Raw genomic sequence first — 72089 nt, 5'->3', positions numbered from 1 at the left:
TCCTTCTGGTACCTTCCCCACAACGGGTCAAATGTTGAATATTCCGTCATATGGCAACAGAGGGTGCATATCATTTGATACGGCAAAAGGTGCCTTATCGAAATAACGGTTTTAGACCCTAGGTCTCTTTGGACCAAATCCGTTTCAGGACTTTGGAGTCGATCTAGCGATGTCCGTCCGTCCGTCTGTCTGTCTGCTGCTGGTGCGCCCGATAACTGTCGAAGGGGGTATCTATTTTGGTCCAAACTTGGTACATCAAAATTTATTATCAAACTTAGATCGAGTTCGAAGATGGGCAATATCGGTCCCTTCTTCTGGTACTCCACAGAAGTCAGAAGCCAAATTATATTTAAATGATCGAACATTGGCTGAGGGTATGCGTCTGTCGGCACCGACTGATACTTTTTAACTTTTTTTATAACCTCCACCATACATATGTATGCAGGGTATATTAGTTCGTCATTCCGTTTGTAACTCATCGAAATAATCATTTTAGACCCAACAAAGTATATATTCTTGATCAGCGTAAAATTCTAAGACGATTTAGCCCTATCCGCCCGTCTGTTGTAATCACGCTACAGGCTAAACGAATTAAGATAGAAAGCAAAATTTTGCCCAGATCTCTCTTTTGTCTGCAGGCAGAGCAAGTTCGAAGATGGGCTATATCGATCCACGATATCGTATAGACCCCTATACGGTACCCCCCGATTTTCGGTATTTGATGATTTAAGCCACATTTTCTAATGAATTGTATAAAAATCCACACGAGGACTTCTTTGTGGGCACCTTACCCCTTGAAAGAGAATGGAATTGTCTGAAATTCTACACAAGGAGTTCTTTTTGAGTACTTTATCCCTTGGCTGATAATTATCTATATAGTCCACGATATCGTATAGCCCCATATAACGGTACCCCCCCGATATTCTGTATTTTGATGATTTTATCCACATTTTTTAATAGAATAGTCTGAATATCTACACGAGGAGTTATTTGTGGGCACTTCACCTCCTGAAAGAGAATTGTCTTTATAGGTCCACGATATCGCATATCCCCCATATAACGGTATCCCCCGATATTTGGTATTTTGATGATTTAGCAGCATTTTCGACGGAATTGTCTAAAATTCTACACAAGGGGTTACTTGTGAGCACTTTGCCCCCTGAAAGGGAATTGTCTATATAGGTCCAAATATCGTAAAAACCCCATATAACGGTATCCCCCGATATTCGCGATTTTAATTATTTTAGCACATTTTTCCAATGGAATGGTCTGAAAATCCGCACAACGAGTTCCTTGTGAGCACTTTTTTTCATTGAAGAGAATTATCTATACAGGTCCACGATATCATATAGTCCACATATAACAGTACCCCCGATATTCTGTATTTTGATGATTTTAGCCACATTTTCAACGGAATTGTGTGAAATTCTACACAAGGGGTTCTTTGCGAACACTTTACCCCCTGACAGGGTGTTCTCTATATAGACCATGATATCGTATATCCTTAATATATTCGGTATTTTGATGATTTTAGCCACATTTTTAAACGGAATTGTCTTAAATTCTATACAAGGAGTTATTTGTGAGTATTTTATCCCTAGACATAGATTTGTCTATATAGGTCCACAATATCGTTTATCCCCCCATATATCGGCACCTTCTGAGATTTTAACAGAATTTTTAATGGATTTTATTTTTATTTTTGAAAATGTTCTTATTCGTTCAAATGGTGGAGGGTATTCAAAGTCGAACTTACCGCTTTTTTACTTGTTTTTTGATAAATGTTTCCCCTGCCCTTTCGAGTTGACGCCTGAAAGTAACATAAAATTTTGTTTTAAGTCTCTGAACAAAAGAAATTTGTATATTTAATATGTACCAAGTGAGCTGTGAAAAGTTCGGTGGATTTAATAGTACACGTTTGTTAATCCAAACCTCAAAGGAGTTGCGTTTTTTTAGTCCAAACTTTGTTAAGGTTTTTTTTTTTTTGTTGTGACCATATACAAAGGCACCTCCATAGTTTAAGATCTATTTCGCAACATTTAGAATAGATTTTTGAAATTTCATAGAGATTTTTATACCCTCAGCCAAATAGCTGGAGAGGGTATATATCGTTTACTACGGCCAAAAGTGCCTCATCGAAATAACGAAACGAAATCTTTGGATCAACTTCGTTTCAGGACATTTGGATTCGATCTATGTCCATCTGTCTGGCTAGAGCGCACGATAACTCTCGAAGGGAGCATCCGATTTGGTCCAAACTTGGTACATCGTAATATTATGATTAAACATAGATCGAGTTTGGAGATTTATAATATCGGCCCACTTCTTCTGGTACCTCCCCAACAAAAGCTCGGTCAACCCCTTCTGGTACCTCCCAACAAAAGCTCGAAATTTTCAAAAAAAAAAAATATTTTACTGCACTGAAAGAGAAAGGATAATAGGATTTTACTAAAACTTTGCAAATTGAAAGTACCTCCCACATATAGGGTCAAAATTTTTAATAATTGTAACTCTAAAAAATGTGATGTAAGAGTCCGATTGTCTTAAATTACACTGAACACGATATTTTTATCGACTCCGGAAAATTTGATACTTCAAGGATTGTCATCTACAAAATCTTCTAAAATACCAGATTTGAACCAATTTCGAGGGTAATTATACCGCACAACACTATGTGTTGGGGGTATTATAAGTTTGATTGGGCCAAAAATTATGTAACACCTCGAAATATTGGTTTCCCACATAGGAAAGTATATATGGATCTTCCTAGCTCGCCGAGCTGAGTCGATCTAGCTATGTATGTCCGTCCGTCCGTCCGTCTGTCCATGTTAATTTGTAATCACTCTACAGGTCGCAATTATGGCCCGATCTTCACGAAATTTAGAATGGAGGTGGGGCTAGGGTCAGAATAGAACCCTATTTCCTTTTGGAGATGATCGCATAATATTTAGGGGTTGAAATGGACCAAAAACTGAAAATTTTCCTTATTTTGCAGTTGCTCTACAGGACGCAATTGTAGACCAATCGACGCGGAACTTAGCATGGGGCTTGATCTTAGAGATGGGTAGAAGCCTTCCACTTTTGATGGTCATCGGGTCATATTTAGTGGGTGAAATAGGCCACAACATTTGGGAAGGGGATGTTAGCTAGAACGCTTATATCTCAAGAATGGCTGGACCGATTTTGACAAATTTTGTCAATTTAGAATTCCCTATTGCATAAGATAATAAAATCTAAAAAAAAATCGCATAAAAGATGCCAATAATGGTGTTTTTATAGATTTTGTAGTATTTTGTGACAATTTTTTATATTTTTTCATAAATTTTATAGCATGCGATTTTTTCATTTTGACTTATAATATTGAAGTGTATATTTTGTAATATTTTTTCACCTTACAACACAGGTTTTGGTTATTATAAACAGTCTGCAATTATCGTCTGATCCTCACGAATATGTTCACAAGGGTAGGGTTAGGTTCAGAAGGGCTAAGCCTATTATTTCCAAGATGTCCGCAATATGTTAAGGGGCTAAAATGGACCAAAATAGAAAAACATTTCCTGATCACACAATTGAAGCCAATCGATACGTCTGAGGAGAGAGTTATGGACAGGGAATAATTCTAGCATTTTGGTTGACCATTGGATTACATAAAGCTTTATGGACCACAACAAATAAGAGCACGACGGAGTGCGTAAATATTTGGCGAATGTCTCTATTCAAAATGCTGAGGGTAATATCTGGGCAGTGCTCCATGACATAATTTCAAAAGCGAAATATTCCAAAATGGATTTGGACATAAGGGGGCTTCTAACATTGTAGTGTTGTAGGGTATTACATGGTCGGCCCCGCACGACTATAGCCTTTGCTTACTTGTTGTGACTAGGATTATCAAAATAATCGAACATTGACTGACGGTGTACATACATCTGACAGCAAAACCGACAGATACTTTTCAACTTCTTTTTTTTTTTTGTTTCTTTTTTGAAAATTGTAAACTTTTTCCAAATTCGCTCCATTTTTTAGAAAATGGGTCATATCGGTCAGGATTTTGGAATAACCCCATATAATGTAATATTTTCTATTTACGAACTTAGTTTCGCATTAAATTTTAATGTATGTATTGGCGAGGTCATCATTTACACAAAAACTACATATTCCTAGAAATCTTAATTCAAAAATTTCAAAAAATTGTGGAAGGATGGAGCTTCCTCCTCTATTTAGGTATTTTGCGATGTATATTTTTAAATGTCGATATACGCGTCTTCTATTTTTTCTTCTGCTGAACTTTTCCTGTATGTATTTTTTGTGTCACACAGTATTTAAAGTATGATACTGACGTCATAGCTCAAAATTTAAATTTCCCATAGCCCGATCAGATTGCAAAATTTCTGTAGTCTGGCAATATCTAATTTTCGAAACTAAAATTGAAAACATAAACTTTTTTTAAAACCAATATCAGATCAAATATTAAAACACACATTACATGTATGTACATACATTTGTGTATGTATTTTAGGCCTATAAGCAATCAACCCAGACGCTATCACCGTTACAGTAACATCTGAGGAATATGAGAACTCTTCGTATTCCTGATATGCAAATAACATGGTTGTCACTCCGGCCAAAAGTGTCAAGTGGTTGCCACAACAACATGCAGTGGGTTGTTGCTTTACATCCGTTCTGGATGGCACTTCATTTCGTAGATTCGGTTGCATTGCTTTACTGGTATTGTGGGCGGATAGGTAACACGCGATTTTTCACCTTGAAGCCTGCAACATCCAATATTCTCAACTATCGTTGTTTTTGTTCTTGTTTTCCATGCATCGTGATAACAGTCCTTGCCTGTGCTGTGTATTGCCAACTTGCATACAACCAACATGCATGGCGTATATAGTTGTCGTATTAACAGCATTAATAGCAACTGATAGGAGTAGACCGGCCAACAAGCCAAATTTCCAGCCCGTACAAAAGAAGGTGGCTACCATTGATGAGATAGTGGTAGGATGACGTTCATTGCGGGTACTTACACGATGGTGTGTTATTCGAGTACGCGAACATGTATGAACGAACAATGGTTAATATCGGTTAACCACACAATGTGGGAGGGGGAGGGTATGGAGGAATGAAATCCATAGTAGTATAGCTCTTTGACTTCGACAGTGATGGTGAGGGGGATTGAATGGAAACACACGATTTCAAGGTTAAGTGGTAAGGTGATTTATAAAACAATATGGAAAGTTTAAATCGGCTTTGCCTATCAAAATATTTTTACCAATCTTAGGTTATGTGCGAATATGGGGAAAAATCGATTCACTCCTTAGGGTGCCTTTACCACATAGGGCTAAAGTTTTGGACAATCATAGCCAGGGCTACGGAAAGGTCTAATAAAAGAGTAAAGTAATTGACTGGCTGACAGACTTAGCGATTCATCAACATGCAGATGAAACGGCTGAAGCTAGGATCTTGAAATTTTGGGTGAAATAACTTTTGGACCGAAGGGGCTGGGTTTTTTGGAATTTCGCACTAGAACGGTACTAGATATGGTACCCCTTTTTCTTTGACGAACCAGTAGAGCTAGAACTCTTAAAATTGGATTGAGGACCACTGATTATGTGTACCAAAAGGTCTTTGGAAATTATCACTATAAGTGTACGAAAAGTACTACATTTGGTACCATTTCGTATCATGTGAAATTTGAAATAGTAATCACGATTGAGGAGTAGGGTCGATGTAAGAGGTAATTTTGGAAGTGTCTATTCATGTACTAAACGGTACTAAATTTTGGTACAATTCGAATTTTAAGGAACGTATGGAGCTGGAATCCTGATATTTGAAATTAACTTTACTGCAGAAAGAAGGATAGGGATATGGAGGTAGCTTACGAAATTTGTACTTACAGGGTGGGATAAAAACCTGCAAAAAAGTCAAACGCCATAGTTTTTACATTTTTTTAATGCTATTGAATGAAAGCAAAGAATGTCGCAAATAGCATTAAATTTTAGAATTAGTTTAGATTTGTTCGAATTGGTCACCTTTGGCACGAATTATGACCTTCAAACGGGTAATGAAACCGTCACACTCTTCCCGACTATTGCTCTGCGAAGCGCTTGCTTTAGGCGATCGACACTTGGTACTTCATAGTGCCAACCATGATTTCCAAAATATTCCAGACACAGTAGTCCAACAGACCGGAGGTTTTGGTGGCCATTGTGCGCTGGAAATGCAGCGAGGAACCTCATTTTGTAACCATTTTTGGGTGGCGCGTCCTAAGTGCGATGGTGCTAAGTCTGTTGGAATGTCCAGGGTCTGTGGCCAAAATATTTGCGTGCGATTTTTGTGAATCGATAAAGCTGAAATGTGGAAATAATATTACTATTGCATTCTAGGCCTCAAGAATATATTTAGTTTTGGAATTTCGAATTTATGTGTAGCAAATGGTACTAAATTTGATACAATTTAATTTTTTGGAGAACAAATAGGGTTGGAATCCGGGAAATATGGAAATAAAATTTCTATTGGATTGTATGATTGTATGATGTAAAAGTACAATTGTTTACAATTTTGATTTGGTTGAACTAATAGAGCTGGTATCCTCAAAATTTGGAAAAAAAAGCGTATAAATGGGATATGGAGGACGTCTCTTGGAAATTTATATATTTATGTATACTAAAATGTACTAAATTTAGTACAATTTAGATTTGTGTGAACCGATGGGACTGGAATCCTGAAATCAGTGACTGACTAACTGATTCATGAACTCCCAGGTTGAAACGTTTGAAGCTAAATCTTGAAATTTTGCATGCGAATCAATGTTGGTGGATAGGGGAGATATAAGTCTGGGTTTTCGAAAATTCTGCCTAGAAGTGTAATAAAAATACTAAAAAACACTAAATTTTGTACCTTTTTGGCATATTTGGTATAAAATAAAGTTTGGGAAGAATTCGGTATAATTTGAATTTGGTTGAACGTATTAATCTGAAATTTTAAATATTTGGTATTGGGGTCTCTGCTGGTAGGTAGGGTATAGATAAAGAGTTGGACTTGGAAATGCGTTCGACAAGCGTACGAAAGCTACTAAATGGTCTAATATTTGGCATTGCGTAAAATGATACAGCTTGAAATCTTAAATTTAGCATTAGTATCACTTTTAGTGTGTAGAGTTAAGATTTGGAAGTGGTTTGGAAAATAACTACTAAAAAGTACCAAGTATTTGGAAAGGGATTGAAATTTCAGATTTATTCCACCAGTTCATTAAACTACTCCAAATGCACAAATGGTTCATTATTTCTTCGACAAAATTTCCAAACAAAACTTCACTCATCGTACTAACTTTTCCGCTGATCCAGTTCGATAAATCATTATTTTTATTTAGGGGTTTCCTTTATTTAAAACGGATAAACCATATACCAAGTTTAATGCTATTTAGTAGTTTCCGTACAAATATAGAACGCATTTTGAAACACCGCCAAGTCTTAAACACAGATACCCCCAGTAATCTAAATAAAAATTTCAAAATTTTACCCCTATACCTTCCCCAATACAAAATTTAGAAGTTTAGTACCATTGTAGCAAATTTTCAATCTTAAAGTTCGAATTTCCATTAACCTTTTGGTGCATCTATCCTGCACTCCATCAGAGATTCTCATTCAAATTAGTACCATATAGTACAGATAAGTACTAATTTCCAAAACTTCAAACATAACCAATCCTACACTCCAACAGTAATATTAATTCCAAATTTCAGGATTCCAGCGCTATCGGTACACCTAAATCTAAATTGTACCAAATTTAGTACAAATTTCGAAAACTTCTTCTATATCCCTATCCTATACACGGCAATTAATGTTATTTCAAATTTCAGGATTCTAACTCCATCCGTTCCTCAAAATTCAAATTGTACTAAATTTAGTAACGTTTAGTACTTTTCGTACACATGAGTAGACTCTTCCAAACTACCTCCATTCCATTTCAAATTTCAAATTTTTTTTGTTCTAACCTATCACATGATACGAAATCTGTACCAAATGTAGTAGATTTTAGTACTTTCCACTCACTTATAAGGCGTATTTCCAAAAATCCTTTGGTACATCTATCATACACTCCATCCAGTGACCCTCATTCCAAATTTACGAGTTCTGGCTCTATCGGTTAATCATTTAGTACACATAAGTGCAACAACCTGCATCATACACTCTAAGAGAGAATTTGTTTTCAAATTTCAGGATTCCAACTCAACCGGTTCATCCAAAATTTAAATTGTACCAAATTTAGTAACATCAAGTACACAAAGCATAAGAACAAATTTCGAAACCTTTTTCCATATCCATATCCTTCACTTCGCTAGTAATATTAATTTCAGGATTCCAGTTCCATCCGTTCCTCCAAATTTAAATTGTTCTAAATTTAGTACAGTTTAGTACTTTCCGTATGCATGAGTAGATACTTCAAAAATAACTTCCTTACATCAACTCTACTCCTTACATCGACTCTACTCCTTGATTCCCATTCCAATTGCAAGTTTTTTCCTAACCGTTCACATGATACGAAATGGAACCAAATGTAGTACATTTCATAACTTTCCTTACACTCACAGTGCGAATTTTCAAAAACCCGTTGGTACATCTATCCTGCACTCCAACCAGTGATCCTCATAAAAAATTTAAGTGTTCTAGATCTACTGCTTCCTCAAATGTTCTATATCTACTGCTTCCTCGTGCCATTCTAGTACGTGCCATCCCAGAGTGACCCTCACTCAAAATTTCAAGATTCTAGCTTTAGCCGTTTTGTCTGGACGTTGATGAATCGTTAAGTCAGTCAGACAGTCAATTACTTTACTCTTTTATTAATATAGATATCCGACTTAGTGTTTTCACCAATTTGATTCCACCACCTTGCAGTTCGGATGCCGTTTGTACACATTCAGAATATTATTAACTCCAGATTAGTAGTTCTTAAATCTGCGAGTGCACTTGGTTTTATTAATAATTCTGTCCAAGATGTTCCCTTTTGACCATGTCACCATTCGATACGGAAGTGAAATTATCCGCAGAATTTCTTTCGCACAACTTGAGTGAAATGTTAAAAATTTTCAGCCGTCCGTCTGTCCGATTGTCATTGGTGCTTTTTTGTCTGCATTCGCATAAAATAAAAATCGTTTGCCAAGAATAATTAAATAAATCACCAAAGATGACAATAAATCGTTCACACAATTATGACATGATCGGAATGAAGGAGAGAACACTTCCAACCGATATATCGGCATAAATGAACTGTACAGGGACAGACATTCAGTGGGCATAGGCGGATAGGATAAATGATGACTTGTTTTGGAAAAGCGCCTTTTATGGACTGTAAAGTTTGTTTGTTTCTTCCCGCACCGCAGGAGCAGCCGAGGATATCTTCCCATTGCAAGCTGGCAAACATAAGTTTGAGTTTTTTGCTCTCTCTCTCTCTTTGTTTGTGGGCATATCGATATGAACGCCAACCAAATAAATCACCACACAAAAATGATGAAATTATTATTTATGTACCTTGTGCTCCAGTTATACTTTTCCGTTCGACCGTTGGTTTTTCTGTCTGTCTGTCTGTCTGTATGTCCGTCCGTCCACCTGTGTGTTTCTGGCCATTTTATTCGTTTGTTCGGTGTATGGGCTGAATGTATAAAAACAGCATTTATTGCATCAAGTGTACCTGTTGTTCGGCCTGCCATGATGTTCGAACCTCTGATGGTGTTGTTTTTCTCCTGCTCGGAAGAATAATATGAAGCATGAAATACGGCAACCAGTAGCCATTTCAGGGTTGAATATACACACTATATTACACGCATTATTACATTCAGGTGGTAAGTGGGAAAATTATCAAGTTATGGTGGACTACATTGCACCGTACGATTCAGTAACACAGCTAAATACACTGTGCAACACAAAAGAAGTGAAAGGAAAAAACGTAGTCGATTATGAAATTGCCGTTATAATTAGAAGACATGTGCATCGGCGTTTAAGTTTGTAAAAAATAAAGGAGAAAAGATTCCACCTTCCAATTTTTAAAAATTTAGATTGAGATTCATTGGAATCTGTGTATTTAAGGTATTTTGTGTCTTCGGCAATGATAACCAGTAAAGAAAGTCCTCGGCGGGGCCGATTTTATGATACCCTACACCACTTTGCTAATTTAGTTGAGCTCCACATAACAATTAAGTTTTTATGGGAGAATTCAATCATACACCCTATGATTATAATTATAATTTTAAATTAAAAGGACTAAATATGCCGAAGCATTTGTATCATTTAAATTCGGACCTGTATTGCCCAAAAAAAAAAATATATATGGGAGCTATATCCAAATTGGAACCGATCTCGATAAAATTTGGCAAAGATATTTCTGAGCTGTATTTGATATATTTCCCTGAATATCGTTGTTACGGAGGGCATATTACGGCTGCGGAGGACAAAAATAACAAATCGGATGAACAATATATATGGGAGCTATATCTATATCTGAACCGATCTTCATCAAATTTTACAAACTAGCATCTAGACTCAATTCGGTCGTATGTGCCAAATTCCATCCCATTTGGGCAAATATTAGACGTTTGGTGTACAATAAAAAGTAAATCGGACGAAGTTATATATGGGAGCTATATCCAAATCTGAACCGATCTCGATAAAATTTAGCAAAGTTATTTCTGAGCTCCATTTGATATATTTCCCCAAATCTTGTTGTTACAGAGTGCATATTACGGCTGCGGAGGACAAAAATAACAAATCGGACGAACAATATATATGGGAGCTATAGCTATATCTGAACCGATTTTGATGAAATTTGGCATACTTATTTTCAGGCCTAATTTGGTTGTATGTGCAAAATTCCATGCTATTCGGGCCACGTTCGGTGCACAATAAAAGGCAAATCGGACAAAGATATATATGGGAGCTATATCTAAATTTCTACCAATTATCTCCATTTTCAATAGGGTTCGTCCTTTGGCCAAACAAATGATTTGTGCAAAATTTCATCTGGATAGGACAATAAATGCGAAATGTGCTTTGTTTACAGAAATACATGGACAGACGGACGGACGGACAGACGGATGGACGGACATGCATAAATCGACTCAGAATGTGATTCTATGCAGATCATCAAAAGGAACTATGGGTCTATCTCGTTTCCTTTTGCCTGTTACAAACAAATGCACAAAGACATAATACCCTGACCACCTTGTGGTGTAGGGTATAAAAATTTGTATTGAGATTCCTTCCAATCTGTGTATTTAAGGCATTTTGTGTCTTCGGCAATGATAACAATACGGGGCTTATTTTTTAGATACAATGATATTCTTCATCAAATTTCACAATGTGTCCAAATAACATAAATCCCCATTTTCGGGTTGTGATCTACAAAACTTCAAAAGATTTTCGGGTTCTAAAGGTAAACTTGTTTAAGAACTTTATATAGCGTTGCCCATGTACAAAGAAACCCCAATATTTTCAGACATATTTCTCAACATTAAATATAGAGCTTTGAATCTTTATAGAATGCTTTGGATTATCTCAAAAATTATAACTTTGAAAAATGACTCATTTTACGCTCCACTTTTTAGTATAGTCCATAAGTGCACGAAAAGTAGTAAATAGTACTATATTTGGTACAATTTGGTATTGGGTGAACAGATAAAGCTTGAAGTCTGAAATGTGGTGTTCATGTGTAGCCTGAACATATGAAATGGTTTCGGAAATGAATACTATAATTGTACGAAAAGTACTAAATTTGGTATTGCGTGAAGGAATAGAGCTGGAAATCTGGAAATAACTGGAATTGAGATATGGAGGTGGTTTCTTAAATGTTTACTATAGTTGAAAGAAATGTACTACATAGTACTAAATTGGTATTGGGCAAGGGAATAAAGCTGAAATCCCGAAATTTGATATTGAGGTCACAATTGATGTCTATGGTTAAGGTATGGAACTGGTTTTTTGGAAATGTGCACTATAATTGTTCGAAAAGTACTAAGTGGTACTAAATTCGGCATAGGGTGAAAGGATGCAGCTGGAATCCGGAATTTTAATATTGGATTTAAGATATGAAGATGGTTTGACTAACGCGTACTATTATTGTTCGAAAAGTACTAAATGGTACTAATTTTCGATCACTGTTGATGTCTAGGATGGAAAGAAGTACATTGTCTTGGATATGCATACTAAATGTTACTTAATTTTGTATTGGGTCAAGGGATAGAGCTGAAATTTGGATATTGAGGTCACTGTTAGTTTCTAGGCTTTACATATGGTGACGTTGGAATAGTTTTGGGCAAAAAATTGAATTTGGCTCTATTTTGCAATGATATGACTAAGATCCTCCTCAGTAAACTGCAAAATGAAAGATTTTGGTGTAAGAGGAAACTTGCAAGAGGATTCCACATTTTCTAATGGAATTGTCTGAAATTCCACACAAGAAGTCCCTTCTGTGTATTTTACTCCCTGATAGAGAATTGTTTATATAGGTCCACGATATCATATATCCCCCATATAACGGTACACCCCCCCCCCCCCGGTATTCGGTATTTTGACAATCTTAGATACATTTTTCAACGAAACTGTCTGAAAATCCATACAAGGAGTTCCTTGTAAATACCTTATCCCTTGGAAGAGAATTATCTATATAGGTCCACGATATCGTATAGCCCCCATATAACGTTACCCCGCGATATTCGGTATTTTGATGATTTTAGATACATTTTTCAACGGAATTGTCAGAAATTCTACATAAGGAGTTCCTTGTGAATACTTTACCCTTTACCGGTATTTTGATGGTTTTAGCCACATTTTTTAACAGAATTGTCTGAGAATCCACACAAGGAGATACCGATATTCGGTATTTTGATGGTTTTAGCCACATTTTTTAACAGAATTGTCTGAGAATCCACACAAGGAGATCCTTGTGGGTACTTTATTCATTGGAAAAGAGTTATCTATATAGGTCCACGATATCGTGTAGTCCCCATATAACGGTATTTCCCGATATTCGGTATTTTAATGATTTTAGCCACATTTTTCAACGGAATTATCTGAAAATCCACACAGGGAGTCCCTTGTGGGCATTTTACCCCCTCAAAAAGAATTGTCTATATAGATCCACGATATCGTATAGCCCCCATATAACGGTACCCCCTATATTTGGTATTTTGATTATTTTATCCACATTTTTCAATGAAATTGTCTGAAATTCCACAAAAGGAGTCCCTTGTGGGCATTTTACCCCCTCAAAAAGGATTGTCTATATAGGTCCACGATATCGTATATCCCCCACATAACGGTACCCCCCTGATATTCGGCATTTTGATGATTTTAGCCACATTTTTTAACGGAATTGTCACAAGGAGTCCCTTCTGAGTACTTTACCCCCAGACATAATTGTGTATATATAGGTCCACAATATCGTATATCCCCCATATATCGGCACCTTCCGATATTAAGTATTTTTTCAAATGGCGGTGGGTATTCAAAGTTCGGCCCGGCCGAATTTACTCCTTTTTTACTTGTTTTTTTTTTACCTCTAAACTTTAGTACCACAGTTCACGTTAGAACGCTTGGCATTCAAATTGGCCTTCTTATTAGAACTCTTCACAGTGATTCCAATACCAAGTTTTATAATTCCAATTCTTTTCCCACACTATATGCCAAATTTAGTACCATTTAGTACTTCTCGTGCATCTATTGTACATATTTCCAGAACGACCGCTGCAATATTTCATATTTATCCATTCACCAAAAACAATATTGTACCAATTTAGTGTCATTTAGTACAGTTCTTACACTTAGTAGCCCTTCTCAGAATCAACTCTTTATATAAGCCATACCTTCTACACTGGATTCTGAAATTTGAAGATTTTACCTCTGTCGGTGCATATATTTTCAAATGGTACCTAATTTTATGGATTTTGGTTCTTTTTGTGTACCCTTTGGTTTGACTCTCCCACACAACATCAAGGTCCCACATTCCAAATTTCTGATTCAGATTCAGCTCTATATCTTCTCCAAATACCAAATTTAATACCATTTAGTAATTTTCGTACTGTTTTAGTACGCTTATTTTAAAACCACATCCTTATATCAACTCTTCACACCAACAGTGACCCTAATAACAAATTTAAGATTTCTTGCTCTATCCGTTCACCCATTACCAAATGTAGTACCTTTTAGTACTTTTCGTATGATAGCAATAGGTATTTCCAATACCAAGATTTCAAAACTTCATCTCCGGCAGTCGATCCAAAAACAAATTGTACACAATTTTGTACCACTTAGTACAATTTATCACACATTTCCCAAATCCGCTACTTATATCAGCTCTACTTCCGAAACTTGACCAAAAACCATATACACATATACAAAATTTAGTGTCGTACCAAATTTAGTACCATTTAGTACTTTTCTCACATTGTTAGTACATATTTCCACAACTACCTTCAAATGTCAGGCCAACTCACTAACAGTAACCTTAATATCAACAAAATTTCAAAATTCTAGCTCCATCCGTTCATCCAAGCCCAGATTGAACCATTCAGTACTGTTATTAAACTCAGTACACATTTCAAGAACCACCTTCTATATTAACCGTACTTACCCAACGTAATTTTTTGTCAAGATTTTATCTCTATCCGTTAATATAATTCCATATGTTACCAAAATTTAGTGTTTTTAGTACGTTTCGTACACGTATAGTTCGAATTTTTGCTACATCCATCCAACATTTCATCGGCGACCCTCATTAAACATTTCAGTATTTTAGCTAAATCCCTTTGAATAATACAACGGATTTAATTTTAAGTACCCTTTAGTACACTTATAGTTGGTATTTCCCAACATCGAGCCTTATCTCCCCCCATTCCGTCTGGGAATGTAACAAACCTTTGGCTAGGCCATAAATACCCATATCCCCCACATGAAAATCGTTATTCGAGAAAATGTTAAAAAGAAATTGCCAAGGCGCTGAAGTCTGGCACTTACTGGGCAAACGAATCAGATATAAAAAATGCCTTGCATTTGTATGAAACCATCTGTGTGTGAGTGTGCTCTTTATGTGGCAGCTACAATGCTTTTGAGGTTACATTCATACCTTTTTTATGATTTACCGACACTTGTTGCATGTGTAGCACATCATCCTTCTCATTGTCGTCGGTGTACATCCTCTGCGGAGAAAAAAAACCGACTGAAACCCTTTTTACTCCATTTACTGTCAGATGCCGCCACATATGCAGGCTGTCTTTTTAAAATTCTGCTCCTTTCATAGTTGGCGTTATAACATTCACCTCGTTTTGTTGTTTTTTTTTTCAGTCGGCGGTGGAGTTGCCTCAGCTCCCAGCTTCCACCTTTCAATATCATTGCTTTATTATGGTTTATTCATGCGTTTGCTTGGACGAACGGCCCATTGGCTCCCAGTGCTGGGTTGGAGCTGTTGTTGTATTTCCATGTGTGTGTATGCTGCAAGGTTTCATCGAATTTTCATTGAGAAAAAATTAATAAATTATGAGTATTTATGTGCTGTCCGGTTAGTGACATACGGAGACAGACACACAAAGTGATAAAATTAGCATACAAATGTTTTGTATTCAATATGGTATATGATGTGACCGCAATGGCATAGATGTCGCTTTATCTTGGCTATTTTTTATGAATTATACTGGGAAGGAGCGTTTATTGTTTAATGCGAACTTAGCTGGGTTTATGTCCTAATCTCTAACTACATCCACATAGGTTTAGCAAAATAAGTGATTGTTTAGTATTCACACAAATAAATCATTGTTTGTTAGAGGGGAACGTTTTGAGACACGTTGTGAGACAATTTCATATTGTGAGATTTACATTTGTTGCAACTATTGAAAAATCTGTCAATTTTTAAAATTTTTTACAGGGAATACAAAGAGACTCGGATTGAGATTTATGTAGAATAGATTTGCATAAAACGAGCAGCCAACACCTCGGGCCATTGCATGATATCTCAGTGCATTTTTATACCCTACACCACAAGGTGGTCAGGGTATTATGTCTTTGTACATTTGTTTGTAACATGGAGAAGGAAGCGAGATAGACCCGTAGTTACTTTTGAGGATCTCCATGGAATCACCTTCATGTCAGTCCGTCCGTCTGTCCATGTATTCTTTTAAACAAAATGCAGGTCGCATTTATTATCCGATTGAGATGAAATTTTCCAAACAACAATTGTTTTGCCCAAGGACGAACCCTATTGAAATTGGAGATAATCGGTAAAAATTTAGATATAGCTCCCATATACATCTTCGTCCGATTTGCTTTTTATTGTGCACCAAACGTCTAATATTCGCCCAAATGGGATGGAATTTGGCACATACGACCGAATTGAGACATTCTTTACGGCGCCGTAATAAGAAACTACACTTTTTCTCTCTCTCTCTCGTTTTTTTAAAGAAAAATTACATTTCCTTAAACTCCCTGTCTCAATTTCGGGCCTATATGCATTATAAGTCCACTCCTTCTGATCAATGGTTAAGATATGCAAAAACAAGTTAGAAAATATCTGTAATAAATACATCCTCTGCGTGTGACCGTCTAGGAGATAAGATCAAAAACGTTCCCAATGACATACATTAAAAAAAGTATAACGGAATTAAGTATAAGGACTTAGAAAAAACTCTCGGATTTTTAATTTTTTTTTTTGCACCCTGAATCCGGGAAAGTGTTTATTCTTGGGCACGGACCCGGATACCCGAATATTTGACCCAAAAGTCCGGCTCCAAGACCCGGGTTAGACACTTACCCACTAAACAGATATGGACAATGTTGGTATCAATGAAACTACCTATCCAAAAAGTGGATTGTTGGGTTATTTAAAATAGTTCCGGAGTTGTATGAGAAAAATAATATTTTTTGCCAAACCAAAACTATATTTTTTGGACTCGGATTTTTTAAAAACTCCAGATACCACAAGCATTGGCCCCATAGATTATATTCCTTTTTCACATCAGATCCCTAGTTAAGAGAGATATTTAGATATTCTAAGTTTGAAAAGAATCGCTAACTTGATTCGAATGTTATGAGATATATAAATACTGACAATTGTGACCCTTTGTGGGGGATTGAAAATGTTCGAACTGAAATGTTCGAAGTTTAGAGCGAGGTACCAGAAGGGGTGGTCCGATAAAATTCATTTGTTGTTAAAAATATTGAGGTGGGCAAAATTTGAAGACAATCGGACTCTTCACATTCTGTAGGAGTTATAATTGAACCCTCAGTCATATGGCTAGAGAGGATATACAGGATGAGATAAAAAAAAACTGCACAGAAGTCAAACGCCATAATTTTTAATTTTTTTTTTTTTCAATTTTATTGAATGAAAGCAAAAAATGTCGAAAGCAGCATCAAATTTTGAGAATAAGTTTAGATCTTTTCGAATTGGTAACCTTTGGCACGAATTATGGCCTCCAAACGTCACACGCCGCCCGAATGTTGCTCTGCGGTATTTTGGCCCATTCCCGGCGAAGCGCTTGCTTGAGGTGATCGACACTTTCTAGTGCCAACCTTGCTTTCCAAAATACTCCAGACACAATAGCCCTACGGATTGGTATCCGGAGATTTTGGTGGACATTGTGCGCTGGAAATGAAGCGAGGAGTCTCATTTTGTAACCATTCTTGGGTGGCGAGTGCTGAGTGCGATGGTGCTGAATCCTGTTGGAATGTCCATGGTTTGCGGACAAAATATTTGCGTGCCCAAGGATAATTTGGCATTTATTCTGATGACGAACAGAGAGCGACCATCGGCCCACACCATCACCATGGCCGGCGCTTTAGTTCTGGTGGCCAACGGAAGGTGCACATTTTCAGCTGACCTCTTTGGCAAGTAAACACGATAATTTTGTTTGTTTACAAACTGCTGGACAACAAATGTTTACTCATCGAAAAAAAAAAACAATTTCGACAGTTCACCACTTTCGGCCAAGCGAAGTAACTTTTTAGCTCTTTTGAGTCTATTTTCTTTCAGTTGCGGTGTAAGTTCTTGCACTTTTTGTGATTTCAATGGCTTTACCCCGAGCTCATTTTTCAATATTTACCGAATGGAATATTGCGATATGTGCTCACGAGCCCTTTTTTCGGCCACTGCGACGTGGGTATCGAGCAAGTCGCTTCTTTACTTTTCGAACAATTTCTGCTGATGTTGCTGTTTTCTTCCGTCCCCTTCTTGACGTCCAGCTACGCTACCAGTATCACGGCAACAAGCGATGATACGAGACACAAAAGATGTATTCAAATTTAAGTCCTAGAGTGCTCTAACGATAGCCACTTGTGGTTTTCCAGCCAATTATAAAGAAATCACACTATCACGCTTGAATTCCATCACGAATAAGTTTTTTTCTGGAAAATTCTCACCAAAATGCTTTTGTACTCTTGGAAACAATATAATTAGCTGTCACTGGAATAATTTTAATAGCTTTCGGACAAGTGGCTTAGAAATGAAAGCAGTCTGAAGTTGGTTGCAGTTTTTTTCATATCACCCTGTATATGTTTCAACCGATTTGGTGTTTAAGTCCGTAACATTCCTAATATGCACTCCACAAGAATGATATTTGGTTACCGAGATTGGATCAGATTTAGCTATATCTCCCATATATATATACAGCTCTCATATATATATTTATCCGATTAGACGATTATTGTGGACAAAATGGCTAATATCATCCCTAATGGACTGAATTTTAGCAATTTCGACTGAGTTCAGCCTAGAAACAAGTACTTCAATGTTGGAGAAAATCGGTTTACATATAGCTACAGCTCCCATATATATGCTTCATCCGATTTGGTGTTAAAGTCCCTCACATGCGTTTTATACCCTCCACCATACTATGGCTTGTATATTAATTTCGTCATTCCGTTTGTAACTCCTCGAAATACTTATGTCAGACCCAACAAAGTATAAATATTCTTGATCAGCGTAAAATTCTATGACGATTTAGCCATGTCCGTCTGTCTGTCTGTCCGTCTGTCTGTTGTAATCACGATATCTTTCAAAAAATTGAGATAGAAGGCTTAAATTTTGCACACATGTATATTTTACCAGTAGGCAGGTTAAGTTCGTAAATGGGCCATGTAGGTCCAAGTTATCATATAGCCCCCATATAACTGAACCTCGCGATATTCGGTATTTTGATGATTTTAGCGACATTATTCACCGGAATTGTTTCAAATTTGGCATTTGAAGTTCGTAATGGATACTACAGCCTAAGACAGAAAATTATCTGTGCAGGTCCACGTCTTCATATAGCCTCCATACAACGGTACCCCCCGTTCAAGAATCGCTGTTCCGATTTTCACAATTCCCATCAATTCGGAATGGTGTCTTGCTAGAACAGTATAAAATCTAAGAAATTCGCAAAAAAATATACCAATAAAAAAGTGAATATCTTTTGTCGATTTTTTTCAATTTTTGTCATATTTTTTATCGCATGCGATTTTTTCAATTTGACTTACAATTTTGAATTGTAAATTTTCTAAATTTTTACACCCCCAACACTACATTTTGAGGGTATTATATGCATATCGCAATTGTCGTCGATCTTCATGAAATTTTGCATGGGAGTAGAGTTAGGGTCAGAATTAAAGCCTATTGTTCTTAAGATGTACATTAGATGTACATTAATGGCCAAATTCTCCGGTCTAAAAAATAAGGGTAATCTTCCAAAATGGATTTGGATATAAGGGGACTTCGAACATATTATAGTGTTGTAGGGTATCACATTGTCGGCCTTTGCTTACATGCTTTTTTTGGGTTTTGTACTTTTTTTTGTACCTTTCTAGAATATGAGTATATTAATGATTCGTTATGGCATATTTGACTTATTTAACTTTGATTTTTGAAGACTAAATATACGCCAGCTGCTACAAAATTTTAAGTACTAAAGATTATCAAAACAAAATCTATATATATAAAAATCAATTGTTGTTTGTTGGTAACGGAATCAGTTGAAAACGGCTGGACCGATTTGCATAATTTTTTGTACAAACGTTCGTCATACCCCGAGTTAGGTTTTTAAAGAAAAAAATATCGACCACGCCTCCTTTTACGCCCACTATTACGATTTATCTAATATCTTTATATTTGCCAAAATAGAGAAGATATCGGTTTGAGAATTATTACACGAGATGCTGTTGGCTTTCCATCCAACCCTAAGTACTTATTTAAGGGCTGAGGAACGCGCCTATATTTAAATCTATCTCTCTATATGTAAAAGAAAGTTGTGTTTGTTACTACTCTTATAACATAAAGACCGCCGGTCTGATTTTAACGATTTAGACAAATTCGGAATTGCCTCTTGGCAGAAAAGAATAAAATCCAAAAAAAATAGCGTAAAAATGTGAAATTTGAACATTTTCATTTTGACTTTTAAAATGTACAATAGTAATGTTTTATATTGCATATTTTTTTCCATTTTGACTTACTATTTTCGAATGTACATTTGTAGTGTTTTTTTTTTTTTTTTTTTTTGTTTTGAATTCTAATATGATGTGTAGGGTTTTTTGGTAGTATAAAGTCACAACGGATGTTATTTATAGATTTTATGTATTTATTCGTTGTCGCTTTATATGAAAATTCTAAAATCGGGAATAATCGACAATTTTTCAATGGAATCGAATTTCAAAATAATAGTACTTTCTACCGATAAAAAATCAGGAACCAGTTGGAGATTCTTTTTCTTTTTTCTATATTGAAGTGTACATTTTTTATTGGTTTGAATTCTGAATGAATAATATTAAAAATGAAACGAGGGCGCAATACGATGTTAAATGCTTTCTACTCCAGGACCTACATCGTGCTTCAGGTGGAAGATGCGAACACATTTAAACAAACAAAAATGATCGAAGAAGCGTTATGGGGTTAATTTCAAAAAGTGGACCTGATTCTTTCATATGACAATAAATTGTCGGAAAAGTGCGCATCTTAGTCTTGAGGCTACCTGGGTAAAAAACCCTGGGGTAGAAAATCATCTTACAGATAATTATCCTCATAGGAATTTATTTAAGTATAGTCCCCACATTAGTATACCCCCAAATCCACTTTCCCAACCAATGTGTGGTCAGAAAAGAAAATTTGGTATTCTATTGAATTTGTAACCCCCAAGAGAATACTGGTTGGGAACGTAGATTTGGGATGTACGTCTACATGAAATAAACTCCGAAATGTCAATCTGGGACTCATTCAGTTGGAAATTGTGGCAGAAACATGAAAAAAATACGAAATTATAAAGTAACTTTATTGGATCTCCACCGCACAATTTAAATGACAAACAATTAATGCCCATCTTACGGTAATCGGAGCAAAAGAGTAATTTTTTGGCTATTCTGACAACATCCTGCCTTCAAGTATGAGGTGGACAAAACTGAATACCACGCAGTACGGGATTTTAAACGTTGGAAATACAAATTTCGAATTATAGCTCATTTGAATGCTTTTTACAATATCAAAAATTGAGCTGAATTTTCACATGGGGCTATTATAGATGTTCTTTATCATATAGGTATTTAACACTCAAATTAAAGCCTATAGCTGAAAAATAAGATCAGGCTATTCAAAATATTTAAAACCGACGGTAATTATAATTTTTGCCATGAATATTAATTTATATTTAGTCATGGAGTCATTACTCATAATCAAGTCACTACTTATAATCAAAATTGGAGTAATTAAAATGGCGTCATTACTTATAATCAAAATTGTGCCGCCTACATAAGTCAGATCTGTGATTTATTATGCTTTAAAGACTAAAAGTACGGGCCGGCAACGCGGACCGGGCCAGCTAGTATATATATATATACATTGTTGCAACAGAAGCAGCCTCAATGGAAATTTTCCCTCAACTCAGTTATTCTCAAAATCAGATATAAACTTAAAACAAAAAGCAGCAATTCAATTAAAATATAATTTCACATAAATACCCAAAGTAAAAGAGCGAAAAAAGATATGCTGAAAGCAAAAAAGCGTTAAACTGCTTAACACTTATGGATGGACGCGTTTTTGCTGTTCATCGATTTGTTCGCATTACAAAGACAAATTTGTGCTTCCTCAGAAAACATACGTACGAACTAAGAAAGCATTCTGAAACAGACTCCAAGACATTTGGAAATTGAAAAGGAAGGAACCCAAAAAAAAAAAAAATGAAAGCAAAATGCAACAACGTCTGAAATCCTAAAGAGGAGGCAAAAACTCCGACGGTAATTCATAATTCATTTGCTCTCAAGGAAATGTTGGCGGCAAATGTTTTAAGGACACCAAGGAATGTAAAGAAACTGTAATTCATAACGGCTTTTTGTCTTCTTGCCACAATGTTGTTGTTATTGTTGTTCTTGCTGTTTTCTTCTATTTATTCGGCAAGAGACTTTGGCTAAATACATTGGCCATGGGACAGCAACAACAATAAAGTGAATGATATTGTTACCAAAACGAGCAGGTTCTGGGTAGAAAGCGGGTGTGCGTGTGCGGATGCAGTGCTTAGCGAAACAAAAGAAATACATTAAGAAATAAAAGCAAGTCTTGGTTCACAAGTGTTGGCCATGAAGAAATTTGGCCAAGGACCAATGTGTCGCGACACCAGAACTTATGCTCATGTTCTGGAATAGCTTTTAGCGTGTCAAAGACAAAATATTCATTATCTTCCGCCATCGTATACGAGGTTATAGCAGTTGGGATTTCAGAGGATATATTTAACTATATACCATCCAAATGTGATTAATCAAGATTGTACACTGATCCTGCACAGTCCATACATCTCTCTCTCTCTCTCTCTCTCTCTCTCTCTCTCTCGGGAGCAATATTCTACTAATGGGAGTATTCTATTCGGAAAAAAACTTTGCGTATCATAATATGTTAGATGAAGTACGAAACTTGAATGGCAAAATAATTACAGAAAAAATCCAATGAAGGTAATGCTAAAAATGGATGATACGTATATCGACGTTCTTTAAGTTTACATCGCAATGTAATCTATATACAGGGTGAGATGAAAATACTGCAACCAACTTCAGACTGCTGTCATTTCCAAGCCACTCGTCCGACAACTGTTAAAATAATTCCAGTGACGGCTCATTATATTGTTTAGATGCGTACAAAAGCATTTTGGCGAGAATTTTCCAGAATTCGTTATGGAATTCAAGCGTGATTTGTGTGATTTCTTTATTTTTGACTGGAAAACCACAAGAGGCTATCGTTAAAGCACTCCAGCATTTAAATGTGAATAAATCCTCTGTGTCTCGTACCATCGCTCGTTACCGTGATACTGGTAGCGAAGCGACTTGATTGAAACCCGCGTCGCTGTGGCCAAAAAATGGCTCGTGAGCTGAACATATCGCAATATTAAATTCGGCAAATATTGAAAATTGAGCTCTGTGTAAAGCCATTGAAATTCCAAAAAGTACAAGAACTTACACCGCACAGAAAGAAAATAGCCTTGGGCACGCAAACCAGCAGCACCATCGCACTCAGCACTCGCCACACAAGAATGGTTACAAAATGAGGTTCCTCATTGGTTCCTCAATGGCAACCAAAATCTCCGGATGCGAATATTTTGTGGAGTATTTTGGAAAGCAAGGTTGGCACTAAAAAATACCAAAGTGTCGATCACCTCAAGCAAGCGCTTCCCCTGGAATGGGTCAAAATACCACAGAGCAACATTCGGCCAGCGTGTGACGCTTTTATTGGCCGTTTGAAAGCCATAATTCGCGCCAAAGGTGATCAATTCGAACAAATCTAAACTTATTCTAAAATTTAATGCTATTTCCGACATTTTTGCTTGTATTCAATAAAATTTAAAAAAAAATGTAAAAATTATGGCGTCATAATCAGCGTAAAATTCTAAGTCGATGTCGGCCTGTCACGTCACGATACAGCCCAAATTATTTGACTTAGAAATTAACAATTAGGCAGAACAACTTGTATTGTATCTAGGATGGTTGCTATTGAAAATGAGATATATCGGTCCACGTTTTGTATAGCCCCCATATAACGGTACCTGCCGATAGTCGGTGTTTTGATGATTATTGCCACAGTTTTCCACGGATTTGTCTAAAATTGGTATTTGTAGTTCGTAATGGGTCTTAGCTCCGATGATGGAGCATAGTATGTATAGGTCCACATCCACATCCACCCCCTGTATTTAGTTATTTCTGGTCTTGACCCCACTTTCTAATAAATTTAGCTTTGGCTTGGCATTTTTCTTTTTAACTCACTCGGTTTAGCTAAATCCTGCTATTTTTTTTTTTTTTTCATTTTTTAACCTTTAGTTAAATACATTCCCACGCTTCATTCCCCACATACTACAACAAAAAAGTAGCCACCAACGATTAGACATCCAGCTGATTTTCACAAAAGCATTTGCATATTGCAAAAAATGTACACACATTTCTACAGCATCTGCTGTCACTTTTCAAAGACCGCCAGCAGCAATGCGCCTTGCATCAGGGTAAAGAATATTTTCCCAACGTCAAGTGTCTAAATCGAAGTGTTATCGGAACAAAGCAAAAAAAAACGTTAAATGTGAAAAGGAAAATAGATAAGCCTGTTAAGTACTTAATTAAGCTTGTACAGGAAAATCACATTTAACATTCACCTCTGGTGAAATGAAGAATGGTTAGAATTTTCATTGAGCGTGAATCGTACGTATACTTAGTGTACGCTAAAGTTTGTAACATTTAAAAAAAATTTGAATTTGGATTTGGAAATGAAGATTGATTTCTTATTAGGTTTTATTAATAGAGCTTCCTTGCAATTATAAACCTAATATGGTGGTATTAGGAGTCACTCATTAGAGTAGCATATCAAACTTAGGGTTCACGAAAGCTACTAATTCCTACCAATTTGCTATCGTAATTTTATTTTAACAGAAATCTTGAAATTTAAGGTGGGAATAAATACCTCCATTCGATTTTACTTTTAAAAAATGTAATATCAGTATGTCGGAAATAGCATCAAATGTTAGAATTGGATTAGATTTGTTCGAATAGGTCACCTTTGGCACAAATTATAGCCTTTAAACGGCCAATGAAACCGTCACACGCTGCCCGAATGTTGCTCTGCTGTATTTTGGCCCATTCCCATTTGTTCGAATAGGTCACCTTTGGCATGAATTATGGCCTTCAAACGACCAATGAAACCGTCACACGCTGCCCGAATGTTGCTCTGTGGTATTTTGACCCATTCCCGGCAAAGCGTTTGAGGTTATCGACACTTTAGTATTTTGTAGTGCCAACCTTGCTTTCCAAAATACTCCAGACACAATAGTCCAACGGATTGGTATCCGGAGATTTTGTGTGGCCAATGTGCACTGGAATTGAAGCGAGGAACCTCATTTTGTAACCATTCTTGGGTGGAGAGTGCTGAGTCCTGTTGGAATATTCAAGGTCTGCGGTCAAAATGTTTGCGTGTCCAAGGCTTTAATATACACTCCAGAATTTTTCGCCATAATATTCGGTATTTTTCTGATGCCACGGTCGATTAATACGAGCGGAGAGCGACCATCGGCTGTTATGGCGACCCACACCATCACCATGGCCGGCGCTTGAGTTCTGGTGGCCAACCGAAGGTACACATTTTCAGCTGACCTCTTGGGCAAGTAAACACGATCATTTTGTTTGTTTACAAACTGCTGCATAACGAATGTTTTCTCTCGGAGAAAACGAAATTCGGCAATTCACCACTTTCGGCCAATCGAAGCAACTCCTTAGCTCTTTTGATTCTATTTTCTTTATGTTGCGGTATAAGTTCTTGCACTTTTTGGAATTTCAATGGCTTTATCCCGAGCTCATTTTTCAATATTTGCCGAATTGAATATTGCGATATGTTTAGCTCACGAGCCATTTTTCGACGCGGGTTTCAATAAAGTCGTTTCTTTACTTTTCGGACCATTTCTACTGATGTTACTGTTTTCTTCCGTCCATTTACTTGAGGTCGGGCTACGCTACCAGTATCACGATAACGAGCGATGGTACGAGACACAAAAGATTTATTCACATTTAAATGCTGGAGTGCTCTAACGATAGCCACTTGTGGTTTTCCAGCCAAATATAAAGAAATCACACTCTCACGCTTGAATTCCATCACGAATAACTTTTTTTCTGGAAAATTCCCACCAAAATGCTTTTGTACGATTGTAAACAATATAATAAGCTGTCACTGAAATAATTTTAACGCCTGTTCGATTAGAGGCTTAGGAATGACAGCAGTCTGAAATTGGTTGCAGTTTTTTAATCTCACCCTGTATCTCCATTCCGATTTTTAAAAAGTGTAATATCAGTGCAATATCGGTTCAGACGTAAATGCCTCCGTCTAATTTAGTAGAAATAGATTAAGATGAGGATATACCTCACATATATTAGTACCTTTCGGCTTTAACTGTTTTATAGCCATGATACGCACCCATAGGTGGTAGGATTTAATTCTCATAAATTCCCCATAAAAACATTGGTTTGTTATGGGTAACTACACTAAATATGCAATGTGGTGTAGGGTATCGCAAAGTGGATTCGTGTGTAATTGACCACAGGTCTCCATCCGAACCATCACACTCACGCACATTTCGTACGCCCTGATTGCACCAGCATAGCATTATCGTTCAGCAATGCTAGCATATAAAGTGTGAGGAAGCGTTAAATGATACCATTTTTGGTAATCAAATTTTCTGGCCTCACCTTTTCGCACATCGTTGTACGTTCAAGATTTTTCCATTCGATTATTTTTTGAATGGAAGATGCTATGCGCATGCGCTTCTTGTATTTCTGTAATGGTTCGTGCTTTACGTTAGGCATAGCCAACTTTTGCTAAGCGGCAAGCAAGTAGGTTTGTCGAAGTCTCACAACAATGATCATAGAAATGATTGGGCAGAGCTATAGAAAGGCAATTTTTAAATTTGCGTGAATAGGTTGCGTAATTACATTACACTCGAACAAAAGCTATGTGTATGAGTATAAAACGTCTTAAATCCGCCGGTACAGTTATAAATACATCTAAGTAACATTTTATCAACACATTTCATTTCGTTCGAAAGCTAGAGTGAATCCCAAAGACGGTCAGACGGACGGATAGGTAATTATCCTCAATTCAATTGGAGTAATCAACAGGAATAATCCAGGAGATTATGAAAGTAGAGCTAAAAATAGAAGGTCTACGATATTCTATGATTTATAGTGACATTTTGAGTAGAATATTTTCTGCCTAAAATGAAATTGCATGTAACTTTCATGCATCAGCTCCAAAAAAGGGTAACGAAGAAAAATGTATCAAAATAAGTAAAAAGCATTTGGAACGAATTTGGAAATTTTCAAAAAAAAAATAAAATCCGTTAAAAGTTCTGTTTAAATCTTAAAAATACCGAATATAGGAAGTCCCCGTTATATTGGGGTCTATACGAAGACGTGGACCTGCATTACAATATTCAAATAATATTTCGGTGATTATTGTACCTTAAATCGTCAAAATAAAGGGAGGTACCGATTTATGGGGCCTATACGAAGACCTGGACCTGCATAGACAATTTTCTGTCATACTCTAAATACGAAAATTGAAACAACTCGGGAGAATAACGTCGCTAAAGTCATTAAAATACCGAATATCGGGGGTTCCGTTATATGGTGGCTATATAATATCGTGGACCGGTATAGCCCATCTTCGAACTTGACCAGCCTGCAGACAAAAGACTTATATGTGCAAAATTTTAGCTTCCTATCTTAATTCGTTTCGACCCAGCGTGAACCTAGGACGGACAGGGCTAAATTGTCTTAGAATTTTACGCTGATCAAGAATATATATGCTTTGTTGGGTCTAAAATTTATTATTTCGATGAGTTACAAATGGAATTACAAACCTTATATACCCTCCGTACTATGTATGGTGGAGGGGATAATACCCCTTTTGGTGACACGCTTGAGAGTTGAAGTTTTTGACTAAAATAGTCCTCGTATAATAAAAGAATCTGTAATATTGACGAAGGAAATTAATTTTAGAGCTGCAATAATCCTTTAACATATCAAGATTTAATATTCCACCAATATTGTAATACCCTAAACCACATAGTGATAAGTGTATTATGGAGAAGAAAACTCGATAGACCCATAGTTACTTTTGAGGAATTTAATAAAAATCACATTCTGAGTTGATTTATGCATGTCAGTCCGTCTGTCCGTCCTTCCGTCTATCAATGTATTTTTGTAAACAAAATGCAGGTCCCAAAAAATATTTGTTTGGGCCAAGGGCAAACCCTTTTGAAATTGGTGAGAATCGGAAAATATATCAAATTTGGACAAAACCGGTTCAGATGTAGTTATAGCTCTTAAATGTATGTTTCATCCCATTTGGTGCTTAAGTCCGCCACATTCGTAATATGCACTCCACATGAACAATATTTGTGGAGCTCAAAAATGCCTCTGCCAAATTTTATCTAGATCGGATCAGATTTAAGTATTGCTCCCATATATATAATAATCAGATATAAGTTTTTTTGTGCACCAAATGGTTAATATCAACCCACATTGAGTAAATTTTGGAAATTCCGACCGTATTCAGCCTAGACACAAGTACTTCAAATTTGGAGAAAATCGGTTCAGATATAGCTATAGCTCCCATATATATGTTTCATTCGATTTGAGGTTTTGAGTCCCTCACATGCGCACTCTACAAAAATGATCGTTGTTATCAGATATCAGATACAGCTCAGAAATAAGTGCTTAACACTTTGGTAAAATCGGATCAGATTTGAATATAGCTGAATATAGCCATATATATCTTTATCCGATTTCAGTTTTTTTCCACCCCTTGGCGAATATCAGTCCAAATGGACTGAATTTTGGCACCTCCGAAGGAATTTAGCCTAAGAGCACGTGCTTCGAATTTTGGTGAAAATCGGTTCAGCCCCCATATACATGTATATATATAATATAATTTTTACTCAAATACATACACTTATTCTCAATTCTATCTGTAGTAGAAATAAAACCTTCCCCATTTCCTCGCATTTTCTGCAATATACTGTTAAAAGAGGTAAGGTTCTACTACCTGATACCTTCCTTGACACTTTCAAACTTTTTTCCATAAAAATAAAAATCTGTTGAAAATTCTTGAATAATCCCTCAAATTGGGGGAAGGGTTCTATGGGAGATACATCAAAAACATATTCAAATTTGACAATTTTTGGCACATCAAATTGTTACCCTTTCCCAATGAAGAATGCTAAAATTCAGCAAAATCGATTGGAAACAAACGGAAAACCCCGCTTCAAGGAAGTAAAATAGGGACCTATGGGAGCTATATCAAATTCTGGCCATTAAGAACACCAGATGCCAGATTTTAGTCCATTTCAATTAAAAATGTACCTAACTCTTAAAATTTCTTTAAATCAAAGGGCTATACCTAAACGTGGACCAATCTTCACAATTTTATTCGCTGTATAGAAACATTTTTTTCACACCTTCTCATGCATGTGGAATCACTGTGCTATGTATAGATTCCGCGGAACCTTTATACCAAAATTTCCAAAAATTTGGAGGAGGAGGAAAGGACATCATTCACCCGAATTGTTTCAAATTTATATTCGAACTTTATAATGGGTACTACAGTCCATGCCTAAAACTTTCGTATGCAGGTCTTCTTTAAGCCCCATATAACGGTACCTCCCAATATTTGGTATTTTAATAATTTTAGCGACATTTTTCAACGGAATTGTTTCAAATTCGGTATTTGAAGTTCGTAATGGATACTACGGCCTAAGACAGAAAATTGTCTGTGCAGGTCCACGCCTTCGTATAGCCCCTTATAACGGTACCTCCCGATATTCGGTATTTTAATCATTTTAGCGACATTTTTCACCGGAATTGTTTCAAATTTGGTATTTGAAGTTCGTAATGGATACCACAGCCTAAGACAGAAAATTGTCTGTGCAGGTCCACGTCCTCGTATAGCCCCCATATAACGGTACCCTCCGATATTCGCTATTTTGATATTTTTAGCGACATTATTCGCCGGAATTGTTTCAAATTTCGTATTTGAAGATCTTAATGTAGTACCAGCCTATGACAAAAAATTACATACGCAGACCCGCGTCTTCGTATAGCTCATAATTTAAACTATATTTTTCAAGTTCCTTCCAAATGGTGGTGGATTTTAAAAGTTCGGCCCGGCCAATTTGTTATCTCTACATTCATAATTTGCTAGATTAATCATGTTATTATTTTTTGTGTCGCACAGTGTATACATTCCCAACAGAACTTTATTCAGCTGTAAAATTGAAATAATCTATTGCCTCAAGATGGAAATTCACCTATAAACTTTCCTTTAAATCAGCAAAACCCCATCGATAACAAAAAATTTGCAAATATTTCAACCAATTTATATTCGACTTCAAAATTCTCTCAGGACTTATATGAACAACCTAACCGACGCTCAACAAGCATACCAACAATTCATTAAATTCCATCAACATCGTCTCACTGACATTCAGTCCAGTCTAAAGTATTCCACATATCGTATCCACGCACACCGGTGATTTACCAAGATAAACATTTTCGATCAGAGATGGTAGATATGGTTCCCAGCAATAACAAAATAGGCAAGAAGATGTTCCTTGGACTTGAGAGATAGCTTTTTACATTTCTTGTGATTTAACACTTTTTCGTATACGCATATGAATGCATATAAACAAATGTAGTAATTCAAATACATATAACATTTAACGTGTCGGCACTTTATTAATATATGCACATATGTAGTGGCATAGAACGTATCGATGCGTAATGTTTGGTAAAGTGTTTAGTTTTCGCCTTGCGGTTTTTTTTTTTCAATTGACTTTCATGTATCTAAAAAAAAATTCAAAACATAAACCTTCATAGGAACAAATAGTGATATGATATTACCGAACTTTTGATACCCTACACCACCAAAGAAATCGAATTTCCGTCCGTCCATGTCCCACACCACTACTTGTAACATCGTTCCTTTATCTGTTTTAATGAGAAATCTAATAAAAGATAATGAAAGTAAGCGAGAAAAAAACAAGTCAAAACTGCATAAAATATTAATTTTTTTAATTCATTTCCCATTCCCATAATTTAAAACATTCACTAGTAGAAGGATTTTATAGTAACAAGTTGCTAAAATATTAGATGTTATAGATTGTTGCCTTTCTTGCTTATTCATAACGAACTTTTCATAGCGATTTCCTTTGGTATGGCTTACATTTTTCGCCTAAAGATATGCTGCAGTTAATTTAAATCTCATCAAATGTTTTGTTTAACTTTATTTCAAAAGTAGATGGCTGTCGTCTAATTTGGCAAACTTATGATCAAAGACATAGGGTAAGTGTACCAGTAGTCGGCACTTTTAGAATTTTCGCGTTTTTAATCGCTCACCATTCTGAGTGGAACATTTCAATTATTACAAAGTTGATTTATTCAGATTCGAAATTTTGTATAGTTTTTGCAATAATAAATAAAGTTTTAATAACTTTTTATTAAATTTCATAAATTTGCAGTTTTTTTAAAACAATGTTTTTTTGCCAGTAGTCGGCACCACTTGCCAATTGGCGGTATGGCATGTTCCAAAAGTCGGCAAACCAAATTTTTTGTAAGAATAATTAATAATAATAATAAATTAATTCATAAAAAATAATATTTTTGTTTAGTTAAACTGATTCGACGTCTTTATTGTACTTTTCTTAAGAATATGGATTGTTGAGGACCTTCACGGACAAAAATTTAATTTTTATAGAATAATTCATCTTTTCTTAGCGAAATTGTGCACAAAGATAGCTGACAATATATTTGAAGTAAACAAAATACATTTAGTTATAATAGTTTCATTTATTTGGGCTTAAAAATAAAAAGTGCCGACTACTGGTTATCTAAACGTGCTATAAGAAAAATTATCTTTTGAGCGCCACCTATATTTTAAAGTATTTGTAAATCTATTATAAGCAAAGACATATAATATAATAAGATGGGACATTAAATGGTTACAATTGAGAAATAGATGTCGTTGGTCGTGACATAACATAATGTTATTACTTGAGTGAAATTAATTGTTTGCACAATGCAATGGAATTTTGAGAAGAAAACTTTTGGAGAGACAAGTAAATGGCGTGTTCACTCACAATTAACATAAATAGTTTTCTGAAAATACATTTTAATGTTTGACGACGTTAAAGTAAGAAAATCAATGTATTATGAAAATGTCAAAATTTTCAATCTTTATTTCATTTATTTACTAATTTTTTTAGCTAGAGGAACACAATCACGTTTTTCAAGGCATTGGCTAAGAGCTCCACCGACCTTAGGCAGAGGAGATAAAAAATGTCCGAGGCAGCTGTAAGATATTGATTCTGTGTGTGATGAATTGAGCACGTCATGCCGCCATACGACATGAAGCCGCAACATTGGTCAAGGCTTTGCCATCTGCCACATGATCGGTACAACTCCAGCTGGAATGGCAAAACTTTAATTGTCCAAGGTTTTGGTAATGTCATTGAACACGAATGGTGCATTTTCAAAGCTTTGGGAGATTGCAAGAATAAACATGGAACTATTATGGGATACCCTCATGATGGTGAAAGCCTGATGCAAAGACCTAAAATGGTAAAGACTAGACAAAATGCATTTTGAGCAATGGTTTGTGTCTACAATACAGAGAGTAACAGCTCATGCCAGAGGTATGTTGATATAAAAACCACAATTACAGAAACCAAAGACAAATAAAAGTTTGAAAAATCAAAAAATGTGGTTTCAACATGTTATTCCATAGACCTTTCCAAAAATTTTACAATTGCCTTAGCGGTTTAAATTGCTTAACATTGGTAACTATGTTGTTACGATATCATAACAACAGAGGTATTTTTCACAGCGTTGCCATATTTTACTCTGTCTTGTCCTATCTTTACACTTCTATGTCTTTGCCTGATGTTCCAACCATGCGACATCTTCATCCCGCTGCTGTCTAAAATGTCCATAAAATCAAAACTAAGATAGTTGCCGAAGCTGCTAATGGACTCATTTCATGTATTTGATGTATCAAACAAGCTGTGTATATCAAATTTCAATAAAATTTTAAATGTATAATGGAATTTGGCCTAAAAAGTTCTTTGTGAAATTATATTGACAGCGGTTCATATGTGGATATAGCTCCAATATACGTTAGTCCGGTTTTATGTATTTGATGCACCAAACACGTTATGCTTCTCGAGCTTCAAAGAAATTTGAAATGTGTAACGGAATTCGGTAAAAAATAAATTTACCAAATAGTATTGAAATCTATTCAGATTTGGATATAGCCCCCATATATATTTTCGACCGATTTCATATATTTGATGCAGCATACAAATAATAATGGCATCGTTTGAATTTGTTTGGAATTAGTGAATTAAAACTATTTTGATATTGGTAATTCACAATAGACCAGTGTCAGAATGGATATTTCTCGCAAAAGGTATAGTCCCTTTCATCCGCTGTACTGCGTCGATCAAAACAGGTACGCTTCTTCGCTGTTCTAAACTCTAACCCCAAGCAATATTAGGCCCCAATTATGGCCTGGGAGACTACAAAATCAAAAAATTTCTTGTTGGTCCATTTCAAGCCTTAAAGGTTTTTAATCTGACCCTAACCGTGACTCAACGAAAAATTTCGTAAGGTTTGCGTCATAATTGTGACCTGTAGCGTGATTACAAATTAAAATGGACAGACGGACACACATAGCTAAATCGACCAACTGGGCGAGATAGGTAGATCCATATGTAAAATCGTGGGTCTAGAAACTATATTTCGAGTTTTGTGCCATCTTTGGCGAATTAGGTTGATATTTCCGCCACCCCGTTTACACTTTTATTTAATATGAAATATCCAAAGCCGGCGCCCGAACATTATCCCCACGGTTATAACCCCAATGCAATTACAGGAATTATTGGTCATAAACCCCATATTAAAGTGGGGAGTATGACTGTTTGCTGTGCTGTTAAATGTAGTAAACTTGGGTTTGCGTTAGCCGGTGCGAGGAGAAAATCTCAAGCAACGGCCGAAGCCCGGCTTCTTACAATGTATTCATAATTTTTGTAAGTAGCCGGCCTTTGGCCGAGGCTTGAGATTTTCTCCTCTGAGTATGACCCGCAACGGCTACCGTGAATCAAAGATTTCTATTGCAAACGTTTGCAAAAGTTTATTTTCGTACGCTTATTAAAATGTATTTTCAAAAAACTATTTATGTTAATTGTGAGTGAACACGCCATTTACTTGTCTCTCCAAAAGTTTTCTTCTCAAAATTCCATTGCATTGTGCAAACAATTAATTTCACTCAAGTAATAACATTATGTTATGTCACGATATCGTGACATAACATAATGTTATACACCAACGACATCTATTTCTCAATTGTAACAATTTAATGTCCCGTCTTATTATATTATATGTCTTTGCTTATAATAGATTTACAAATACTTTAATATGTAGGTGGCGCTTAAAAGATAATTTTTCTTATAGCACGTTTAGATAACCTAGATTTATTCAACTAGATTTGCCATACAAAAATATATCTTCTTTCTCTACATACTAACGGAACTGGGTAGAGCAATATAGCTGCGGTACACTCAAGAGTGTCAAATGTTTCTACTAAGGCGTTTTTACACATTGCATTCAAACAATAGCAAAATCTATAGTCGTGCGGGGCCATGTGATACCCTGCAACACTACAATATGTTGGAAGTCCCTTTTGCTCTGTTCCAGTACCAGCAAGAGTCTACCAGTTTTGCAGTTTTCTTCGATATCATGAAGGGAAAATCGGTTATCGCAGTAAAAACATTTCCATTCTTGCAGTTCTGGAACAGACCATTTATTGTCCAAATCCATTGTGGAAGATTTCGTTTTTGAAATAATGTCATAGAGCCCTGCCCAGATGTTACCCTTAGCTTTGTGACGGCGATCATTTGCCCAATATTTATGCAACCCGTCGTGTTGTTAGGTATTCAAAACAATTTCATACGAAAGTTGTGGCCCATTTTACAGTGGTCATCCAAAATGCTGGACATCTTCCCTGTCCTTACCTCCCTTCCCATGCAAAATTCCGTTTACATTGGTTTTCAGTTGTGACCTGTAGAGCGACTGCATCAGGAAAATTTAAATTTTTTCGGTCCATAAATGTACATCTTCAAAAACGATATGCATTATTTCTGACCATGAGGATCGGACGATAATTAAACTTTGGAAAATGTACAATTCAAAATTGTAAGTTAAATTGAAAAAATCACATGCGAAAATTTATGACAAAAATTGAAAATATGTAACAAAAAATATTCACGTTTTTATTATGATATTTTTACGTGATTTTCTTAGATTTTATTCTTTTCAGCCCAGAGACCATTCCGAATTGATGAGAATTGTGGAAATCAGCCCAGCGTTTCTTGACTTATAAGCAGAATAACTAAGACATTTTTCTTCTAGGTATAAATTATACCTAATTCGTTGTATATCCAATATCTTGGCTATCAGCATCACTGTAATGACCAGAAGTGACCTTTTAATGTCTTTGGGATTTGGCTGCGATATTCGAGGTTTAGTAGATATTTTCGTATTTTTTGCTTCTGCCCAGCCCGAAACTCTGATTCCATGCAAAATTTGCATGTAGCCTGTAGAGCAACAGCAAAATCAGGAAATTTTTCTGTTATTGGTTTAATTAACCCCTAAATATTTTGCGATCGTCTCCAAAAACAACAGGCTTCTATTCTGACCCAAACCCCAACTCCATATTCAACTTCGCAAAGATCAGGCCATAATTGCGACCTACGGACGGACGGATATACATAGCTCAGCTCGGCGACACAGGAACATCTATATATAGTTTCTTATGTCGGGACAAATATTTTGAGATATTACATAATTTTTGGCACAATCAAACTTATAATACCACTAAAACATAGTGTTGTATATTGTATGTTATAAAAAACTTAAAATTTTATTTGATCATGATAATGCATCGGAATGATAATGGCTCAATAAGAAACAACTATGTCTCAATAAGAAACAAAATATTCAGCATAAAATTCTAAGTCGATTTTACAATGTCCGTCTGTTGAAATCACGATACAACCCACATTATTTGACGTTAGGCAGAACAATTTGTATTGTGTCTGGGATGGTTGGTATTGAAAATGAGATATATCAGTCCACGTTTTGATATAACTGTACCTTCCGATATTCGGTATTTTGATGATTTTTGCCACATTTTTATACGGATTTGTCTAAAAATTGGAATTTGTGGGTCATAATGGGTTCTAGTTCCAATGACGAAACATACAATGTTCTATTTTTTGTTTAGCCCCATATAACGGTACCTCCCGATATTCGGTATTTTGATGATTTTTGACATATTTTCCCACGAATTTGTCTAAAAATTGGCATTTGTGGGTCATAATGGGTTCTAATGTTTTCTTTACCCTAAGGTGGAGGGTATTAAAAGTTCTGCACGGCGCATGGTAGAATTAAGAAGGTAAAGTCATGCAATCATATGTTTATAATGATAAGAGATGGGAACCTATTTTCTGTGCCATTAATTTGACGAAGTAAATTACAGAAAATGCAGAATTGGGAATGCTTATTTGAAATAACTTTACCTTCTTAATTTTACTATGGCCCGTCGAACTTAATGTTTTTTTTTTTTTTTTTGTAATGGGTTTCCCATGGTAGAAGAATACAGGTAACAGCAAGTGTTGTTGTACAACAATCGTAACAACAACCAAATACAATTTTTTTTTGTACGTAATACAAGTGTCGGAGTTATGTGTCCAAAAATGTAAACAAAATATTAATTTTCAATAAATTATTTTAATTTCAAAAATATACATTTTTGGAATTTGGATTATTAGATTAAAAATGCAGAGGAATAGTTCTTAAAATATTTAATTTTAATGCTTTCACATCATTCCCCAGAATGTATAGTTCTTAACTGTTGGTCCTAAACTCTCAACACTTAAAGCAATCGCTAAAAAATCGCGGAAAAGGCAACATCACTTTCAAGTTGAAATCAAACAGCATACATACATAAAGTAATCTACATTTTGCAATTTTAGGAAACATGAAATATTCGAATATATTATCTAACGTGGTATAGCTGTTCCATGGCAGAAGAATACAGGTAGACGCTTCGACACAGCTGCTGGGACAATGAACTGTCAACCCGATTTTGAAGTTGAAAATGTTCAATGAAAAATTATTAAAATTTGTAAAAGTTGTTGAGAAATTCATATTGTATCAACCTCCGATTTCCATCATATAAGAAAACATATAAAAATCTACTTATTTTTGATAAAACAATTTTAAAATTTTGACATATCAGTGTTCGCAAGCGTTGATGCATCTACCTATATTCTTCTACCATGCGCTGTTCCTTAACCGCAAAAAAAGTATCCGAACCATCGCTTTTGGCGTTTTATTATGTACAACGGCGATTTTTTCTATTATTATGCATAAAATATGTTGAAATTTTATATCAAAAAAGGGTATACCTATTGTATTTCAAGAAATGGAAATATATCACAAAACGTCATATCGAGTTTGGCACTAGTATTACTATAGAGTCAAATCAGCTGGGACTTGCTGTTATCGTAATAATTATACCATGTGTGTTTCCATTTGTTGGCAAGGCTGAACATTTTCGTTACTATTGTAAATTTGACTGTAGAATTATAAACGCTGGTTCTATAAATCTCTGCATAGGCCAATTTTTACATCTTTCCGATAGATAAAAAAGTGATTTCGGACACAAATCGTTTTTCGTTATTACAAATTTTATTTAAGTATGAACTGTCCGATAAGCAAAAGTTCAGACCATCTTCCCTTTACCTGTTAACATAAAGTTTACTGAATTCATGTTGCCATATTTATATTGATAATATGGCAAGAACAGCAAAGTTTATTCAACTAAAAAAATGGACAAAGTAAATCGTTTATTTTATATTGAACAATTATAGACTTATTTCACGAAATTAATTACAATTTCGTTTTCTTTATTATTTTTAAACTTAAATGAAGACGCCATTGTGAAAAAATGAAGTAACTACCAACTACCATGAAGCCAAATCTACCGAAAAGTATATATAAAAACAAAGATATGTAATTTATCGGAATAATGAAATAATGATGAAATTCCGATAATGTGAACTTTATCCTCACTGGATATAAAGAAAAGAGAAGTTCTGATAGAACAAGCCTATATCTATTATCACTTGGATTAATCTTCAATAGTATAAACGCGCTATTAGCATTTTCCAACTTCTGAAACAGAACAATTATTTAAAGTTCTACCGATTACCGGCTTCTTGTTCTTTGCGGAATCTTCCATTATCTCATTTTTCTTGGCTGATTCCTTCAATTCACGCATTCGTTCAAATTTATCGACTCTATAGAAAGTCGACTTGTATAGCCCTATTTTTCAGCCGGTGAGCTGAGCAATTAAGAAATTAATTTATTTTTATTTTGTGTTCCGCGATAAAGAAAAATATTCCACGAAAATAGTGAAAGTCGCGAGCTGCACTAAATTATTGACTTATAACAAACATTACGACAAACTGAGGGATATTGCAACGTGATAACAAACAATTCTAGTGTCAACAACGTGGAAACGAACCTCTGCGACGACCACAAATAAAAAGGATCCAACCCAAAAGTGTGGCATAGTTCGACTAATTATGCAAATGAAAAGTGGTTCGCTGGCGAAAAAAACGGTTACAACCCACGGTGATTAGATACGTGACAATAACGCAGTAGCCCTAAACATTCACAAATTCCAGAATTTTAGCACTTTTGAATTTTTTAAGGGTTCAAGAAAGGGAAGACCTCTACGAACGAATCCATCACCTACTTCTTTGAAAATGTGGCGTTTGAGTTATTTGTTATAAAACAGCTGTTTCTGCTTCGGAGGCAAAAGAAAAGAAGAACCACCATCTTTGTTTCTTTTGTGGTACACATATACCAGAGAAAAAGTCTCGTCTTTGTGAGGTGTCGGTCGGCGCCCGTTCTCCCGTCAATAACATTGCATCGTCTGACGCCCCTCTGCCATTGTTGGTCGGTCGGTCGTCACATCGTCGTCTTTGTGGTCGTTTTGCACCTACTCTCCGCACTTCTTCCCATCACCAGAGGACGTTGTGTCGTCGCGCAATTTTTTTTTTGCAAAAAATACAACAACTGCAAAGACGTCAAATTGTAAATGATTGTGGTGGAGACGGCAAAGTAAGAACAAAACAAGTTAAATATTGCAAAAAAAAAAAAAAAAAAATAGAAAAAACAACACACAAGAATTTAACAAAAATAAAGCGAAAAACAGCAGAGACCAGACAGACAGAATTTCAACAACTGTCTGCCCAGAAAACAGCAACAATCTACGCTGCTTGACCCACAGTAACTCTTGCAGCTGTCTAGCCACCCAGCCGATAAAACAGCAACAAAAACAAAACCAAAATGCTCTACGTGCAAAGCTAACTTCTTCCTCCCAAGCGCGCCCAGCAATAACAACAATATTATTATTTTTACTTTTCCAATTTTGTTTGAATTTTAATTTGTCCTCCTACTACATTATATATTCTACAAATTCAACATTTTTACACCATAAATTGGGCATAGACGACAGTGAAACTTCCTTCCTTCATTTTGGACACATTCTAGACCGCAGCTACTAATACTTTCCCAAACGAAAGAGTTGACTTATTTTTGCTACATTTCTTTCCATCATTATCCGTGTGATTTTCGTTGCTGTTCAATATTGCCATCGAACCTGATTCGTCTTGATTTTATTTCGTCATCATAAATCCAGCTATCATCCAACAAGCTGCAAGCATATGCGTGGGAAGTTAATCTCCTTGTAGAGAAACAGTTGTTAATCTTAATTTAGAACGCTCTACCACATACCAACATAGCGGGCAGGCTGTCCGATAGCAACACCCACAGTAGTACTTGTCGATAATTTGTCAGGAAGAAGCCTTCAATCTTAAATAAAAACAAGCAACCAACTTTAGCCCGCCGTTATAAGGAACAACGCTTAAAGTTCTTAAAACAAAACGCATCTATTGTTTATTTAAAAAAAAAACAACCAAAGTAAGTATATTAAAGATGTTTATAATTGTACTGATCTCACTGATATTAATGCTATTTGATGTTGTAGGAAACAATCTATTTAACTAGTGCCCTTGTAATACCAGAGTATTCCAAATCTAATTCTTTTTTACAAAAACCTTAACGAAAAACTAATATACATGCAACAGCCGTCCGGGGCTAAATTGGTAATCCTATGGGACATGCCCATAACGATTGCGCAACATATCTAGATCAAAAAGCGATACTATTCTTTAATTTTTTTTTGACCTATATAGTTTGAATAATGAGGAGGTATTCTTATGAGAATTTAAAAATTATTCGTTTGCTTGGAATTTTATTTGCTTAATTATGTTCGAACAGTAGCATAGTTACAAACTAAGTGCTAAGATCAAAAACTAAGTTAAACAATTGTTAAAAATTATACACATAACCATGTCTGTTTAGGAAAAGAAACATACTTCAATACTTTCTACAAAAACTAATTGATATGGGATTGTATATGGATAGTAAAAACTCCAGAGTCTTGAAAAACATGTGATCAAAATGGAATACCAGTCATCACCCGATTCCCTTATATAAACGAACAAAAGCAAATTAGATTAATGCCACGTACGTAGATCATTAGGCAGGCGAATTTGGACTAAAGTAGTGATTTTAATAAATGGGTGGTACCAATAGGATTCATCTTCTTCTTCAGCGTGCTGAAGAGTACAGTATGGCCGATCTTCATATACTCTTCTCCATGAGGAAAAAATTGCAAAATATGACCAAATGTACCTTTTACAAACTTTTTGCAAGACATTTTCTGGTAGCTAATAATCCGAAACGCTAACACGGTTACACTGATTTTGATTTTTTCCAAAAATAAAAGAAAAGGTGGACCGAATTCATTTTTCATTGTATATATAGGTCGTTTTGGTATATACCTCATATAACGGTACCTATCGATATTAGGTGTTTTGATGATTATTGGCACATATATGTATATGTGGGCTATACTGTATGTGGACATATATATTGACAAATTTCATCCTGAAGGTAACCATTAAGAACTTCAAACACATAAAACATATAAAAACGAAATATAAGAAATTAATGTTATATGGAGGACATACTAAAGTATTGACCTACATAGCCGTAATAACTTGAAATCCCAATTAAAATACTAGCAATAATACTAGAAACAATATATGGTGATTCAACAGACGTTAAAAATACTTGCCTTTTTATGGTGATACACAATAATAAAATATCCCTTAAGCAGACTGACAAGGTTAGTGTTTGGGATCCACTTCTCCTTACTCAAAGCTAAGTTCCCTGTATTCTGATCTATATTCATACGTCTGAGTTTTTTTATATATGTAAGAATCTATGTTCAATGAACTGCAGGTTAAGCTGAAAATTAGAAAAAAATATCAATGTAACGATAAAATTCGTGTTAAATTTCTTCTTGATTTGATGTTTCAGCATATTTTTCTTAAAAAAAACCCAAATTATGCCATATCATTCTAATGCTTGTGGCTAGATATGGATGCGATAATTCATGCCATATTTTAATCACACTTTTCCAATGGACTTTACACGTGCTTAATGCTCAATGTTACTGTCAAATGCTTGGGGGCATTTTGTTAACTCGTGTTTATCAGTTTTATTTATTTCCCATGCTCGTACAATTTTTATTCTTGTGCATACATATATCTATACTGATTTGATTGCTTTCTTTCTTCGCTGGCAATGAATGATAAGGAACAAGTGGTATGAGTGGTTTTGTTTGAACAGATAAGAAATAAAGCTGCATAAACCTGCTTTTACCAATTGTTGGATTCGATGACGTGCGGAAAATCCTAGTTAAAGTGTTGGTACTTGATGTAGTCACAGATTTTTGTTCTTGCTCACATTAGAATGAATTATTCTAATAAAAATTAAATATTTGTCTGTGAAGGTCCTCAACAATTCATATTCTTAAGAAAAGTACAATAAAGACGTCGAATCAGTTTAACTAAACAAAAATATTATATTTTAATTAATTAATTAATTTTTTTATTTATTTTTCTTACAAAAAAATTGGTATGTCGACTGTTGGAAAATGCAATACCGACAATTGGCAAGTGGTGCCGACTACTGGCAAAAAAGCATTAATTTAATAAAACTACAAATTTATGAAATTTAATAGAAAGTTATTAAAACTTTATTTATTATTGCAAAAACTATACAAAATTTCGAATCTGAATAAATTAACTTTGTAATAATTGAAATGTTCCACTCAGAATGGAGAGTGATTAAAAACGCGAAAATCCTAAAAGTGCCGACTACTGGTACACTTACCCTATAGCAAATAATTATTCAATATATAATATCTAAAGCCTACAATTGTCGACTTTTTTCTAGTACAAATAATCCCAACAAAATTTTAAACACTTTCTTTCCTCTTGCGTCCATATCAATTTTATATATTTCTTCATTATTTTTATATAAAAAAATATAAAAATAAAAAAAAAAATCAAAATAGTTTTTTGAGAAAACGCTCAATTAATTGATTGTGGAGTCATAATGACATTCTGATCTTCATATTTCTCCATTATCCGGTTTACATATAAGTCTAAAATGTATAAAAAATACTAGTAGGAAAATTAAAGTTTTATTGGGATTTTGGGTCGGAATGCTAGCTATATTTTTCAGAAATATAAAATATTGCATTCAAAAACATACAAATTTTCAAAAATATAAATTAGGCGATTGAATTCAGTGTCCAAATCAACCACATTGCAGAAAGCCGTGTCCTTATTGCCAACCGGGGTTCTCAAAAGCGTTCTTCGATCTGCATTGAATGTGGTGTTAAACTTTCAGTCACTGGAAGATACCACACTTCGCGGGGGGTCATAAACGAATCCTGAACATACCAATTAGTAGGAATTACTAGCTGAAGTTAACATGTCCAACCAGATAGGGACGACTGTGCTGGTAGCAACCTTCTTCTGACCTGGCCATATTTAGACAGCTCCAAAATGGATGAAGGCACCGATGCTGCCTTATTCTGTCCTAATCCTGTGATTAAACTCTCATATGAGCTTGATAACAATTGCTGCGTTTTCTGGCAAAGATTCTTCCAATCAAGAAGGTAAAAGAACTAAACAATATCATAACAGGACCAGTTACAACACATGCTGACAATCAGGCGGTCCTTAAAGCTATCAAATCAAATGTCTTTATATAAAGTCGAGAACCACTCTTGAATGCAGGAAAACCTTCATTGAAATATGAGATTACATTAAGTTTTGTTGGGTTCCAGGATATAGCACCTTGGCTAGGACCGTGGCTATTGAATTAACTCGAGGAGGTTCCCAGTCGATAGATCTATTGGTTGATGAGACTGTTAAACCACCAAAAAACTGTTACGTTACCTACTTCAAAAAATCTCTAATCTAAGAAAATGGCACTGGAAACCAGTTGCAGGATATCTAAGGTCATCTGGCCGGTAATCTCTGGAAGGAAGAAGAATCTCCCTTCTAACACTTAGTAGGTCTGATCTAAAAATCGCAAAAAATACTGACTGACAATTGCACTATTAAATATCTGACGTCAAGTTGTATTAACAGTGTTCCTGACTACTGTAGACTATGTGAAGATAAAGAATTGAAACCCTACTAAGCAGATGTCTCAAGAAAAATACATAGGCTATTTGGCAGGTGGGAAATATAAACTCTAACGTTCTTCTCAGACATAGATCCCACCATCATCTTCAAGTGTGTTAAACATATTCCCTGGCTAAGCAGACCACTGTGGTAACTAAACTTCTCTCTATAAACCCATCCTTCGCTATATCTACTATCACCAACAACTTTATTCTTCCTAGGATGAGTACATTGGACCAAAGGTCTTCGAGTGATGCAGTTGCCGACTCCCCTGTACTGCCCATCCTTAACTCAAACCAATCATAACCCAAACCATGCTACCTCTTTGGCTCTCTCCTAAGCCATAACACCGCAATGCCCCTGTGATGAACGGATTTTATGTTAAAGTCCGCAATAAGTTCAGTCATAACATTCACATAATCGAAATTGCTGACGACACTACCTCTTTCGCACTCCTAAGTTTCTTTCCCTTGAAATTTAAAAATTAAATGAAATTACTATCGTACATTTTTGATTTATTATACGGTTTTGAAAATTGATGTGAATGGAGTGAGCCATAAATGAAATTGTGTCTGCTTTTCCATTCATAAATTAACAATTGAAAAAAAAAAAAAAAATGAAGAACATACGTCTAATTTATATTATCAACATATTTATCAGTACACTACATAAAATATTGTAGTGAATATATCAGAAAGTACCTTAAATCACAAGAGTAAAAACTACTGTATTTTTTATCAAGAATAAGCAGTTCCTTATAAGAAAAAGGGTGCAGAATTGATAGCTATGAATAATTATAGTTATTTCATTGTTTATTTTGTTTTGCGATAAATCTTTAATTTCTCTTTTTGTATTACAGATGGTAAAGGAAAAACCAAATTCCACACGTATCTACGATAAGGATGGATTCCGTAGACGTGCCGCCTGTATTTGTGTCCGTTCCGAAGCAGAAGCTGAGGTATGTTTTTTATTTAAGTAAATCTATAGAATTCTACAATTTATTTTGCTTATTTGTTTTAGGTTTTGCTTGTTACGTCTTCTAGACGCCCTGAACTTTGGATTGTGCCAGGTGGTGGCGTAGAACCCGAAGAAGAACCTTCGGTAACGGCTGTTAGAGAGGTGTTGGAGGAAGCCGGTGTTATGGGCAAATTGGGCAGATGTTTAGGGGTATTTGAGGTAAATAAAATACTTTTTGTTTTTACATTTGTTTAAGATAATTATGTCAGATGATTGCAACCGCTTGCTTGGTCCATTGTGTTCAAGCTGTAAAAAGAAAAGGGAGTCGTTGGATATAGGACATAGACATATGTCATAAAAATTAACTAAATATATTTACTTTTTGGGATCTTCGAAGTTTGTTGTAGGAGATTCGATTACTGTAAGAGAAATTTCACATTTTAAAGATGAGTATCTTAACATGCAGCGCTATTCGTCTGTATTTCTAACACTTTACCATTGAACTTATACCATGAAAACTAACAAAAGAACAATTATGCTCTCGCGACGTTGAACACATATAACACAACTCTTTTGAATATAAAGAATATCATAAAATAATTTTTCCTTATTTAATTATAACATTTTCTTTATTACAGAATCAGGATCACATGCATCGTACAGAGGTTTTCGTTATGACCGTTACCAAAGAACTGGAAGAATGGGAAGATTCACGCAGCATTGGACGTAAACGTCAATGGTTTTCCATCGATGATGCCCTGACACAGCTGGCTCTGCATAAACCAACACAACGACACTATCTAATGCAATTGCGACATTCGAAAAATAACTCAAATGTCAATTCGACAACAAGTTCTCCAACAACAGCAGCACCAACCTCAGCATAAACGTCGTGTATAGATACCTCATTTCAATTTTTCTGAAACAAAACACACACACACACACAAAATCATAAAACCCCTCATGCTATGTTGTTTAAGTTTATTTTTTGTATTTAATGAAAACCTCCTCCTGTCTGTTGAGAACAATTTTATTGCAGACTATGATGACGATACGTATATATTTAGTGCTCACCTATTTTCCTTCTTTTCGTCTTTTATAAGCCCCTGTACTTCTAATCAATAACTTTCATTGAATATGTGGTCTATGTAAGTTTTATTTTTTTTTTTCATTTTTTTGTAGGGAGTGAGTCAATGTCTGAAGACTTCAGGCACTAAATGATCGTCCCTAAAGTTACACGGTTACTTTTTTTATACATGCGTATGACGGTGTTAAACGAAATTCTATAGAAAATAGGAGATAGTCTTTTTTTACAAGATTGAAAAGTTTGTGATTAAGCTTTTTAAAATTTGTCATCTCCCAAAATACTTTAAAGAAAACCAGCCCTCGCAACTTGATCACTTGTATTGTTAAATTTATTTTACGCTCATGCCATTTCTAAGTTTCACTCACTCCCACAACCGTTATAATGCTATAAAATGATAATAAAGTTATGTAACGTCTAACGTGACAAAATCAATTCAAAATCCTAAAAAAAGCTGGGACTTTTCACAGACACTATTTACAACAATTTTCAATAGTTAATCACCGAAAAATAATTTCAATTTTGATACAAAGTGATGAGAGAAACATTTTTGTGGGATTTAAAATTTCTTTTAGACTTTAAAACGATTCCAAGAAGTCTGCACAACTAGAATGCATGAAATTAACTTTAATTTGCAGAATTTAATCAAGGACACATAGCAAACCGATTTCTCGTGTATATGATAATTACTATCACAAAAACCTAATACATTTATAGAGAAACTAAACCGCAATTCTGGAATGCTAAACAGTATCTGCTCATTACCTACATTACAATATAAACTCATTAAATGATGGACTAAATTTTTGTATTTTTTGGATAGATTTGCAATTGAAAATTGTTGTCTTCAAATTTTAAGTTGCTTTGTTAAAATTAATAGAATACAAATTGTTGCTTCAGCACTAATTGTGTAATACAAACTTGTTTAATGCAATTTAAAACAAGCATGTCCCATCAAGCCTCTCCAAATGAAAAGATCTACATATATTATTAAATTATTTATAATTATTTCGAATTTGATTGCAAAGCAAACACAAAACTAACAAAAAAATAATTTATGTCTTAAAAAAATATATTGTACTTTAAACCAAAAAAACAGAAAGAATAAAGGAAAACAAAACGAACAATAAAAACATAAGAAGATCTAAAACTCCCCCTTATAATCCAAGCTACTAAGCCAATACCATTTCCTACTCCCCCTTTATGGCCTTTCCCTACTTTTCGAAAATACACACAATTTTGGAAGAGCAAAACAAACTTTTTTAAGCAGAAAACTAAAGAAAATAATTCTAATTTATGATAACAAATTAGAAAGAAAAAAAAAACAAAAATAAATATTAAATAACACATTTTTTGCACTTCTTTTTTCTACGGCTAATTTTTTTGTATAAGTTTTATTGAAACAACAACAAACCCAACTCTATCTACCCCCCCCAAAATCAAGATAAGCAAAATATGAAAACTGTTAAATATAATAAATTATTAGACTTAAACTAAGTATAAAAAACCAGGAAATTATAAATACAATTTTTAGAGATACTAAATTCATTGAAACAGAAGAGGATATACAAAATTCACATTCGTAAAACATTTCGCTCTGGCTTTGTATGTAATGATGACAAATGTAAAAAAACCAAGTTAATTCATGTTAAATATACATTAAAAATGCATCTGGTCTTTAAAGAAAATGCTTACTCTGATTGTTTTTGGTTCGAACAAAATCCGCGTTTTCGGCATATAAAGGGTGATATATTAGCTATTCTATTTTTGGTAAAACTGCTTTAAACAGCTCACACATGTTCGGTGTTTTATTTCACCGTCGAACATCTTCGGTTTGGTCTATAATTTAAAAATGAGTCGTCTTATAAACGAACAACGCTTGCAAATCATTCCACTAAATTTACATTGTTGGACACTAAACCATCAACACGCTTACGAAGAGTACGAACTGAAAAAAATTGTAGCAGCTGTATCGACCAGTGTTAATGACCCTTTCAAAATACAGCTGTTGCAAGAATTGAAGCCCAACGACCTACCGCAACACAAAGTTTTGGAGAGTGGCCTCATGGAAAGTTGGGCGAAAATCAAGTTTTTTAATCGAAAAACAGTGTTCAACGACGAAACTTTTTTTTTTCAATGGATACGTAAATATGCAGAATTGTCGATTTTGGAGTTAAGATCACGGAGAAACATGGCAAATGTTAACAGTCCATTCAGAAAAAGTCACACTTTGGTGCTGTTTATGGGTTGGTGGCATCATTGGACCGTACTTCTTCAAATATGTTGCGAATCGTAACGTAACTGAATGGTGAGCTCAACCGAGGAATGATATCCAACTTTTTTTCCTCCAAAATGCAATGCTTGGCATGAATGAAATGTGGTTTCAAAAAGACGGTGAAACACAGCACGAGTAAGAATCGACCTATGGAGAGGTGAATTCGTTGAACATTTTATTTCACGTTCCGGACCGGTCAATTGACTAGGGGTTAACCGTCATTCGTCGATCGTGAGATTAAACACCTTCAACCTATTCTTTTGGTAAAGCTTTGCAGCCGAGCCCGCTTCAACCGACGCATTGGAAGACTACATTGAAATACCGTGAGATACCGGCCGAAATGTTAGGAGGAGGACAAATTTGGACTAAGCGCATGTAATATTCGAGGAGCAGTCGCGGTTAACATTTGCATGAAATAATCTTCAAACAATTTATTATATGGACCGTTCTACCAATTCAAATAAATATTGCATGCACTTATCTGAATTACATGTGTTTGCTTAAATGTCCTGTCCCCTTTAAAAAAAAAATCACCAATTAAAAATGAAAACAAGTAAGAATGGACGGGGACGGGAAGGAAATTTTGTTTACAATTTGTTTTTTAATTATACCTGCATTGACATTGACATCACAGTGTCAAAATCCATTGTATATACAAATAAGTAAACAAACAGATGAATACCATTCACCATATAGGAGGTTCTTGCGAAATTAAAAAAAAAAAAAAAACAAATACAAAAAATGCCTCTGAAATTATTGAAATTTCGGATATCGGCTGGTACAGTCATAAGACGGTTATACAAAACGTAGACCGGTATAGCCAATTTTCTGGCAGAGAAGGTGGCTCCGATTGTGAATTCCATTGAAAAATGTGGCTAAAATCGACAAAACACAGAATATCGGAAGGTTCCATTGTATGGGAGATATTCTAAGATGTAATTTTCACTCGCAGGAAGAGGTACCCATTACGAAATTCTAATATCAAATTTGAAATAAGTCCACTGAAAAGTGTGACATAAATCGTTAAAGTGCAGAATATCGTTAGGTCCACGCTATACGTAAAAGTGGTGCTATTTAGATAATTTTCCATCAGGGAAGATAATATGTATTGGCAATACCAAACAGCAACTTTGAAATAAATCCGTTGAACATTGTCGCAAAAAGACGAGGACTGTATAGCCAATTTTCTGTCATAGGAGGTTTTACCCGTTACGACTTTCAAATATTAAATGTAAAATAATTTCAGTGAAAAGTGTGACACAAATCATCAAAATATCGAATATCGGTAAGTGTTTTCAATGGAGATATGAATGTTGTGTTTTTTTTTTTTTTTTTGGAAAAAGGAGGTGAATGTTTTTGTAAGCAACGCAAGAATTATGTTGGACCTAAATCCATTCGAAGTAGTTTATTTATCATCTGAGAGTCATATGTATGTAAAGTGAAAACTAGTAAAGAAAGGCTTAAGTCGAGCGGGGCCGACTTGGTACATTTAAATCGATTTTTACTAAGTTTCCGGAGGCATTTTTGTTTGAACCGATATTCATCAAAATCAATTTTTTGTTGGTAGTTGATTTAGGCCCAATGAACGTGAAATCGGATGTACATATATATGGAGCTATATCCAAAACCTGAACCGATCTCTGTAAAATTTAGCAGAGGTATTTATTTGCTTTAGCAGATAGCTGGCGCCAACTATTGTTGTTGTGGTGAGCATTTTAGGGGTGCGAGAGACTTAAATACAACATCGGATGAAATATACAGGGTGAGATAAAAAAGTGCAACAAAGTCAAACGCCATAATTTTTACATTTTTTTTTAAAGCAAAATATGTCGGAAATAGCATCAAATTGTAGAATAAGTTTAGATTTGTTCGAATTGAATTCCACGCTTGAATTCTATCACGAATAACATTTTTTTTTTTCTAGAAAATTCTCACCAAAATGCTTTTGTACGCTTGTAAACAATATAATAAGCTGTCACTGGAATAATTTTAACAGCTGTCGGACGAGTGGCTATATTTATATCTGAACCGATCTCGATAAAATTTGAGAAAAGTATTTATGAGCAATATTTGATGTATTTCTCCGAATATCAGTATTACTGAGTTCATATAACGGCTGTGGAGGACACAAATAACAAATCGGATTAAAAATATATATGAGAGCTATAGTTATATCTGAACCGATTTCCACAGAAATTAACATACTTATTTCAGCAATGAATTTGTTTGTACATGCTAAATTTTATCCTATTTGGACTAATATTACACATTTTGTGCACATTGAAATGTAAATCGGACGAAGATATATATGGGAGCTACATCTAAATTTTGACCGATTATCTCCAATTTCAATAGGGTTCGTCCTGCGACCAGACAAATGATTTGCGCAAATTTTCATCTCAATCGGGCATTGATGCGACCTGTATTTTGTTTACAAAAATACACGAACATGCATAAATCGACTCAGAATGTGATTCTATGCAGATGATCAAAAGGAACTATGGGTCTATCTCGCTTCCTTCTCGCAACAAATGCACAAAAACATAATACCCTGACCACAATGCGGTGTAAGATATAGACACTTTTTCTTTACCATTTTTGTAGCATTGTTGTTGCATACTTTTAGGCGCTTCGCACAGTTTTTAAACGTTATATGTAAAGTAATAATTTTAATTGTCACTAAATTTGTTTTAAGGCTTAAGTGCGGTTTAAACTTGAACTGAAATTACTTTCTCGGACAAGCATAAATCGGCATAAAACATTAGACTATGAAAATAATCATTTATACCCTCCACCTTGGACAGGAGGGTATATGAAAATTGTCATTGCGTTTTGTAACACTTCTAAATATGCACCCTAGACCCCATAAAGTATTCATGAACGGCAAAAAATTCTAAGTCGATTTAACGATGTCCGTCTGTTGAAATAACGATACAGCCCACATTGTTTGATGCGCAGTAGTTTGTATTGTGTCTGGGATGGTAAGTATTGCAAATGTGATATATCAGTCCCCGTTTCGGGATAGGCCCCGATATTCGGTATTTTGATGGTTTTATCCACATTTTCCACCAATTTGTCTACGAATTGGTATGTGTAGTTCCTTATGGGTTCTAGCTCTAATGGCGGAACAGTGAATATATGGGTGCACTTTTTCGTATAGCACACATATAAAGGTACCTCCCGATATTCGGTATTTTTATGATTATTGCCACATGTTTCCAAGGGTTTGTCTAATAAATAGTATTTGTTGTTTGTACTAGGTTCCAGCTTCGGTGATAGAATATTGGTTATATAGCTCCACGTTTTCGTATAGCTCCAATATAACGGTACCTCCCGATTTTGACGGTTTTACCACATTTTTTTACGGATTTGTCTAAAAATTGGTATTTGTAGTTCGCTATGGTGGAACATTGTATATATAGATCGATGTTTACGTAAAGTCTCTATTTATGGGTACTCCCGATATTCGGTATTTTTTGGTTTTACCCACATTTTCCTACGGGTTTGTCTAAAAATTGGTATATCTAGGTCCGCGTTTTCCTATAGCGCACATATAACAGTACCTTCAAATATTCTGTATTTTGACGATTTAAGCTACACTTTCTGATAGATTTTGTGTGAACTTTGGTATTTGTACTTCAAGTGGGTTCTACAAACACTTCGCATTGTTCAAAGGTTTCCATATAACGGTTCGGCATTTGAAATTTGATATAGAGACCGATGTTCGGCATTTTGATAATCCTAGTCACATTAATCCATGAAATTATGTCAATACTCGCTATATATTACCATCTGTGTAGCATAATATTGTCTATCCCGTCTACAACAACTATATTGATTTTTTTAAAACTCCTAACTACATTTTTCTACCGATATTACCGGAGTTTGTAGTTTAAAGTGAAACACGCTTGAATCGAGATACTTTTGCATAAAAATGTTTTTTTTTTTACGTAATGGGGCATTAGAAGTTCGGATCAAACTAAGCCACAAATCTATAAAATCTTGTAACCTGAGATTTTATAGACTCTATTCCGATTCCGATATACCCGATTTATATCTTTACTAAGATCTATAAAATATTATGGTGGCCAAAATCATAGCCTATTAACAGTTAAAATCAATGAAGATCCGTTGTAACATGATTTCTTATGCGATTTATTTATTCATTTGTTCTTATAATAGCCGTTAAAAAAGATGAGCGTTAAGATTAGACTTTTCTAGTTGCACTATACTAAACCTAATTAAAATATTAAGGAGGGTTGTTTTTCAATATTCTTCATAGAATAATTAAAGTATTTCATGATAAAGTAGATTACAACATATGTGTTGCTGTTTTTATAATTGTTGATCGAATGCATGAGATAAGGGGTTATTAAATGGCTTTGAGCCAAACCCCTCCCCACGTCCATTGTTTCTTTGCCCAAAGGAATTGTTGTCATTGTATTGCTCTTTAATTTCAATTGATTTGTTTTAATTGGTGCCCACCACCGCCTCCTTGGAGTCGACATTGTGCAAACGTTTCATTTCATTGTACAAACGTAGGGCCAATTCTGTGTTGGGAGCATACGATCGACCGGCCACATGCAGATTACTAAACTTGGATGGATCAATGCAATTTTTGACCATTTTCATTAGATTCTTGGGTGTTTTGGCCGATGCCAGTAGTCCGGGAAAGAGACCACCGCCTTTCAGAATTTTATCACAGAATATTTGTAGATTATTATTTTGTTGTACACCGTTGCATGTGGATGTTTTCGTGTCACATTTGCCCATGCAATAGTGGAAATTACAATCGGCATCCTCTTCACAGGGTGAACCATCTGATAAACGTTTGTCGATTTTCGTTTCCACATAAACATGTTCAGCATTTTCATATTTGATTCTGAAATGAAATAAAAGGGATTATGTTATTAATTTTTACATCATAAAAGAAAAACAAATTAGTCAAGCAGATGATGTTGGTCAACATTAGCCTAGCGGAGTCCATGGTAACCTAAGTCCCCTCTTGTCACAATTGTTGACCTTCAGTTTCCTTAGTCTTTATCAATTTAAAAAGTATAAGTCGGTTTAGCCGACACATGTGTGCCCTTAGTCAATGTTCTATGATTTTATTAAATTTTGACTTCTGTTATGATTATTCAAATCGTTGAAACTCCTATGACGTAGGTGCCGAAGGAAAGGATCAATATTGACCATTTCGTACCAGAAGGATTTCGCAGATATATATCATCAACAGATCTTTTGTTAGCAAATATGTTTGTGTGTGTGAAATTTGAAGAGAGTTGGATGCTTATTTGGGCGTTTGGTTTTTAAAAATCTCGAACTCTATGTATCTTTATAACAGATCCTGTATTGATGGAAATATTGTGATGTACCAAGTCTGAATGAAATCTGATGCTAATTTTCCGTTTTATGAGCGGCATTGATATTCAAAATTTTGATCCTTTGTGGGGCAGGTGACAGAAGGAATGTTCCGATTTCTACCATATTTATAATAAATTTTGTATAGATAGAAATATTATGATGTGGAAAGTCCGAATGAAGTCGGATTAACATCCGATTCGCACTTATGAGCTACATGGGTATTCAAAATTTTGATCGTTTATGGGGGAGGTACCAGAGGGAATGGAGCGATATATCCCATCTTCACTGCAGATCTTGTTTTAGTATAAATAATGGGATGTATGAAATATGAAGAGAACCGGATGTTTATTTCGGAATTTTGGATCGTTTTCGTTATTCAAAATTTTGGTCCTTTGTGGGGGAGGTACCAGAAGAAATGTTGCGATCTCTATCATATTTATAACAGATTTTGTGTTGATGGAAATATTGATGTGTGCCAAGTCTGAATGGAATCGAATTTTAATTTCGTGTTTCATGAGCTTCATGGATTTTCAAAATGTTGACTCTTTGTGGAGGAGGTACCGGAAGAAGTGAACCGATATATTCCATCTTCACACCAGACCTTGGTTGAAGACAATCGGACTCTTGCATCACATCACAGGTACTTGATAGAGTGGACTGATATTGTCCATTTTCGCACCTGACGTGGCACTGATAGAAATATTAAGATTTGCAGAGTTGAAGCACTGTCGGATTATCCTTCCTTTTTTTGTGCAGTAAAATATTTTAGTGAAAATTTCGACCTTTTGTGGGGGAGATAATTTTGTGGGATAATTTTACGATTTACAAAGTTTGGACCGAATCGGATAATTCCTTCGAGAGATATCGTGCTCACCAGCCAGACAGACAGACGGACATCGCTAGATCGACTCCAAATATCCTGAAACGGATTTAGTTCAGATCTAGGGTCTAAAACCGTTTTTTTCGATAAGGCACGTTTTGGCTGTATCAAATGATATATACCCTCTGTAGTCATATCGATGAGAATATAAAGAGGACCAAAAAGACTACTTTGTTGACTCGCTTGAAAATTTTAAAAACAATATTCGTATTTTTATTTGCAATATTTTCGATGACTATAATCAGCGGTTTCCAAGGAATCTTAGGGCCCTAAACTAAAGGGCTATCAAACTAAAAAAAATATTCAAAAATGACAATTTCCATTTACCTCTTATCCCCCGTCACACCAAAATTACTTATTTTCATTTTACACATTCTCAGGGGCTCTGGCTTCATTTCATCCATTTTAAAGACAAATTCCATTAGACTTAAGGCATACTTGAGACGTTTGTGCCAATCCGATGATCTGCGGCGAACAATTTAATTAGAAAAAAATTCAATTTGGAAAATTCTAGTCCAGATCAATTAATCAGTCACTTACATATATTGCAGTAAACTCTGCTCCGTTTTCAAAATATTTAAACTTTCTGTAGCATAATACGGACCACACGATCCCAACACAGTTGGAAATAGACTATCCTCATCGTATAGTTTGCTCATCATATAGTTATTGTCCTTAAAGAGGCGCCAGAAATTCAGCATTTGTTGGGGATTATTTTTGTCGATTTCCTGATTGACCAAGGCTTTAATCTAAAATAAAGAAAAGTAGAAAAGTAATTTTAATTGGGATTCGTGAAAACGTATTTTACATGCGATATTTCGTTCTACTAGATTTACCTTTGATAAAAAAAAAAAATCATCCTACGTATTTCTGGCATTTGGAGTGCTAATAATTTTTATATATTGTTATTGGATGCTCTTTGTTTCCCCAGGGTAGAATTATGAAAGTAACCCAGTAAAATCATAAGTTTACTTTTTTCAAATTTAAACATTTGACAGCCTCTCAATACAGAAATCATTTAAATATGAAAAGGTAAATTACAGAAAATGTTGAGCTGGAAATCCGTGTTTAAAATGAGGTTACCTACTTAATTCTACTATGATTTATCTAGAAATTCAGTAAAATAGAGCGACACGATATAGCAATGGAGTGTTTACAAATTCTTACGGCTAGTTTACAAATCACATAAGTGTTAAATGTATTGTGACATTTTTCACATTTATCTTCAGCATTTCATAGTATACTTTTAGGAGCTTTTCACAGTTTTAAACTAAGAAGATAAGATGGGACAAAATGCATATTGCCGTTTAGTTTTTCATTTGACACTAGACACATAAGGAATGAGAAATATGGACTCAAAAATCTATTCCAGAGCATTTCCTTGTACATTTAACCTATCAAATTAGCGAAACCGTATAAAAGTGTCAGCTCTGTTAGAGTATAACATAATGGTTACATAATATATTTTTGAACACATATATGTACTACTGCTACAACAACAACAACAACCGAATCAAAGCAACATTGGTATATTATATAATATTCTATACTTTATATTGTATACAAAAAATATACAAAAAATCGTTCGGCGTGGATAATGTGTCAAATTACATCATCAAAAATTTCCGACGAAGGCCTTGGAGTATATGACAATATTATTTAATAACTGTATAAACAACGGTTATTTTCCAAGAGCTTGGAAGATAGCAAAACTTGTTCCTATAAGAAAAAAAACTGGAGACAGTGATATTAATAACTTAAGACCGATTTCACTTCTTTCAAATCTTGGAAAATTGTTCGAAAAAATTATTAAGGAAAAAATGGATGCTGAGTTGAGTGGTCCTTATATTTCTCAATATCAATTTGGTTTTAAGAAGGGAAATTCAACAGTTCATGCTCTTCTGAAATTCCACAACGACATTATCCAGAATCTTAGGGAAAAACGATGCACTGTGGTGGTGTCACTTGACGTCGAAAAAGCCTTTGACAAAGTCTATCACAATGGTATTTTATTCAAAATTATTGAGATTGGTTTTCAACCAACAACAGTGAAGCTTTTTAAAAGCTTTTTCGACGAAAGAAAATTCTATGCTCAAATTGATAACGTCCTGTCATCCTTTTGTGATGTAACCTGCGGCGTGCCGCAAGGATCCATATTAGCACCTCATTTATATAATATATCCATATACGACTTTCCCCATGTATTTGATGGATCCAAGGGTTTACTTTATGCCGATGACTCTCTTCTCTACGCTCACGATGAGTCCCCGTCAGTTGCTCTTCAACATGTCTCGTCGCATCTTAACCGAGTGAAATTTTTTTATTCGCAATGGGGCATTAAAATTAATGCCACAAAGAGTAAAGCAATTTGCATTAGAAATGCTTCCGGAAAATGCAAATATACTGTAGTTCCGGAAAGTAAACAGTTAGAGCTGCATTTGGATGGTGATGAAATTGAGTTCACTGATAACCTTAAATACTTAGGAGTTAATTTCAACCACCTTCTAAAATTCAACAGACATGCTGATTATAATTTAGAAAGAGCGAATCGCATTAAAGGTGCATTTTCAAATTTATTTAACAACAAAATTTTATCAGTTAGAACTAAATTATTCCTCTACAAAGTTAGCATACGTCCTGTCCTTCTGTATGCCTTTACTATTTGGTTCAACATTTCTCCAACCACGATGAAAAAATTAGAAGTTTTTGAGCGGAACATTATTCGGAAATGCTTAGGTCGAAATTTTCAGTCACTTACTAAGCGATATTCAAATGAATTCATTTATTATGAGAGCAAAATTACACGACTTTCAACATATGCACTTGATTTGATGAAGCGATTCGTAGAAAGACTTGTCGATTTCAATGGGTCTATTTTTCAGGAAATTTTAAACAGCGAACGTGAATTTAATTGGACGAATACGAATTATCTTTCCGCCTTAGGAATAATTCAAGGAGGGTCAAATTCATCTGGCCAAAACTTTTATTCTTACTCTACACCTGGAACACATAGGGGGTAGTAGTATTCATAATTTTAGTTTAATTGCTTTGTTTTGGTTTTTTTTTTTTTTTTTTTTTTTTTTTTTTTTTTTTTTTTTTCTGTAGTTGTAAGTCCTAGTTATAAGTACACATCAAAATATAGATAAAACTCTATTCGCTACAGCAAGTGTCGGGAGCAAACACTATTTATCTTATTTATTGATTATTTGTTAAATACAATTACATATCTAAAGAATGTTTAAGCATGTAGCATACCCATTTTATTATAATGATATTAGAATAATACATGATAGTTTTAAGTGTCCCTGATATTTATTGTTAATACCTTGTCTTTAATGAAATGAATGAAGTCTCAATAAATAAATAATAATAATAATAGTTTTAGGAGCGCATAAAAGTATGCTGTAAAAATACTAAAGGGGCGTGTGAAAAAATCACTTGACTCTAACATGAAGTATAAACGAGCCTTTATTAAAATTATCCAGCATTAACAGCTGTTTCATAGCGCAGTGATACGGACCAAAGCTCGATATTAGGGGGTAAAATCCTTATTTCAGGAATGATAGACGTTGTAAGGTCTATTCCATAGAGGAATTCAAGTTCCGCGTTATTTTCGTTGTCACCTTTTAATATATGAGGAAATTGTGTTATACAATCTTCAAATCGATTAACGAATATTTTTGAGCAACGTTCTATTCTTTTCATCCTTGTTTTTATACCCTCCGTCATACTATGGAGGAATAACTTTGTCATTCCGTTTGTAACTCCTCGAAATACTCATGTCAGACCCAACAAATTATATATATTCTTGATCAGCGTAAAATTCTAAGTCGATTTAGCGATGTCCGTCTTCTGTCTGCTGTAATCACGCTGTCTTTCGAACGAAGGCTAATTTTGTAGGTTCACGTTTTCCTATACCCCCATATAACGGTACCTCCCGACATTCGGTTTTTTTTATGATTTTAGTGACATTATTCACCAGAATTGTTTCAAATTTGGCATTTGAAATTCGTAATTGATACTACAGCCTGCGACAGAAAATGGTCTGTGCAGGTCCACGTCTTCATATAGCCCCCATATAACGGTACCTCCTAATATTCGTTATTTTGATTATTTTAGCGTCATTATTAACCGGGAGTAGTTTCAAATTACGTATTTAGAGTTCGTAATGGAAAAAAAAGTCTGTGGCAGAAAATTGTGTATGCAGGTCCAGGTCTTCGTATAGGCCCCATATATTAGTACCTCACTATATTCGGTATTTTGATGATTTTAGGTACAATACTCACCAAAATTGTTTGAGATGCCGTATTTGAAGTTCGTAATGAATGCTACAGCCTGTGACAGAAGGTTGTCCATGCAGGTCCACGTCTGCGTATAGCTCCGATATAACGGTACCTCCCTATATACGACATTTGGATGATTTTAGCTACATTATTCGCCGTTTATTTCAAGTATCGAATTTGAATATGGTAATAGCTTATGACAAACAAAGCCTATGTAGGTTCACGTCGTAGAGACCCCAATATGACGGCTATATTCGGTATTTTTAAGATTTTTAAAAGAATTTTTAACGGATTTTATTTTTTTGAAAATTTCTAAATTTTGTTTCAAATGGTGGAAGGTATTCAAAGTTCGGCGGACTTGCTGCTTTTTAACTTATTTTTTTTAACCGAAGCCAAAGTTCCACAATCTATATATGGTAGCAAGGGCCCGCTGCCTTATCAGCGAAAAGTTCACCTTAAAATTTTAAATACTTTCCAACAAATTGTGTTAGGACATTTTAATACTCAAAATGTACAATTTGTTCAGTTTGATACAATTTTTAAGTCAAAGAAATCATGCATCGTACTAAATTCTCAGACTTTGAAGGATTTATAAATTATTCAAGATTTCCTTTTTTTTCGGAAGAAATAATCGGAAAATGTTTACGCTCTATGCCAAAAAGTCTTTAAACTTTTTCGTTTTGAAATTTACCGATTTTCTGCCCAAAACAATTTCAAACTCTCCATATGTAGACTCTAGAAACCAAGAGTGACTCAATGTGAAATTTCAGTATTTCTGCTCTATCCTTTCACCCAATACCAAACTTAGAAACATTTAGTACTCATATCCAAAACAGTCTATATCTCTCCATCCTAGACACCAACAGTTATCGCAATACAAAATTTTACGGTTTGCGCTATATCAGCTCACACAAATTTAGTACCTTTCGAACAACTATAGTACGTAACCCAACTCCAAATCTCAACCTCAAATACCAACAGTTATCTCAATATCAAACTTCAGAATTTTATTTCTATCCTTGTACGCATAACAAGTTTTAAATAATCAAATTTCGGAATTTAGTTCCACTTAGAAACCACTTTTCCAAAACTTTTCTCACTTTTAGATACTAATCAAATCAAATTCGAGGATTCCAGTCCTATTCCTTCAAAACTAAATTTAGAACTTTTCGTACAAATATAGGAAAAACACCGCCAAGTCTCAGTAATCTAAATATCAGATTTTAGAATTTTATCTCTAACCATTAGCACAATAACAAATTTATTCCCATTTAGTACTTCTCGTACAATTATAGTATACATTTCCATAACCGCCTCCATATCTCAATCCCAGATAGCAACAGAGACCTCAATGTCAAATTTCTAGATTCCAGCTCAATACCTTTAACCAATACCCAATTTAGTATCTTTTTATACCTCTCACCATGCATAGTATGGAGGGTATATTAAGTTCGTCTGTTTGTAGCTCATCGAAATAATAAGTTGACCTAACAACGACGATTTAGCCCTGTCCGTCCGTTCGCCCGTCTGTAAACACGCTAGAATCAAAACAAATAAAGATTGGAAGCTAAAAAATTGCCCCGATCTGTCTTTTGTCTGCAGGCAGGTCAAGTACGAAGATAAGCTATATTGGTCCACGATATCGTAAAGCCCCCATATAGCAGTACCTCCCGATATTCGGTATTTTGATGACTTTAGACACATTTTTCAATGGCAAAGTCTGGAAGAGAATTATCTATATTTGCCCACGATATCGTAAAGCCCCTATATAACAGAACCTCCCGATTTCGGTATTTTGATAATTTTAGACACATTTTTCAATGGCATTGTCTGATAATCTACACAAACAGTTCTCTGTAAGTAATTTACCCCTGAAAGAGAATTATCTATATAGGTCCACGATATCGAATAGCCTCCATACAATGCTACACCCCGATTCGATATTTGATGATTTTAGCCACATTTTTAATGAAATCGTCTTAAAATCTACACAAGGATTTCTCTGTGAAGACTTTACCCCTTTAAAGAGAATTGTCTATAAAGGTCCACGACATCTCTTATATAACGGTTCTTCCCGATATTCGGTATTTTAATAATTGTAGAAAAATGGAATTCTCTGAAAATCCACACAAGGATTTCCCTCTGAGTACTTAAAGTAGTATCTGAAGTTCGTAATTAGTACTACAACCCATGACAGAAAATTGTCTGTGCAGGTCCACGTCTTTCTATAGCCCCCATAGAGCGATAACTCCCTTTATTCGGTATTTTGATGATATTAGCTACCATACGTCTTCGTATAGCCCCCACATAAACGTTTTCATTTGAGCGGTATTTTTCGACGAAATTTTGTTGAAAATTTTTGCTCCTTCTGAATGGTGGAGGGTATAAAAAGTTCGGTTCGGTCGAATTTAGTTGATTTTTACTTGTAAATAATTCCGTTTGAAATGTGGCTAAAATCATCAGAATACGGAACATCGGGAGATATGGGGGCTATGCGAAACCTCGGATCGATATGACCCATTTATGAACTTAAACTGCCTACTGACGAAATATGCCTGTGTGCAATATGCTATCCTTATATCTCATTCAATTCGAAAGATAGTGTGATTTCAACAGACAAACATACGGACATCGCAAAAAAGAACCAGAAAATGTTCGATGATAAAGAATAGGGTATAATATGAGTATTTCGAGGAGTTCGAAACGGAATGCAATGTTAATAATGCTTAAACCAGTTATAAGGTTTCAATCAGTATTCCGTACTTTCTATGTCGATTTATGCGGAAATACGATTTTTTTTTCGAAATCTCTCGTTTCAGATTTCGATAAAGGTCAAAACCGGCGCCAACTTACCATATTATCATCCAAGGTCACATTATACGTAAGGGTAATGTGCATCTTAACAATGTGATGGAAGTTTTCAATTTTCGGATACACTTGCATGCCTCGGCTATTTATCCAACTAAGGTCATCTTTAATGTGGCGGGCCAGCTACAAAAGGGTATTCAAAGCATGATTAAATATTTGCCATAATTTTTCCATTAGACTACACACCTTAACCGCATAGACATCACCGTTCTTCTCAGCTGTAAACATGATGGTACCCATATCTGCCTGGGGACATTTGAAGGATTTAAAGGATTGCTCATTGGCACACAACTCTTCGCACAGGGTGCCACTGTATTCGTAGTTTTTATATTTTTTACACTGGAAAAATGGAAATATTTTTTTGCTAAATAAAATGCGGAAGCACACCCAACACATCCTCCTTACCATATAGGTGAGGCTATTCTGTGACATAATTTTATAACAAAACTCCAAATTCATGTAGGACACAATTAGCATAAAAATGGCCGCCAGTATGGCCAATAGGATACAACGTTGCAAAATTGTTCGAAATTTTCTTTTGAAGGCATGCAGCATTTTGTTGGCCTTATTTTTACGACTTTTGCTTGGGAACTATTGGAACTTTTGTTTGTTTTCGATTTTTTTTCGATTTTAGATTTTGAAGATTACGAGATTTCTATGCTGTTTCACTTTGTCATCGTCGCCTTTTTATGTGTATTCTAATTGGTTTGTTGCAATTGTTTGTCCACCTTCTTTCTTTGTCTGTTTTGGTCCAAACAAAAGGGGAATAGTTTTAGGTCGTTTATGTTTTGATTCCCAGCTTCTCCTCGTGTTGTGGGTGCTTTGTTTTTAGCCATATCCTTTGCATACTATATTATGTTTACGTTTACGAATGAGTAGCGGTAATGCCATGGAAGTAGCATAAAAAGGATAAGTTACGATTCTGCGCAGTAGCTTTCCACATACAGTAAAGGCTATATATTTGAGTATGGTGAAATATTTGACATTTTTGACATGAATCCCTTATAAATCCTAATGAGTTATTCTCTCAATTTATATTCAAATCAATAAGTGGTTTAAGTAAAAGTGAATACAATTTTCCTGCCTTGAATACATTTGATTGTTAATTCTGTCCGAATCCAGTTGCAGCCATACCTAAACCATAATAGGGCTTATATTCCCAACCGTTTTGGACATAATCCCAATTACAATTATGAGTATTATGGCCGTTATACCCAAAATACAACCCCCCACCCAAAAAAATCATAATCCTCAGAAAACTTAAAATGTATGAATGGTAAAAGATTCAAGGTTGGAAAATAAGTTTGATATACAAGGTGAGATAAAAAAACTACAACAAAGTCAAACGCTATCATTTCTACATTTTTTTTTTTTTTAATTTTATTGAATAGAAGCAAAAAATGTCGGAAATAGCATCAAAATTTAAAATAAGTTTAGATTTGTTCGAATTTGTCACCTTTGGCACAAAGTATGGCCTTCAAACGGTCAATGAAACCGGCACACGCTGCCCGAATGTTGCTCTGCGATATTTTGGCCCATTCCCGGAGAATCTCTTGCTTGAAGTGATCGGTACTTTGTTATGTTTTAGTGCCAACCTAGCTTTCCAAAATACTCCAGACACAATAGTCAAGCGGATTGGTATCCGGAGATTTTGTTGGTCATTGTGCATTTCCAGCGCACAATGACCACCAAAGCGAGGAACCTCATTTTGTAACTATTTTTGGGTGGCGTGTGCTGAGTTCTGTTGGCATGTCCTAGGTCTGCGGCCAAAATGTTTGCGTGCCCAAGGCTTTAATATTTTCGCGATAATATTCGGCATTTATTCTGATGCCACGGTCGATTAATACGAGCAGAGAGCGACCATCGGCTGTTATGACCGAAGGTGCACATTTTCAGCTGACCTCTTTGGCAAGTAAACACGATCATTTTGTTTGTTTACAAACTGCTGGACAACGAATTTTTTCTCATCGGAGAAAACTAGATTCGGCAGTTCACCACTTTCTGCCAAGCGAAGCAACTCTTTAACTCTTTTGAGTCTATTTTCCTACTGTTGCCGTGTAAGTTCTTGCACTTTTTGGAATTTTAATGTCTCATTTTTCAATATTCGCCGAATGGAATATTGCGATATGTTCCACTCATGAGCCATTTTTCGGCCACTGCGACGCGGGTTTCGATCAAGTCGCTTCTTTACTTTTCGAACCATTTCTGCTGATGTTGCTGTTTTCTTCCGTCCACTTCCTTGAGATAACGAGCGATGGTACGAGACACAAAATATTTATTCACATTTAAATGCTGGAGTGCTCTATCTATAGCCACTTTGTTTTCCAGCCATATATAAAGAAATCACCTATCACGCTTAAATTCCATCACGAATAACTTTTTTTTTCTGGAAAATTCTCACCAATATGCTTTTGTACGCTTGTAAACAATATAATGAGCTGTTACTGGAATAATTTTAACAGCTGTCGGAAGAGTGGCTTAGAAATGACAGCAGTGTGAGGTTGGTTACAGTTTTTTGATCTTACAGGGTAAGATTGAAAACCGTTATATGGGGGCTATACGAATACGTGGAACTGTATATGAATTTTCACATAGGTCGCAGTACCCATTAATATCTTCCAATAAGAGATTTTAAACTATTCCGGTGAGTAATGTTGCTGAAATCATAAAAATGCCGAATATCGGGCTTACATAGGGCTGTAGGAAGACGTGTTGCATAAAAACATTGTCATAGGCTGTTGTGCCCATTACGAACTTCAAATACGAAATTTCGGAAAATAATGTCCCTAAAATCGTGAAAATACCGAATATCGGGAGGTACTGTTATATGGGGGTTATACGAGAACGTGGAGCGACATGGCACATTTACAAACTTAACCTGCCTATTGGTAAACTATGTATGCAAAATCAAATCTTTCGAAAGATAGCGTGATTACAACACAAGACGGATAGGGGGACGAACATCGCCTATATCGTCTAAGAATTTTACTCTGATCTAGAATATATACACTTTGTAGGGTCTATTATGAATATTTCGAGGAGTTACAAACGGAATGACAAAGTTACTATTCCCTCCATAGAATAGTGGAGGGTATAAAAATGAGCGAAATCCCTATAAAAACGACATGTCGGTTAGATTATACCAAAGTTATGTCATGATATGGCGACAATTTCCATATTTTCCAGTACCAGCGCCATCTACTGACTCCAAAAACAACAATGAAATGTCCCACCTTTAAAAATTATATGTCTTTGCTAAATATTCCCTCTTTTTATATGAACTTTCCTATAAAATATATAATATATTACTATTCAACAAAATTAGTTATAATTTCGAAAATTGTAGAATTCATTTAATCATAGACAACCACCACTTCAAATATTCTTGGTACAGTATATAATTAGTTGATTCCAAAAGTAGATGGCGATCTAAAACATGATTTTTAAATATTAAATCCTACAAAAGACATTTACAAATGATTGCTCAAGCACAAATGAAACAAGCAAAAAATTTTTAAGATCGGCCGGCCCGAACTTTTAATATCCTCCATCATGGGGTAAAGAAAACCTATAAAACTAAAGGTATCGAATTGAATATTGGATCCACTTCCATCTTTGCTAGTGTTGCTATAAAGTCGTCAAAATACCGTAAAGTCGATGGTACTGATTTCGATTTAAATATCAAATTAAACAAGTAAAAAAGCTGTAAGTTCGGCCGGGCCGAACTTTTAATACCCTCCACCATTTGGCACAAATTTGGCAATTTCCAAAAAAAAAAAAAAAAAAAAATCCGTTTAAAATTCTGTTAAAATCATAAAAATACAGAATACCTATACGACGACGTAGACCAGCATAGGCAACTTTTGTCATAAGTTATTACAATATTTAAATGCGAAACTTGAAGAAAAATCTGTTTATAATGTAGCTAAAATCATCAAAATACCGAATATAGTGGGTACCGTTATATAGGGGCCATACGAAGGCTTGGACCTACACAGACAATTTTTTGGAATGGGCTGAAGTATCCATAACGAACTTCACATGCGAAATTTGAAACAATCCCGGTAAATAATGTCGCTAAAATCATCAAAATACCGAATATCGGGGGGTACGGTATAGGGGGCTATACGAAGGCGTGGACCTGCGCAGACAATTTTCTGGCATGGGCTGAAGTATCCATTACGAACTTCAAATACCAAATTTGAAACGATTCCGGTAAATAATGTCGTTAAAATCATCATAATACCGAATATCGGGGGGTACCGTTATATGGGGGCTATACGAAGACGTGGACCTGTACAGATAATTTTCTGTCTTAGGCTGTAGTATCCACTACGAACTTCAAATGCCGAATTGGATACAATTCCGGTGAATAATGTCGCTAAAATCATCAAACTACCGAATATCGGGAGGTACCGTTATATGGGGGCTATATGATAACTAGGTCCAATGGCCCATTTACGAACTTAACCTGCCTACTGGAAAAATATACATGTGTGCAAAATTTTAGCCTTCTATCTCAATTTGTTCGAAAGATAGCGTGATTACAACAGACAGACAGACGGACAGACAGACAGACGGACATGGCTAAATCGTCTTAGAATTTTACGCTGATCAAGAATATATATACTTTGTTGGATCTGACATAAGTATTTCGAGGAGTTACAAACGGAATGACAAAATTAATATACCCTCCATAGTATGGTGGAGGGTATAAAAACTCTATTAAAAATGTGGCCAAAAATCACAAAAAACCAAAAATTCGTAAGTACCCCATAATGGGTGATATACGAAATCATGAACCTATTTCACCTGTCTTCTGCCACAGTAGACAGAACCTATTACAAACTCTACAAACCAAATTTTACAGGAAAACGTGAACCTATAGAACCTATGTAGCAATAATCTGTCACAATAATTCGGTTGTTCGATCCGAAAGTTCGGATAACAAATCCGGTTTTTATTCGATCCTACTATATTTTTATCATTTGAAATACAATATTGAAATAGCTATCCAACAAATGGTCATACGTTGTGTTTTTGAACCGGTTCTGGAGTATTACAAGAAAATTTGTATTTTTGTACCGGAACTTTTAGGAATACCCTTAAAAGGCCAAAGTAAGCCCATTATGGGGCATTTAAATCTACATGATACATTATAGTCTAAACTCATGACTTTCCAAAATGGTGCCATGTGTGCTGATACCTCTTATAGTTCCGAATATATTAGTGATGAAAATCATGAAATTGAGATTTTTTATAGCTTTGCAGTTCCGAAGATATTGACTTTAAAGTCGAAGGCCCAAAGGAGAAAATCGCAAGCCCTGGCCGAAGGGCGGCTATTTTTAAACCTATAATGATCAGACACATATTGGTGGAGAAAATTTCATGTTTTTTATTACTAATATCATCGGAACTACAAGGGATATCAGCACATTTGACACCATTTTAGAAAGGCAACAGTGTAGGCTATATAGATACATTTCGACCTTTTGGGGGAATTTTAAAAAGTTTCGGTAAAAAATATTAATGTTCTTGTAATACTCCGGAATCGGTCCAAAAAACATCACCACTTGTGAGATAGGTATTTCCATAAGCTTTCAAATTTCACCAATTTTATAGAACCGGATAAAAACCGTATTTTGTATTCGAATTTTCGCGTCGAATAACTAGGTAACCGGGTAAAAAATATAATGGGTATAAAAAATTACTTTGCCAAAATCAGGTTAAAAATACCTACATGTGATAAAAATTTCCGAGCATAGCCTTAAAACTGAACTTGCTTCTCCAGAATACCGAAAATCAGGGATTTTTAAAAAGTTTCGGTAGAAAAATATTAATGTTCTTATATTACTCCGGAACCGGTCCAAACAACATCACCACTTGTGAGATAGGTATTTCTATGAACTTTCATAGATTAAACCCGGATTAAACCCGTATTTTGTATCCGAATTTTCGATAACCGGGCAACCGAGTAAAAATTATCCCGGGTATAAGAAATTACTTTGCCGTAATCAGGTTAAAAATACCTACATGTGATAAAAATTTCCGAGCATAGCCCTAAGACTCAACTTGCTCCTCCAGAATACCGAAAATTAGGAGGGATATACGTGGAACAACATTTCCCATTTACGAAATTAATCTGTCTAATGATTTCGAAAGATAGCGTAATTACAACAGATGGAAGGACATCGCAAATGCTTATAGAATGTTACGCTGATAATATAATTGGGTAAAAACCGAATTATGTTCTTCATAAATTATATTCTTTTTCAAAATATAATTGAAATAGAGCTGGCATTTATGTCATGGATTCTATTATTGTTGTTCTTATAAAAACAGGGTTTACTTATTTGTGGAAAATCAGGGGATAGCAATGAATAGCAATGTTTACAAAGGAGTAAGACTGTCCTACCTCCTGATAATTTTTTTATAAAAAACAAGTAAAAAAGCTGTATGTTCGACCGGGCCGAACTTTGAATACACTCCACTATTTAGAACGAATTTATTTTCAAAAAAATTAAAAACCGTTAAAAATTCTGTTAAAATCTTAAAAACGCCGAATGTAGCCGTTACATTAGGGTTTATACGAATACGTGGACCTGCATAGGCAACTTTTGTCGTAAGCCATTACAATCTTCAAATGCGAAAATCGTTGAATAATGTAGGTAAAATCATCAAAATACCGAATATAGGGAGGTACCATTATACGGGGGATATACCAAAACGTAGACCTGCACAAACAATTTTCTGCCATAGGCTTCAGTATCCATTTCGAACTTCAAATACCAAATTTGAAACATTTCCGGTGAATAATGTCGCTAAAATCATCAAAATACCGAATATCGGGATGTGGCGTTGTATGGGGGCTATACGAAGACGTAGAACTACACGGACAATTTTCTGTCATAGGCTGTAGTATCTATCTATTTTTGTATATTTCGAGGTGTTACAAACGGAATGACAAACTTAATATACCATCCATACTATGGTGGAGAGTATAACAACGAAATAAAATGTTAACCGTAACAATGCAACTTCTATTCGATATTAGACGCAAACAACTATTTTCTAATTCAATGAAGACCCAAGTACTCAAATCTAAAACTATTCCCTTTTCTGCGAAGCCATGCATATTACGTACACCATTATAACTTTATTTGAATGCAATGGGAATGCATGGTTGGCGGGTGGTTGTTTGGTCGATTGTTCAGCCTCAACTCCACCGAATAAAACAATGTCGTCGTTTGTTGTGCGTGGCTGATGCAGCAGAGATGTTTCAAGTGCGGCTGCTTTGAGATACTACGTCTATTTGTAATGGTTTGCCAGTCAAGAAGCATTGGGCAGTGGCATTAAAAGCTACGCCAGCCAGCCATCCAGTCATATTATGCGCATATAATTCTCTTTTGAGCAGCCGTAATTTATGATGATTTATTTAAACGGAAACTACCGTAATGGGATTTCTTTTTACATTCATTTACCCGCCAAGCCATACTCCTTCTTAATAGTAGCAACAACGCCCTACTTGCGTCTTGTGCCTGTTCTCCCTCAGCAGCAGTGGATCTCTAGATGTGCTATTGACCTATCATGAAAGCTGTTTTTTTTTTGTTTCTTTCACTAAAAAGACGTTAAACGATGAAACGTCACTATTGACAATTTGAGACTCCAACATATTCATGTGTAAGAGTTTCAAAAGATTGAATGTTAATATGTGTTTGTTAAACGAGATGAAAGTTACACTTTCACACATGTACATATATACAAATAAAATTATGTGATCGCTGAGATGAAGTTTTGATTCATTCTAGAAAAGTAAATTAACATGCTAATTAGGTCTGAATAAATTTGTATATCCTTTATCGTGAGGAATATAAAACATTGGAAAATGCTTCCAAATATATCATTTGATACGGCCAAAACGTGCCTCATCGAAATAACGATTGGTCTCTTTGAAGAAATCCGTTTGAGACATTTGGAGTCGATCTAAAGGTGTACATCCGTCCGTCTGTCTGTCTGACTGGTGTGCCCGATAACTCTCGAAGGGAGTATCCAATTTGGTCCAAACTTGGTGCATCGTAATATTATTATCAAACTTAGACCGAGTTCGGAGATGGGCAATATCCACCATAGTATATTAAGTTTGTCATTCCGTTGTTAACACCTCGAAATATACATTTTAGCCCCACAAAGAATATATATTCTTGATCAGCACAAAATTCTATGTCGATTTAACAATGTCCGTCCGTCTGTGGAAATCACTCTAGCTTCCAAACGAAATAAAGTAAGTTGATAAAAATTCACTCAAATGTGTGTTATGTCTGCAGGACTTTTGGTATTGAAAATGGGCCGTGTAGGTCAACGTCTTCCTATAGCCCCCATATAACTGTACCTTCCGATATGCGATATTTTGATGATTTTAGCGACATTATTTACCGGAATTGTTTCAAAATAGGTATTTGAAGTTCGTAATGGGTACTACAGCCTAATACAGAAAATGGGCCATGTAGGTCCACGTCTTCGTATAGGGTTTTTTGATTGAATTGTTTCAAATTTCGCATTTGAAGTTCGAAATGAATATTACTGCCTATGACATAAAATTGTCTGTGCAGGTCCACGTCTTCGTATAGACCCCATATAACGGTACCTCCCGATATTCGGTATTTTGATGCTTTTAGCGACATTATTTACCGAAATTGTTTCAAATTTCGCATTTGAAGTTCGAAATGGATACTATAGCCTATGCCAGAAAATTATCTGTGCAGGTCAACGTTTTATAACCCCCATGGTACCTCCCTATATTCGGTATTTTGATGATTTTAGCTACATTATAACACATTTTTTTCAAGTTTCGCATTTGAATATTTTAATAGCATATGAAAAAAGTTGCCTATGCAGGTCCACGTCGTCGTATAGACCCTAAGACGGCTACATTCGGTATTTTTTTATACAACTTGTTATATCCAAATATTTATTTTATCCAGAAATCTGATATAATAATATATCATAATTTATGATTTCGCATAAAATTAGATATAAATGTTCGATTTCCTATAAATTTAGCACATATCAATATTTTATCAGTATTAGATGGAGTGGAATCCTTCAATGTTTTCCAAAAAAATATCACATATCCTACAAACTGTGAAGGAATTAGTTAATATAGACCAAATCTGGCACGTTATAATATTTATATCAGACTTAGGTCAGATACTAATTGGACAATATTGGAAACTCCTTCGGAACCATCCCCATAAAGGGTCAGCAGTTTGAATAATCATAACTCAAGGCTGGGAGTATACATCTGCCGGCGAAACCGACTGACACTATTTAATTTATTTTACTACGAATTCCGTTGGGAAACAAAATCAAAACTTTTAAAAAAAACTAAAATCGCCCACTGCGACGCGGGTTTCGATCAAGTCGCTTCTTTACTTTTCGAACCATTTCTGCTGATGGTGCTGTTTTCTTTCGTCCACTTCCTTGACGTCGGGCTAAGCTGCCAGTACCATGTTAACGAGCGATGGTGCGAGACACAAAAGATTTATTCACATTTAAATGCTGGAGTGTTCTAACGATAGCCACTGGTTTTCCCGCCCAATTTAAAGAAATCACACTATCTCGCTTGAATTCCATCACGAGTAACTTTTATTCTGGAAATGTTTTTGTACTCTTGTAAACAATATAATGAGCTCTCACTGTTATAATTTTAACAGCTGTCGGACGAGAGGCTTAGAAATTACAGCAGTCTGAAGTTGGTTGCAGTTTTTTATCTCACCCTGTAATGGCGTATAAAATCTTAAATGGTAACGTGCTAGCTGACTCTCTTATTTTTTCTTCCAGAATTAATATCCCATTTAGATTAAGCAAATATTATCAGTTTTTAAATAATGATCGTAGATTTTAGTACTAGTGTTCAAAATCTGGAATAATTACGTATTTAAATGAGTAGCAATATTTTTCCACCGGCTGATGAAATATTTTCTGTAGCTGGTATTTTAATGCCTACTAACGCGATCCCTACGTAACGGGGAGGTCGAAAAAAATGGAAAAATATTAGTCCAAATAACCTGATTTTGGGCACATCCGACCGAATTCAGTTTAGAAGCAAGTACATCAAATTTAGAGAACATCGGTTCAGATAGATATAGTTTTCATGTAAAGCAAATAAAAATGCTGCTTATAATTTGTAATTGTCATTAATTCTGTCAATGAGCTACGGCATTCAACTACCGATTCACATTGCCATAAATTCCAAATCTTTTTAATATTCACATCATCCTAAAACTAAACAGCACATAATTCTAAATTATGTACACAATATGTACTACCATGGCGGCATCCTATTAAAATTCCAACCAAGATTTCGAACTACCAAAAAAAAAAAAAAAAAAAAATAAACCGTTAATCATTTTATTTCTAAAGCTCAATTTTATATATTTGACAAATTGTTAAGGACGCTTTGTTGTGCCATAAAATGCGTGAGGACCAAATTTACTGCTAAGCTCTTAGCTGGACCATCAGTATGTCGTCAACCGAATAATTTGGAACATCACAAATGGCGCTTGATTGTTAAGCGCCTAGTCGGTTTGTTGAGTGATGTTGTAAACGGTTTTAAATGCAATTTC

At 35.2% G+C, this 72089-nt stretch overlaps 2 protein-coding genes across 2 annotated transcripts; one reads left to right on the top strand and one right to left on the bottom strand.

Moving 5' to 3' along the window:
* The first annotated feature begins 38439 nt into the window (after positions 1–38439).
* LOC131806473 (diphosphoinositol polyphosphate phosphohydrolase 2-like) lies at positions 38440–45640 on the top strand. The gene is made up of 4 exons (XM_059130578.1): positions 38440–40121; positions 44613–44711; positions 44774–44929; positions 45349–45640. The coding sequence occupies exons 2-4, from the start codon at positions 44613–44615 to the stop codon at positions 45595–45597; spliced, it is 504 nt and encodes a 167-aa protein (XP_058986561.1). The 5' UTR covers positions 38440–40121; the 3' UTR covers positions 45598–45640.
* A 6588-nt stretch (positions 45641–52228) lies between these two features.
* LOC131806484 (divergent protein kinase domain 1C-like) lies at positions 52229–62340 on the bottom strand. Its single transcript, XM_059130615.1, has 6 exons — positions 61870–62340; positions 61651–61803; positions 61450–61587; positions 54854–55062; positions 54641–54778; positions 52229–52951 (listed from the first exon to the last, which is right to left on the bottom strand). Exons 1-6 carry the CDS (start codon positions 62017–62019, stop codon positions 52540–52542), a joined length of 1200 nt encoding a protein of 399 aa, XP_058986598.1. The 5' UTR covers positions 62020–62340; the 3' UTR covers positions 52229–52539.
* Between the last annotated feature and the right edge of the window lie 9749 nt (positions 62341–72089).

This window comes from Musca domestica, unplaced genomic scaffold (assembly GCF_030504385.1).
Source record: "Musca domestica strain aabys unplaced genomic scaffold, Musca_domestica.polishedcontigs.V.1.1 77, whole genome shotgun sequence".
Taxonomy (NCBI): domain Eukaryota; kingdom Metazoa; phylum Arthropoda; class Insecta; order Diptera; family Muscidae; genus Musca; species Musca domestica.
Note: the sequence above shows the minus strand (reverse complement) of the source record. Positions and strands in the feature narration are given on the sequence as shown.

Coding starts and splice junctions, on each gene's coding strand:
- LOC131806473 (XM_059130578.1), top strand. CDS start 44,613: ATGGTAAAGGAAAAACCAAATTCCACACGTATCTACGATAAGGATGGA. Junction 44,712..44,773: donor GTTCCGAAGCAGAAGCTGAG/GTATGTTTTTTA, acceptor TATTTGTTTTAG/GTTTTGCTTGTTACGTCTTC. Junction 44,930..45,348: donor GATGTTTAGGGGTATTTGAG/GTAAATAAAATA, acceptor TCTTTATTACAG/AATCAGGATCACATGCATCG.
- LOC131806484 (XM_059130615.1), bottom strand. CDS start 62,019: ATGCTGCATGCCTTCAAAAGAAAATTTCGAACAATTTTGCAACGTTGT. Junction 55,063..61,449: donor TGACCTTGGATGATAATATG/GTAAGTTGGCGC, acceptor TCTTTATTTTAG/ATTAAAGCCTTGGTCAATCA. Junction 52,952..54,640: donor GGTGTGACGGGGGATAAGAG/GTAAATGGAAAT, acceptor ATTTCATTTCAG/AATCAAATATGAAAATGCTG.